At 37.7% G+C, this 59,640-nt stretch overlaps 2 protein-coding genes and 1 long non-coding RNA gene across 6 annotated transcripts; 1 reads left to right on the plus strand and 2 right to left on the minus strand.

The window, feature by feature from the left end:
* Positions 1 to 31,737: 31,737 nt before the first annotated feature.
* Positions 31,738 to 35,160, minus strand: LOC140867110 (uncharacterized). Its single transcript, XR_012145043.1, has 4 exons — positions 34,954 to 35,160; positions 34,232 to 34,422; positions 32,335 to 32,403; positions 31,738 to 31,940 (listed from the first exon to the last, which is right to left on the minus strand). It is a non-coding gene; the product is annotated as an uncharacterized lncRNA (long non-coding RNA).
* A 952-nt stretch (positions 35,161 to 36,112) lies between these two features.
* On the plus strand, positions 36,113 to 38,388 carry LOC140859978 (protein REVERSION-TO-ETHYLENE SENSITIVITY1). Of its 4 annotated transcripts, none has more exons than XM_073262684.1 (3): positions 36,113 to 36,313; positions 37,194 to 37,625; positions 37,842 to 38,388. In XM_073262684.1, exons 2-3 carry the CDS (start codon positions 37,341 to 37,343, stop codon positions 38,262 to 38,264), a joined length of 708 nt encoding a protein of 235 aa, XP_073118785.1. In that variant the 5' UTR covers positions 36,113 to 36,313; positions 37,194 to 37,340; the 3' UTR covers positions 38,265 to 38,388. The 4 variants fall into 4 exon arrangements, with proteins under 4 accessions (XP_073118785.1, XP_073118784.1, XP_073118786.1 ...); XM_073262683.1 differs by having other exon boundaries at positions 36,113 to 36,309; XM_073262685.1 differs by having other exon boundaries at positions 36,113 to 36,309; positions 37,303 to 37,625.
* Positions 38,359 to 41,122, minus strand: LOC140859977 (pentatricopeptide repeat-containing protein At3g57430, chloroplastic). Its single transcript, XM_073262682.1, has one exon. It carries the CDS (start codon positions 41,085 to 41,087, stop codon positions 38,487 to 38,489), a length of 2,601 nt encoding a protein of 866 aa, XP_073118783.1. The 5' UTR covers positions 41,088 to 41,122; the 3' UTR covers positions 38,359 to 38,486.
* Between the last annotated feature and the right edge of the window lie 18,518 nt (positions 41,123 to 59,640).

Consider the following 59,640-nt stretch of genomic DNA (forward strand, 5'->3'; position numbering starts at 1 on the left):
TAGCCTTTCCTCCCATGTGCTGAAAGCACTCTTTATGTAGTGACCCGCAACGTGATCACCTACTAATCAGAATTTTAAGCATGCATTTAACTTAAATAATAAATTATCAAAAATAACAGCGGAAAATCATAAATAAAACCTCAAATAATGATACAACCAAATCGAATAAATACCAGTTAAAATCTTAATCTAAAACTCTTCTGAAGACTCCTGCTACCGAGCCTTGGTCACCGACCAACTACATCTCTCGCAACTGATCCACCTGCAAACCTGCCCCGTCGAATGGGGTGTCCGAGATAAAAGCAAGGATGTGAGCGCTAACGCCCAGTACGTAAATTATTGAATATACATGTCTATATGATGCATGCAACATGAACTATGAATGCTCTGGGTAACTGGGATCATATCTGGAAAATAATGCTCAGTACACAGGCGCCTCCAATATGTGCACGCTGCTCCGAATATCCAATGGGTTCCACACATACTGAACCCGATCTTGGACTATCACCGTCCTGGGTAAAACCGCACACGCTGCCCCGTCGGTCCAGTGGGTGGCACACGGTACCCGATCATATAATAACAACAACCCTAGGGCTGAGCGACCCTAGAACAACTGGCTATCTCAAAAGGATAACAGGCTCAACATGATATGCAAATGCCGCATACAAATCATGAACAGTAAATCATGCATATCATGACAGATAATAATGCAATACATAATTATGCAACACATAAACATGTATATTCAGCTGGCTATCTCAGTCTGTACTTACGTACCTTAGTTTTACTAGGAAAGCTAAACCAGCTCTAAAGTCCAAGCCTATAATCCGCACTACAATGCAAAATACTCATGCATTATCACTTTATTCTAAAAGCCTTAACTAGACTATATCATACTCCCTATTTACTATAACGAGCCAGAGCTATACCTGCGTCCGTCGTCAGCCCGCTGATGACGACTGCCCCAAAACTTGGGCACCGCTCCGCCGCAACCCCGGAGCACCTGGCCAACCTCCGGACCAAGCCTAGGAAGGCTGGAAACACCCCTAAACCCCTAAAAAAAGCCTAAGAATCGAGAGAGAAAACTTGATTTTGGGGTGAAATTTTGAATTTCGGAGGGCCTATTTATAGGCGGAGTTCGGACGGTCTGAACTGGGTTCGGACGGTCCAAACTGCCACTTGTCCGAGCCATTTTGACACATGGGCTTTGCTGAGTTCGGACGGTCCGAACTGAAAGAGTGGGTGCCCGGTTAGCCAACTTGTGGCTAAGGGCTTTTGTGACTCTATGTATAAACAATCTTTTGTTTAATATAATTTACACTTTTATAATGGCATTGACTTTATCTTTCTTCATAATGTTATATTATGATATACTATTGTTGTTTTGATAAAGACCTTGAATATACTGTAGTGTATGTAAGATGTGGTAGCACATGGGGATGGCTATCATGAAACACATCTTATAGTCACTGTATATTCTAAACAGTTCCTAGTCAATTGAGCCATCCGCAAATAAGGATAATGATCGCTCGAGATTGAGACTAGCATTTGCGATGTCGAGTACCACGTTTCATTGGTATGGAACATAGAGATGTTCAAAGCATGCAAATGGATATTCATATGATGAATGATCAAACTACCCTATTCGGACTTTCCAAGTGGTTATTACTTATCGAGTGGATAAAGTCCGCGGTTTTGGTTGTACACCATTAATCCTTATTACTTGAAACATCATTGAGACTCTATATGCTAGTACTGTACTTTGACTCGTTTACCGACTCTATTGGGGTCATCAGGTGTTGGGATTGGGTACAGTTACGACACATATAGGAGTCGATGCTTTGTTGTCAAGGATTCACCACATACTTGCGAGTGTGGATATCCTATGCGATCTGAGGAGATATTAGTGTGACGAATCTCTGGCCAGAGTACATGATGTATTTTAGGTTACTTGGTGTTCCTAGTAACACATGCGATGTCACTAATAGATCTCCAAGATGTTATGCATAGTTATCGAATCTCGAACGACTTTCGATGCACCAATGGTTGTTGATTCGATCGGGATATTTGGTTGAAGGGACCGTACTGTACGCTAACCAAAATCTACTGGTTCTTGCAGGCACTATCAGTAATACCTAGGGAATCATGGGGCGATGTTTCTAGGCGCTCTTACCATGATTCGATGGGTATGTCGGAAATTGTTGTTCCGAGTTACAAGGAGTTGTGAGCCCACGTCTAGCTGTATTCCTGAACCATTGTGGGTTACACAAGTAATGGATTACTAAAACCCCGTAGAGATAGTTAAATTTAAAGAGTTAAATTTAATGAAAGAGAAGTTGGACTTCTTAATCAAAAGGGAGTGAGATTTCCTAAAATGACATAGGGATGAGCATTTTTGGAAATCACTGAATTCGGATTCAGAAAAATTATCTTGACTTTAAAAGATGCAGAAATGGTTTCTGTGCACATTGGTGATATCAGTTTATCAATCGGAGTCACGATGAATTTTATATTAATTTCTAGAACAACGGGCTTGGCTTGTTGGACTAAGTTATGGATTGTGGGCCCTAAGGAGTTAGAGTCCTAATATAATTATAACTTAATCTAGTCTAGAAATTATCTATAAATATGTAAGTAGTGTTCGAAATTCATAAGAGAATTCAGTCTAGAAATTTTGAACACTACATATAATTTTCAAGAGGATTTTCGAAAATTCCTCTGTCCCTTTTGGAGAAAATTCGACTTGTGGTTTTTGTGAAAAATTACAAATCGAATTAACAGATCATATCTATTTATTCTCTACGTAAAACTTCTGATTGATTTTTAGTGCAGTCAATCAGAGGGTTTCTATTTTTCATTCGTGGACCTAATTCCGGAGTTAGATCGTGACTGTCATCGGTTCCCGGGATTTACAAGAAGAGCAGATTAAATTCTGTTGGAGTCCACAATCAAGCCTTTGCTTGATGAGGTAAAAATTTAATTGTGATTTTATTTTTACTTGAACAAATTTAATCGTAAAAGTTTTGATACCCATATATGGAATCGTTTCATATAATGAAAATAAAATTTTAAACTTCCGCTGCATCGGGTATCAATTCTTAATTAAAATTTTAATTTTTTTTGAAATTCTAGTTTTGATCCGATCGAAAATTATTTTTGATTGGTTCACGAGGCATCGGATCGAATTGTTCGAGTCCGAAAATTTTAAAATTAATTTTTGGATAAATTTGAATTTTTGGAAAATTTATAAATTTTATCCGTTAAATTAAATTTTATAAAATTAATTATTTTGGTACAATTGATGTTAAGATATGATCTTATGGTTGGATAAGATAAAATATGATTTTATCTTTTAAATTATGATGTCTTTGCATGTTTATCCAATTATTTAATTATTGAATTAATTATTGGATAAAGGATGATTGATTGCCATGACCAATATTTTAGGTGTATGTTAGATAATTTACATTTGTCTTATTGTTGTTGGATTTTATTAATGAGCTTGGTTTATAGCCCAATATGATTGTCATATGTAATAAAAGTGGGCCTGGTTTATGGTCCGTTCCCACCCCTAAAAATGTATCCCATATTTGTCATCGAAATTTATTGTAAATTTATTAGACTTAGTGGGAGACAAAGATTTGAAGAAATGGTGGGCCCAGCAGACAATGAAGACCGAAGAAATGTAAATTGGAAGCTCAATGTAATAGGATTGCATTGCATACTTGCATATCACCTAGGATTGGACTTAGACTCGTGATTGGCAACCACGGGTCGATTAGTTAATGGGATCGATCATCCTTAAATAATATATGATATTATTGATATATGCATGTTTAGACTAAATTGTATGAATCCCGCAAGCATAAATAAATTGCATCATGAGACAAATTTTCAAAATTAAAAATCCCTCATTTTAAATATGATTTAAAATTGATATCAAGATTAATAAAAAGGGAATTTAAATATTGTTTAAATATTCCTACCTTCCATCAACGATCAATGTATGAGATGCTACCCGCGGATACGGTCCGGCTCATATTATTGGGGGGGCCCGTTCGTCGGAAAGCTGTACATTGGATCGACACATGTTGTAAGTTGGGTGGAACTCCCATGGGATTGGATCATATTATTGGGGATCCACATGGCGACCGTCCATCACAACTTAATATTGATGGGTTATCTTGACATGTCACAATAAACGGCGTCATATTATTGGGCTCTTATTGGACATGAGGTAAAAAACATGGGGGTTACTTTGGAAGTAATTGGGCTCTACCTTTTGAAAATTATGGTTGACTGATATTATTCGGGATCATGATTTGTCAATTGGACTCCATGTTCTCACTAAGGAAAACAGTTTCCCGTTTTCACTAGAGGGTAGTGAAATCGTTAAAATAGTGGGAGTGTAATTCATAAAATTAAAATTCGCCATATTTTATGTCTTAGTAAATTAATTAAACAATCATTGATTATTGTCTGTTTCCTTTTCAGTATACTATTACAATGACTTCTTGCAATCCACTGTTTTCAATTCTCGAACAAAACAAATTGACTGGCGCAAACTATACGAAATGGTTCCGTAAGTTGAAAATTATTCTTACTTCGGAAAAAGCTTTCTACGTGTTAGAGAAGCCGCCTCCGAAGGAAGCCCCGGCTAATACAAGTCCGAAAGACTTGGCCAAACTTGATTTATGGTGGGACCATGATATCAAGGCCAAATGCTACATGCAGGCTTCGATGTCTGATGAGCTTCAAAGGAGATTCGAGGATGCCGTGAATGCTGCTGACATTCACAAGAACCTCAAGGAACTCTTTGGAGCTCAGTCAAGGTCGGAGAGGTATTCCACCGTCAGAGAGCTCATGACAAGCCGCATGCGAGATGGGACTTCGGTCCGTGAGCATGGGGTGCGCATGATTGGGCTCATTGAAAAGTTGGTAACACTCGGCTTGACTTTGGAGCATGAACTTAGCGCGGACTTGTTGCTTCTATCACTTCCTTCATCGTTTGACGGTTTTGTGATGAACTTCAATATGAACAAGATAGAGGCCACCCTTGAAGAGATGGTCAATATGCTTGTCACATATGAAGCCACACTAAAGAAGGATAAACAGGTACTCTTGGTTGGCTCCTCTTCTAACTCTAAGAAAGGACCAAGTGGAAAGGGTAAGAAACGTTCTGTCCCGCCCAAGAATATTGTACCAAATAAGAAGGAAAAGTCCAAGGCTTCAATTGGGATAAAAGATGAAAACGTTTGCCATTACTGCAAGAAACCCGGTCATTGGAAACGTAACTGCAAGGAATACCTCGAACAGTTGCGAACTGCAAAGGGTATGTTTTACATTGAAATAAATGTTTTTCTTAATACTTCTTCTTGGGTATTGGATACCGGATGTGGATCTCACATTTGCAATGATTTGCAGGTGATGACAAGAAGTCGTAAGCTAAGGATGGGTGAGATTCAGCTAAGGCTCGGGAATGGTTCTAGAGTCGAAGCCAAAGCTATAGGAGAAATTTATTTAGTTTTGCAGAACAATTTTAAGTTATTTTTGAGAGATGTTTTATATGTTCCGGATTTGGTCAAAAACATTATATCTATTTCTATGCTTGATAGAGATGGTTTTTCTTGCAATTTTGTGAATGAGATTTGCAATATTTACAAGAATGAATGTTTGATTGGAAATGGACAACTTGAAAACGATCTATATAACTTAAAATTAAAAGACGTTCCAATTAATTATGTTGATAAACCGGTAACAACAATTAAAAGGAAAAACGATAGTCAAAACCCGGCAAACCTTTGGCATGCTAGGCTAGGTCATATTTCCTCAAGGAGGATGAACAAGCTAGTGGCAGAGGGCATGTATGATATGTCTGATATTAACTCTCTACCTACTTGTGAGTCATGCCTAAAGGGAAAAATGACTAAATCTCCTTTTAAAGGGAAACCTGAGCGTAGACAAAATCTGTTGGATTTGATCCATACAGATGTTTGAGGTCCATTTAGGATTGGTACTAAATGTGGCAACACCTACTTCATTACCTTTACCGATGATCATTCTAGGTATGGGTATTTATATTTAATGAAATATAAGTCTGAAGCATTTGAAAGGTTCAAAGAATTCAAGGCTGAAGTAGAAAACAAACTAGGTAAAAGTATTAAGGCACTTCGATCGGATCGAGGTGGAGAATACTTAAGTACCGAGTTTTTGGACTATCTAAAAGAGAATGAGATTCTTTCTCAGTGGACTCCTCCGATGACACCTTAGCTGAATGGTGTTTCGGAGCGTCGCAATCGAACTTTATTGGACATGGTTCGATCCATGATGAGCTTCACTGAGCTCCCACCTTTGTTTTGGGGCTACGCGCTTGAAACGGCGGTATTGTTGTTAAACAACGTCCACACTAAAGCAGTAAATAAAACACCATACGAGTTATGGAATGGCAAAGCTCCTAAGTATTCGTACTTGAGGATTTGGGGATGTCCTGCTTACGTGAAGCAGACAGTGGAAGATAAGTTGGATAGTCGATCCACCTTATGTTATTTTGTAGGGTATCCGAAGAATTCAATCGGATATTATTTCTATCATCCTGCTGAAACAAAAGTGTTTGTTTCAAGGAATGCCACCTTCTTGGAGAAGGAGTTCTTATTGGATAAGAAAGGCAAGATGATGGAACTCGAAGAAATTTGAGAAGAACCCGAGATACAAAATAGAGATCCTACACCTCAAAAATCATCACAAGACACACCTATTACTAGGAGATCCGAGAGGACTTCTAGGCCTCCTATTAGATATGGTCTTCTTCTTGAAGGGGATCAAAGTGAACCCGACATTGGATGTGATCCAAGAAACTTCAAGGAAGGAATTTCTGATGCGGATTCGAATTTATGGCTTGAAGCTATGCAATCGGAAATAGACTCGATGCATTCTAACCAAGTTTGGTCTTTAGTAGATCCTCCCGATGGAATTGTTCCAATTGGGTGCAAATGGATCTACAAGAGAAAGCTTGGGCCTGATGGAAAGGTATTGACCTACAAGGCATGATTGGTGGAAAAAGGTTATACTCAAAGACAAGGAGTTGACTATGATGAAACTTTTTCACCAATCGCAATGTTCAAGTTCATAAGAATCCTTATTGTCATAGCAGCATGGTATGACTATGAGATATGTCAAATGGATGTAAAGACTGCATTTCTTAATGGAAACATTAAGGAAGAGATCTATATGATGCAGCCTGAGGGATACACATCCATGGGAAGCGAGCATAAGGTATGCAAGCTTCAGAGATCAATCTATGGTCTCAAACAAGCATCAAGAAGTTGGAACCAGAAATTTGATGAAATGATAAAGGATTTTGGTTTTATCAAGAACCCGGAGGAACCATGCGTGTACAAGAAAGTAGTTAAGAATGCGGTAACATTCTTAGTACTTTATGTTGATGACATCCTACTCATGGGGAATGATGTAGGGATGTTGCAGTGAACAAAGATATGGTTATCAGGTAGATTCTCGATGAAGGATTTAGGTGAGGTATCCTATATTCTAGGAATTCAGATCTATAGAGATAGATCTAAAAGAATGATAGGACTCACTCAATCAACCTACATCGACACCATATTGAAAAGGTTTTCAATGGATGGGTCCAAGAGAGGACATCTACCTATGTGTTATGGAGTTTCTCTATCCAAGTCTATGTGTCCCAAGACTGACGAAGAGATAGAGAAGATGACACACGTGCCATATGCGTCAGCCATAGGTAGTATCATATATGGGATGATATCTACCAGACCGGATGTGGCCTATGCTCTGAGCGTCACGAGCAGATACCAAGCCAATCCCGATCAAATGCATTGGAAAGCCGTGAAGGATATTCTTAAGTACTTGCGAAGGACTAAGAATTTATTCATGGTTTATGGAGGGAGAGAATTGAAGTTGGAAGGCTATACCGACTCTAGCTTCCAATGTGACATGGATGACTCGAAATCAACCTCTGGATTTGTATTCGTGCTCAATGGCGGTGCTGTCTTTGGAAGAGTTCCAAGCAGGATACCACAGCGGATTCCAACACTGAGGCAGAATACATTGCAGCATCAGCTGCTGCTAAAGAGGCGGTTTGGATAAGGAAATTCATCCAAGAGTTGGGTGTAATTCCTGAAGCTGTTGGTCCAGTCCCGGTGTACTGTGACAACACGGGTGCCGTTGCTCAGGCAAAGGAACCAAGGTCTCATCAAAAGTCCAAACACGTACTGAGGAAATACCACATCATCCGGGAGATCGTGGAAAGTGAAAGAGTGGGTGCCCGGATAGCCAACTTGTGGTAAGGGCTTTTATGACTCTTTGTGTAAACAATCTTTGTTTAATATAATTTACATTTTATTAATGGCAATGACTTTATCTTTCTTCATATTGTTATATTGTGAAATATTATTGTTGTTTTGATAAAGACCTTGAATATACTATAGTGTATGTAAGATGTGGTAGTACATGGGGATGACTATCATGAAACACATCTTATAGTCACTGTATATTCTAAACAGTTCCTAGTCGATTGAGCCGTCTGAAAATAAGGATAAGGATCGCTCGAGTTTGAGACTAGCATTTGCGATACAGAGTACCACCTTTCATTGGTAGGGAACATAGAGATGTTCGAAGCATGCAAATGGATATTCATATGATGAATGATCGAACTACCCTATTCGGACTTTCCAAGTGGTTATCACTTATCGAGTGGATAAAGTCCGCGTTTTTGGTTGTACACCATTAGTCCTTATTACTTGAAACATCATTGAGACTCTATATGCTAGTACTGTGCTTTGACTCGTTTACCGACTCTATGTGGGTCATCAGGTGTTGGGATTGGGTACAGTTACGACGCATATAGGAGTCAATGCTTTGTTGTCAAGGATTCACCACATACTTGCGAGTGTGGATATCCTATGCGATCTGAGGAGATATTAGTGTGACGAATCTCTGGCCAGAGTACATGATGTGTTTTAGGTTAATGGTTATCCTAGTAACACATGCGATGTCACTAATAGATCTCCAAGATGTTGTGCATAGTTATCGAATCTCGAACGACTCTCGATGCACCAATGGTTGTTGATTCGATCGGGATATTTGGTTGAAGGGACCGTACTGTACGCTAACCAAAATCTACTGGTTCTTGCAGGCACTATCAGTAATACCTAGGGAATCATGGGGCGATGTTGCTAGACGCTCTTACCATGATTCGTTGGGTAAGTCGGAAATTGTTGTTCCAAGTCACAAGGAGTTGTGAGCCCACGGCTAGCTGTATTCCTGAACCATTGAGGGTTACACAAGTAATGGATTACTAAAAGCCCGTAGAGATAGTTAAATTTAAAGAGTTAAATTTAATGAAAGAGAAATTGGATTTCTCAACTAAAGGGAGTGGAATTTCCTAAAATGACATAATGATGGGCATTTTTGGAAATCACTGAATTCGGATTCAGAAAAATTATCTTGACTCTAAAAGATGCAGAAATGGTTTCTGTGCACATTGGTGAAATCGGTTTATCAATCGGAGTCACGATGAATTTTATATTAATTTCTATAACAACGGGCTTGGCTTGTTGGGCTTAAGTTATGGATTGTGGGCTTTAAGGAGTTAGAGTCCTGATACAATTATAACTAGAAATTATCTATAAATAGAGGTGTTGGGTTCGAAAATCAAACACTTTGTGTCTTATAATTTTCGAAATTACACTCTAAATATTCTAAGGGTTTTTCGAAATCCTTGTCCCTCCCGGAGAAAATTCAGACTTGTGATTTTTGTGAAAAATTACAATTCTGAATTAACAGATCATATCTGTTTATTCTCTACGCAAAACTTCTGATTGATTTCTAGTGCAGTCAATCAGAGGGTTTCTGTTTTCTGTTCGTGGACCTTATTCCGGTGATTGATCATGACGTCATCGGTTCCCGGGATATACAAGAAGAGCAGATTAAATTCTGTTGGTGTCCATAATCTCGCTTCGAGATTGGAGGTAAAATATTTAATTAATTATTATTTATTTTACTTGTGTGATTTAATCGTTAAACGTTTTGATACCCATGATATGAAATTGTTTCATATCAAAGAAAAATAAATTTTTTAAACTTCCGCTGCACCGGGTATCGATTCAATTGATCTGAACAGGAATTTCCAACCGTGGTATCAGAGCCAGGTTGCTCAGATCAAACGATTAAATTAATCGATTGTACAAAAATTTTTGGCCTCGGGTTTTTGAAACAAAACATATTTTTAAAAAAATCAAAAATTTTATTTTTCTGACGGGCAAGAAAAAAAATGGCAGCGATCGTCGCTGCCCAGGGCAGCGATCGTCGCTGCCCAATGGGCAGCGGCGGGCTGCCCAGCCCACGCCCGGTCAGGGCACGGGGCTGCCTGGGACAAGAAAAATTAAAAATTGATTTTTGAAAATTTTGAATTTTTGAAATTCTAGTGTTTGATCCGATCGAAAAATGTTTTGATAAGATCACGAGGCATCGGATCGAATTGTTCGAGTCCGAAATTTTTAAAATTGATTTTTGGATAAATTTGAATTTTTGGAAAATTTAAATATTTTATCCGTTAAATTGAATTTTGAAAATTGATTATTTTGGTACAATTGATGATAAGATGTGATCTTATGGATGGATAAGATAAAATATGATTTTATCTTTTAAATTATGATGCCACAGCATGTTTATCCAATTATTTAAATTTTGAATTTAAAATTGGATAATGGGATGATCGATTGCCATAACCAATTTTGTAGGTGTATGTTAGGAATTTACATTTGTCATATTGTTGTTGGTGTTTATTAATGGGCTTGGTTTATAGCCCAATATGATTGTCATATGTAATAAAAGTGGGCCTGGTTTATGGCCCGTTCCCACCCCTACAAATGTATCTCATATTTGTCATCGAAATTTATTGTAAATTTATTAGACTTAGTGGGAGACAAAGATTTGGAGAAATGGTGGGCCCAGCAGACAATGAAGACTGAAGAAATGTAAATTGGAAGCTCAATGTAATAGGATTGCATTGCATACCTGCATATTACCTAGGATTGGACTTAGACTCGTGATTGTCAACCACGGGTCGAATAGATAATGGGATCGATCATCCTTAAATAATATATGATATTATTGATGTATGCATGTTTAGAAAAAATTGTATGAATCCCGCAAGCATACATAAAAATGAATGATGAGACAAATTTTCAAAATTAAAAATCCCTCATTTTAAATATGATTTAAAATTTATATCAAGATTAATAAAAGGGAATTTAAATATTGTTTAAATTTTCCTACCTTCCATCAACGATCAATGTATGAGATGCTACCCGCGGATATGGTCCGGCTCATATTATTGGGGGGGCCGTTCGTCGGAAAGCTGTACATTGGATCGACAAATGTTGTAAGTTGGGTGGAACTCCCATGGGATCGGCTCATATTATTAGGGGATCCACATGGCGACCGTCCATCACAACTTAATATTGATGGGTCATCTTGACATGTCACAATAAATGGCGTCATATTATTGGGCCCTTATTGGACATGAGGTAAATACATGGGGGTTACTTTGGAAGTAATTGGGCTCTACCTTTTGAAAATTATGGTTGGCTGATATTATTCGGGACTATGATTTGTCAATTGGACTCCATGTTCTCACTAAGGAAAAAGTTTCCCGTTTTCACTAGAGGGTGGTGAAATCGTTAAAATAGTGGGAGTGTAATTCATAAAATTAAAATTCGCCATATTTTATGTCTTAGTAAATTAATTAAACAATCACTGATTATTGTCTGTTTCCTTTTCATTATATCGTTACAATGAATTTGCGTAATCCACTATTTGCAATTCTCGAACAAAACAAACTCACTGGCGCAAACTATACGGAATGGTTCCGTAAGTTAAAGATTATTCTCACTTCGGAAAAGGCTTTCTACGTGTTAGAGAAGCCGCCCCCGAAGGAAGCCCCGGCTAATACAAGTCCGGAAGAGTTGGCCAAACTTGATTTATGGTGGGACCATGATATCAAGGCCAAATACTACATGCAGGTTTCGATGTCTGATGAACTCCAGAGGCGATTTGAGGATGCCGTGAATGCTGCTGACATTCACAAAGCACTCAAGGAGTTATTTGGAGCTCAGTCAAGGTCGGAGAGGTATGCCACCGTCAGAGAGCTCATGACAAGCCGCATGCGAGAGGGGACTTCTGTCCGTGAGCATGGGGTGCGCATGATTGGGCTCATTGAAAAGTTGGTAACACTCGACTTGACTTTGGAGCATGAACTCAGTTCGGACTTGTTACTCCTTTCACTTCCTTCATCGTATGACGGTTTTGTGGTGAACTTCAACATGAACAAGATAGAGGCCACCCTTGAAGAGATGGTCAATATGCTTGTCACATATGAAGCCACACTAAAGAAGGATAAACCGGTACTCTTGGTTGGGTCCTCTTCTAACTCGAAGAAGGGGCCAAGTGGAAAGGGTAAGAAGCGTTCTGCCCCGCCCAAGAAGAGTGTACCGAATAAGAAGGGTAAGGCCAAGGTTTCATATGAGAAGAAGGATGAAAATGTTTGCCATTACTGCAAGAAGCCCGGTCATTGGAAACGTAACTGCAAGGAATACCTCGATCAGTTGTGAACTGAAAAGGGTATGTTTTACATTGAAATAAATGTTTCTCTTAATACTTCTTCTTGGGTATTGGATACCGGATGTGGATCTCACATTTGCAATGATTTGCAGGTGATGACAAGAAGTCGCAAGCTTAGAATGGGTGAGACCCAGCTGAGGCTCGGAAATGGTTCTAGAGTTGAAGCCAAAGCTGTGGGAGATGTTTATTTAATTTTGCAGAACGATTTTAAGTTACTTTTGAGAGATGTTTTATTTGTTCCAGATTTGATTAAAAACATTATTTCTGTTTCTATGCTTGATAGAGATGGTTTTTCTTGCAATTTTGTGAATGTGATTTGCAATATTTACAAGAATGAATGTTTGATTGGAAATGGACAACTTGAAAATGATCTATATAACTTAAAATTAAAAGACGTTCCAATAAATTATGTTGATAAACCGGTAACAACGAACAAAAGGAAAATCGATAGTCAAAACCCGGCAAACCTTTGGCATGCTAGGCTAGGTCATATTTTCTCAAGGAGGATGAACAAGCTAGTGGGAGAGGGCATGTTTGATATGTCTGATATTAACTCTCTACCTACTTGTGAATCCTGCCTGAAAGGAAAAATGACTAAATCTCCATTCAAGGGGAAACCTGAGCGTAGTCAAAATCTGTTGGATTTGATCCATACAGATGTTTGTGGTCCATTTAGAATTGGTACTCAATTTGGCCACACCTACTTCATTATCTTTACTGATGATTATTCAAGGTATGGGTATTTATATTTAATGAAATATAAGTCTGAAGCATTTGAAAAGTTCAAAGAATTCAAGGCTGAAGTAGAAAACAAACTAGGCAAAAGTATTAAGGCACTTCGATCGGATCGTGGTGGAGAATACTTAAGTGCCGAGTTTTTGGACTATCTAAAAGAGAATGGGATTCTCTCTCAGTGGACTCCTCCTATGACACCACAGCTGAATGGTGTTTCGGAGCGTCGTAATAGAACCTTGTTGGACATGCTTCGATCCATGATGAGCTTCACTGAGCTCCCACCATCGTTTTGGGGCTACGCGCTTGAAACGGCGGTTTTGTTGTTGAACAACGTTCACACTAAAGCAGTAGATAAAACACCATACGAGTTATGGAATGGCAAAGCTCCTAAGTATTCGTACTTGAGGATTTGGGGATATCCTGCTTACGTGAAGCAGACAGTGGGAGATAAGTTGGATATCCATCTTATGTTATTTTGTGGGGTATCTGAAGAATTCAATCGGATATTATTTCTATCATCCTGCTGAAACAAAGGTGTTTGTTTCAAGGAATGCCACCTTCTTGGAGAAGGAATTCTTATTGGATAAGAAAGGCAAGATGATGGAACTCGAAGAAATTCGAGAAGAACCTGAAATACAAATTAACGATCCTACACCTCAAGAATCATCACAAGACACGCCTATTGCTAGAAGATCCGAGAGGACTTCTAGGCCTCCTGTTAGATATGGTCTTCTTCTTGAAGGGGATCAAAGTGAACCCGATATTGGATGTGATCCAAGAAACTTCAAGGAAGCAATTTCTGATGCGGATTCTAATTTATGGCTTGAAGCAATGCAGTCGGAAATAGACTCGATGCATTCAAACCAAGTTTGGTCTTTAGTAGATCCTCCTGATGGAATTGTTCCAATAGTATGTAAATGGATTTAAAAAAGAAAACTTGGGCCTGATGGCAAGGTGTTGACCTATAAGGCACGATTGGTTGCAAAAGGTTATACTCAAACACAAGGAGTTAACTATGATGAAACCTTTTCACCAGTCGCAATGTTCAAGTCCATAAGAATCATAATTTCCATAGCAGCATGGTATGAATATGAGATATGACAAATGGATGTGAAGACTGCATTTCTTAATGGAAACATTAAGGAAGAAATCTATATGATGCAGCCTGAAGGATTCACCTCCATGGAAAGCGAGCATAAGGTATGCAAGCTTCAGAGTGAAAGAGTGGGTGCCCGGTGAGCCAACTTGTGGCTAAGGGCTTTGATGACTCTATGTACAAACAATCTTTTGTTTAATATAATTTTCACTTTTATAATGGCGTTTACTTTATCTTTTATCATATTATTATGTTGTGACATATTATAAGATGTTTAGATGAAGACCTTGAATATACTATAGTGTATGTAAGATGTGGTGGCACATGGGGATGCTATCATGAAACACATCTTATAGTCACTGTATATTCTAAACAGTTCCTAGTCGATTGAGCCGTCCGTTAATAAGGATAAGGATCGCTCGAGATTGAGACTAGCATTTGCGATGCCGAGTACCACGTTTCATTGGTATGGAACATAGAGATGTTCAAAGCATGCAAATGGATATTCATACGATGAATGATCGAACTACCCTATCCGGACTTTCCAACTGATTATCACTTATCGAGTGGATAAAGTCCGCGGTTTTGGTTGTACACCATTAGTCCTTACTACTTGAAACATCATTGAGACTCTATATGCTAGTACTGTACTTTGACTCATTTACCGACTCTATTGGGGTCATCAGGTGTTGGGATTGGGTACAGTTACGACACATATAGGAGTCGATGCTTTGTTGTCAAGGATTCACCACATACTTGCTAGTGTGGATATCCTATGCAATCTGAGGAGATATTAGTGTGACGAATCTCTGGCCAGAGTACATGATGTGTTTTAAGAAATGGTTTCTTAGTAGCACATGCGATGTCACTATTTGATCTTCAAGATGCATTGCATAGTTATCGAATCTCGAACGACTCTCGATTTACCAATGGTTGTTGATTCGATCGGGATATATGGTTGAAGGGACCGTACTGTACGCTAACCAAAATCTATTGGTTCTTGCAGGCACTATCAGTGATACCTAGGGAATCATGGGGCGATGTTGCTAGGTGCTCTTACCATGATTCGATGGGCAAGTCGGAAATTGTTGTTCCGAGTCACAAGGAGTTGTGAGCCCACGGCTAGCTGTATCCCTGAACCATTGAGGGTCACACAAGTAATAGATTTTTAATCCCCGTTGAGATAATTAAATTTAAAGAGTTAAATTTAATGAATAAAGAAGTGGGACTTCTTATTTAAGAGTAGATGGAGTAAGATTTCCTAAAATGACATAGTGATGGACATTTTTGGAAACCACTGAATTCGGATTCAGAAAATTTATCTTGACTTTAAAAGATGCAAAAATGGTTTCTGTGCACATTGGTGAAATTGTTTTATCAATCTGAGTCACGATGAATTTTATATTAATTTCTGAACATGCGGGCTTTGCTTGTCAGGCTTGAACTTATGACTAATGGGCCCTAAGCTGTTAGCAGCCCACATTATAAATAAGTTATTGCAGTACAGAAATTACACAACAGAGGTCACAAAATTTTTTGAAAACCCTAGTTTTTCTTATAGTGGCCGCCGCCCCCCTCTCTCTGTTCTAAAATTCCAGCCTGTGAATTTTGAATTTGCAGTCTGGTTTAACGGATCAAATTCGTTAATTCTCTTCGTAGAAACTTCTGATAGATTTTCTAGTGCAATCTATCAGAGGGATTAAACTTCTGTTCGTGGACCTGATTGAAGAATTGTTCGTCCATCAGTTTCTGGGATATACAACAAGAGCAGAGTAATCTGTTGGTGTCCATAATCTCGTTTCGAGATTTCAAGGTAAAAATTTAATTGTTATTTGATTTTTACACGCATAATTTAATCGTAAAGTTTTGATACCCATGATATGGAATCGTTCCATATAAAATTTTTAAACTTCCGCTGCACCGGGTATCAATTCTGATTGATCTGATCACCGTTTTCCAATAGTGGTATCAGAGCCAGGTTGCTCAGATCAAGCGATTAAATTAATCGATTGTACAAAATTTTTAAGCCTCGGTTTTTTTTGAAACAAATCAAATTTTTAAAATTAAATTTTTCGACGGGCAAAACACGGGCAGCGATTGGATCGCTGCCCAAGGGGCAGCGACGGGCTGCCCGGCCCGAGCCCCTTTTGGGGCGCGGGCTGCCCGGGATCGTCCCGGGCGGCCTGGGAAAATTTATTTTTAATTTTTTAATTAAAATTTTAATATGTTAAAATTCTATTTTTGGTCCGATCGAAAATTGTTTTTGATTGGTCCACGAGGTGTCGGATCGAATTGTTCGAGTCCGAAAATTTTAAAATTGATTTTTGGATAAATTTGAATTTTTGAAAAATTTATAAATTTTATCCGTTAAATCAGATTTTATGAAATTAATTATTTTTGGTACAATTGATGATAAGATATGATCTTATGGAAATATTGAGTAAAATATGATTTTATGTATAAAATTGGATTTTATATGTAAAATATGATTTTATTTGATAAAAAGATAAAATATGATTTTGTATGTAAAATAAGATTTTATATATGGAATATGATTTTATCCTTTTTAATTTAATTGCCATTGCATGTTATCCAATAAATTAATTTTGAATTAAATATTATTGGATAAGGATGATCGATTGCCATGACCAATTTTGTAGGTGTATGTTAGGGAATTTACATTTGTTTTTATTGTTGTTAGATTTATTAATGGGCCTGGTTTATGGCCCAATATGAATTGTCATATGTAATAAAAGTGGGCCTGGTTTATGACCCGTTCCCACCCCTTAAAATGTATCCCCTACTTGTCATAGTTATTTATTATAAATACATTAGACTTAATGGGAGACAAAGATTTGAAGAAATGGTGGGCCCAGCAGACAATGAAGACTGAAGAAATGTAAATTGGAAGCTCAATGTAATAGGATTGCATTGCATACCTGCATATTACCTAGGATTGGACTTAGACTCGTGATTGGCAACCACGGGTCGATTAGTAATGGAATCGATCATCCTAAAATATAATATATGATATTATCGTTGTATGCATGTTTTAGACTAAATTGTATGAATCCCGCAAGCATACAAATTTTAAATGATGAGACAAATTTTCAAAATTAAAATCCCTCATTTTAAATATGATTTAAAAATGATATCAAGATAAATAAAGGAAATTTAAATATTGTTTAAATGTTCCTACCTTCCATCAACGATCAATGTATGAGATGCTACCCGCGGATACGGTCCGGCTCATATTATTGGGGGGGCCCGTTCATCGGAAAGCTGTACATTGGATCGACACATGTTGTAAGTTGGGTGGAACTCCCATGGGATCGGCTCATATTATTGGGGGATCCACATGGCGACCGTCCATCATAACTTAATATTGATGGGTCATCTTGACATGTCACAATAAACGGCGTCATATTATTAGGCCCTTATTGGAGATGAGGTAAAAACGTGGAGGTTGCTTTGGAAGCAATTGGGCTCTACCTTTTGAAAATTATGGTTGGCTGATATTATTCGGGACCATAGTTTGTCAATTGGACTCCATGTTCCCACTAAGGAAAACAGTTTCCCGTTTTCACTAGAGGGTAGTGAAATCGTTAAAATAGTGGGAGTGAGATTCATAAAATAAATTTTGCCTATTTTATGTCTTAGTAAATTAATTAAACAATCACTGATTATTGTCTATTTCTTTTCAGTATTTCATTAAGATGAATTCGCGCAATCCACTATTCTCTATTCTCGAACAAAATAAACTGACTGGCGCAAACTATACGGAATGGTTCCGTAAGTTGAAGATTGTCTTGACCTCGGAGAAGATGCTCTACGTGTTAGAAAAATCTCCTCCGAAGGAAGCACCAGCTGACATAAGTCCGGAAGAGTTGGCCAAACTTGATACATGGTGGGACCATGATATCAAGGCCAAATGCTATATGCAAGCTTCGATGTCTGATGAACTCCAGAGGCGATTTGAGGATACCGTGAATGCTGCTGACATTCACGTACAACTCAAGGAACTTTTTGGGGCTCAATCGAGAGCTGGAAGGTTCGCTACTGTAAAAGAGTTAATGACGTGTCGCATGCGTGAAGGGACTTCGGTCCGTGATCATGGGGTACGAGTGATTTGGCTCATTCAGAAGTTGGTAACGCTTGATTTGGTATTGGAGCATGAACTCAATGTGGACTTATTACTTCTTTCTCTTCCTTCATCGTTTGACGGTTTTGTGGTGAATTTCAATATGAACAAGATAGAGGCCTCCCTTGAAGAGATGGTCAATATGCTTGTAACATATGAAGCCACTTTAAAGAAGGATAAACCAGTTCTCTTTGTGGGCTCCTCTTCTTCTGCTAAGAAGGGGTCAAGTACAAAGGGTAAGAAACGTTATGCCCCATCCAAGAAAACCGGACCCGAGAAGAAGAACAAGACAAAGGCTTCAAACATGGAAAAGTCCAAGGATGTTTGCCATCACTGCAAGAAACCCGGTCATTGGAAACGTAACTGCAAGGAATATCTAGAGCAGTTGCGAACTGCGAAGGGTATGTTTTATATTGAAATAAATGTTTCACTTAATACTACTTCTTGGGTATTGGATACCGGATATGGATCTCACATTTGCAATGATTTGCAGGTGATGACAAGAAGTCGCAAGCTTAGAATGGGTGAGACCCAGCTGAGGCTCGGAAATGGTTCTAGAGTTGAAGCCAAAGCTGTGGGAGATGTTTATTTAATTTTGCAGAACGATTTTAAGTTACTTTTGAGAGATGTTTTATTTGTTCCAGATTTGATTAAAAACATTATTTCTGTTTCTATGCTTGATAGAGATGGTTTTTCTTGCAATTTTGTGAATGAGATTTGCAATATTTACAAGAATGAATGTTTGATTGGAAATGGACAACTTGAAAACGATCTATATAACTTAAAATTAAAAGACGTTCCAATAAATTATGTTGATAAACCGGTAACAACGAACAAAAGAAAAATCGATAGTCAAAACCCGGCAAACCTTTGGCATGCTAGGCTAGGTCATATTTCCTCAAGGAGGATGAACAAGCTAGTGGGAGAGGGCATGTTTGATATGTCTGATATTAACTCTCTATCTACTTGTGAATCCTGCCTGAAAGGAAAAATGACTAAATCTCCATTCAAGGGGAAACCTGAGCGTAGTCAAAATCTGTTGGATTTGATCCATACAGATGTTTGTGGTCCATTTAGAATTGGTACAAAATTTGGCCACACCTACTTCATTACCTTTACTGATGATTATTCTAGGTATGGGTATTTATATTTAATGAAATATAAGTCTGAAGCATTTGAAAAGTTCAAAGAATTCAAGGCTGAAGTAGAAAACAAGCTAGGTAAAAGTATTAAAGCACTTCGATCGGATCGAGGTGGAGAATACTTAAGTACCGAGTTTTTGGACTATCTGAAAGAGAATGGGATTCTCTCTCAGTGGACTCCTCCTATGACACCTCAGCTGAATGGTGTATCGGAGCGTCGTAATCGAACATTGTTGGACATGGTTCGATCCATGATGAGCTTCACTGAGCTTCCACCTTTGTTTTGGGGCCACGCGCTTGAAACGGCGGTATTGTTGTTGAACAACGTCCATACCAAAGAAGTGGATAAAACACCATACGAGTTATGGAATGGCAAAGCTCCTAAGTATTCGTACTTGAGGATTTGGGGATGTCCTGCTTACGTGAAGCAGACAGTGGGAGATAAGTTGGATAGTCGATCCACCTTATGTTATTTTGTAGGGTATCCGAAGAATTCAATCGGATATTATTTCTATCATCCTGCTGAAACAAAAGTGTTTGTTTCAAGAAATGCCACCTTCTTGGAGAAGGAGTTCTTATTGGATAAGAAAGGCGAGATGATGGAACTCGAAGAAATTCGAGAAGAACCCAAGATACAAAATAATGATCCTACACCTCAGGAACCATTAATGGACACGCCTATACCTAGAAGATCTGAGAGGACTTCTAGACCTCCTATTCGATATGGTCTTCTTCTTGAAGGGGATCAAGATGAACCCGACGTTGGATGTGATCCAAGAAACTTCAAGGAAGCAATTTCTGATGCGGATTCAAATTTATGGCTTGAAGCTATGCAGTCGGAAATAGATTCGATGCATACAAACCAAGTTTGGTCTTTAGTAGATCCTCCCGATGGAATTGTTCCAATAGGGTGTAAATGGATCTACAAGAGAAATCTTGGGCCTGATGGTAAGGTATTGACCTACAAGGCACGATTGGTGGCGAAAGGTTATACTCAAAGACAAGGAGTTGACTATGATGAAACCTTTTCACCAGTTGCAATGTTCAAGTCCATAAGAATCCTTATTGCCATAGCTGCTTGGTATGACTATGAGATATGGCAAATGGATGTGAAGACTGCATTTCTTAATGAAAACATTAAGGAAGAGATCTATATGACGCAGCCTGAGGGATACACATCCATGGGAAGCGAGCATAAGATATGCAAGCTTCAGAGATCGATCTATGGTCTCAAACAAGCATCAAGAAGTTGGAACCAGAAATTTGATGAAACAATAAAGGATTTTGGTTTCATCAAGAACCCGGAGGAACCGTGCGTGTACAAGAAAGTAGTTAAGGATGCTGTGACATTCTTAGTACTTTATGTTGATGACATCCTACTCATTGGGAATGACTTAGGGATGTTGCAGTCAACAAAGATATGGTTATCAGGTAGATTCTCGATGAAGGATTTAGGTGAGGCATCCTATATTCTAGGGATACAGATCTATAGAGATAGATCTAAGAGAATGATAGGACTCACTCAATCAACTTACATCGAAACCATATTGAAAAGGTTTTCAATGGATGGGTCCAAGAGAGGACATCTACCTATGTGTCATGGAGTTTCTCTATCCAAGTCCATGTGTCCCAAGACTGATGAAGAGATAGAGAAAATGACACATGTACCATATACGTCAGCCATAGGTAGTATCATGTATGGGATGATATCTACCAGACCGGATGTAGCATTTGCTCTGAGTGTCACGAGCAGATATCAAGCCAATCCCGGTCAAATGCATTGGAAAGCCGTGAAGGACATTCTTAAGTACTTACGAAGGACTAAGAATATGTTCATGGTATATGGAGGAAGAGAATTGAAATTGGAAGGCTATACCGACTCTAGCTTCCAAAGTGACGTGGATGACTCGAAGTCAACCTCTGGATTTGTGTTCATGCTCAATGGCGGTGCTGTCTCTTGGAAGAGTTCCAAGCAGGACACCACAGCGGATTCCACCACTGAGGCAGAATACATTGCGGCATCAGCTGCTGCTAAAGAGGCCGTTTGGATGAGGAATTTCGTCCAAGAGTTGGGCGTTATTCCTGAAGTTGTTGGTCCAGTCCCGGTGTACTGTGACAACACGGGTGCCATTGCTCAGGCAAAGGAACCAAGGTCTCATCAAAGATCCAAACACGTACTGAGGAAATACCACATCATCCGGGAGATCGTGGAAAGAGGAGACATCACTGTCGAGAGAGTGGCCTCTGCAGACAATATCGCTGATCCACATACTAAGCCCTTGCCAGGACCATTATTTGACAAACATCGCGAAGCAATGGGACTGCGTAGTATGACTAATTGGCTTTAGGGCAAGTGGGAGATTGAAAGAGTGGGTGCCCGGTGAGCCAACTTGTGGCTAAGGGCTTTGATGACTCTATGTACAAACAATCTTTTGTTTAATATAATTTTCACTTTTATAATGGCGTTTACTTTATCTTTTATCATATTATTATGTTGTGACATACTATAAGATGTTTAGATGAAGACCTTGAATATACTATAGTGTATGTAAGATGTGGTGGCACATGGGGATGGCTATCATGAAACACATCTTATAGTCACTGTATATTCTATACAGTTCCTAGTCGATTGAGCCGTCCGTTAATAAGGATAAGGATCGCTCGAGATTGAAACTAGCATTTGCGATGCCGAGTACCACGTTTCATTGGTATGGAACATAGAGATGTTCAAAGCATGCAAATGGATATTCATACGATGAATGATCGAACTACCCTATCCGGACTTTCCAAGTGGTTATCACTTATCGAGTGGATAAAGTCCGCGGTTTTGGTTGTACACCATTAGTCCTTACTACTTGAAACATCATTGAGACTCTATATGCTAGTACTGTACTTTGACTCGTTTACCGACTCTATTGGGGTCATCACGTATCGGGATTGGGTACAGTTACGACACATATAGGAGTCGATGCTTTGTTGTCAAGGATTCACCACATACTTGCTAGTGTGGATATCCTATGCAATCTGAGGAGATATTAGTGTGACGAATCTCTGGCCAGAGTACATGATGTGTTTTAAGAAATGGTTTCTTAGTAGCACATGCGATGTCACTATTTGATCTTCAAGATGCATTGCATAGTTATCGAATCTCGAACGACTCTCGATTTACCAATGGTTGTTGATTCGATCGGGATATATGGTTGAAGGGACCGTACTGTACGCTAACCAAAATCTATTGGTTCTTGCAGGCACTATCAGTGATACCTAGGGAATCATAGGGCGATGTTGCTAGGCGCTCTTACCATGATTCGATGGGCAAGTCGGAAATTGTTGTTCCGAGTCACAAGGAGTTGTGAGCCCACGGCTAACTGTATCCCTGAACCATTGAGGGTCACACAAGTAATGGATTTTTAATCTCCGTTGAGATAATTAAATTTAAAGAGTTAAATTTAATGAATAAAGAAGTGGGACTTCTTATTTAAGAGTAGATGGAGTAAGATTTCCTAAAATGACATAGTGATGGACATTTTTGGAAACCACTGAATTCGGATTCAAAAAATTTATCTTGACTTTAAAAGATGCAAAAATGGTTTCTGTGCACATTGGTGAAATTGGTTTATCAATCTGAGTCACGATGAATTTTATATTAATTTCTGAACATGCGGGCTTTGGCTTGAACTTATGACTAATGGGCCCTAAGCTGTTAGCAGCCCACATTATAAATAAGTTATTGCAGTACAGAAATTACACAACAGAGGTCACAAAATTTTTCGAAAACCCTAGTTTTTCTTATAGTGGCCGCCGCCCCCCTCTCTCTGTTCTAAAATTGCAGCCTGTGAATTTTGAATTTGCAGTCTGGTTTAACGGATCAAATTCGTTAATTCTCTTCGTAGAAACTTCTGATAGATTTTCTAGTGCAATCTATCAGAGGGATTAAACTTCTGTTCATGGACCTGATTGAAGAATTGTTCGTCCATCAGTTCCTGGGATATACAACAAGAGCAGAGTAATCTGTTGGTGTCCATAATCTCGTTTCGAGATTTCAAGGTAAAAATTTAATTGTTATTTGATTTTTACACGCACAATTTAATCGTAAAATTTTGATACCCATGATATGGAATCGTTCCATATAAAATTTTTAAACTTTCGCTGCACCGGGTATCAATTCTGATTGATCTGATCACCGTTTTCCAACACAGAGATCAATTTATGGTCTAAAACAAGCATCAAGAAGTTGGAACCAGAAATTTGATGAAACAATAAAGGATTTTGGTTTCATCAAGAACCCGGAGGAACCATGCGTGTACAAGAAAGTAGTTAAGGATGCGGTAACATTCTTAGTACTTTATGTTGATGACATCCTACTCATTGGGAATGATGTAGGGATGTTGCAGTCAACAAAGATATGGTTATTAGGTAGATTCTCGATGAAGGATTTGGGTGAGGCATCCTATATTCTAGGGATACAGATCTATAGAGATAGATCTAAGAGAATGATAGGACTCACTCAAGCAACCTACATCGACACTATATTGAAAAGGTTTTCAATGGATGAGTCCAAGAGAAGACATCTACCTATGTGTCATGGAGTTTCTCTATCCAAGTCTATGTGTCCCAAGACTGACGAAGAGATAGAGAAAATGACACATATACCATAAGCGTCAGCCATAGGTAGTATCATGTATGGGATGATATCTACTAGACCGGATGTGGCCTATGCTCTGAGCGTCACGAGCAGATATCAAGCCAATCCAGGTCAAATGCATTGGAAAGCCGTGAAGGATATTCTTAAGTACTTGAGAAGAACTAAGAATATATTCATGGTTTATGGTGGAAGAGAATTGAAGTTGGAAGGCTACACCGACTCTAGCTTCCAAAGTGACGTGGATGACTCGAAATCAACCTCTGGATTTGTATTCGTGCTCAATGGCGGTGCTGTCTCTTGGAAGAGTTCCAAGCAAAACACCACAGCGGATTCCACCACTGAGGCAGAATACATTGCAGCATCAGCTGCTACTAAAGAGGCGGTTTGGATGAGAAAATTCATCCAAGAGTTGGGTGTGATTCCAGAATCTGTTGGTCCAGTCCCGGTGTACTGCGACAACACTGGTGCCGTTGCTCAGGCAAAGGAACCAAGGTCTCATCAAAGATCCAAACACATACTGATAAAATACCACATCATCCTGGAGATCGTGGAAAGAGGAGACATTACAGTCGAGAGAGTGGCCTCTGCAGACAATATCGCTGATCCGCTTACGAAGCCCTTGCCAGGACCATTGTTTGACAAACATCGCAAAGCAATGGGATTACGTAATATGACTAGTTGACTTTAGGGCAAGTGGGAGATTGAAAGAGTGGGTGCCCGGATAGCCAACTTGTGGCTAAGGGCTTTTATGACTCTTTGTGTAAACAATCTTTGTTTAATATAATTTATATTTTATTAATGGCAATGACTTTATCTTTCTTCATATTGTTATATTGTGATATACTATTGTTGTTTTGATAAAGACCTTGAATATACTATAGTGTATGTAAGATGTGGTAGTACATGGGGATGACTATCATGAAACACATCTTATAGTCACTGTATAATCTAAACAGTTCCTACTCGATTGAGCCGTCCGAAAATAAGGATAAGGATCGCTCGAGTTTGAGACTAGCATTTGCGATGCAGAGTACCACGTTTCATTGGTAGGGAACATAGAGATGTTCGAAGCATGCAAATGGATATTCATATGATGAATGATCGAACTACCCTATTCGGACTTTCCAAGTGGTTATCACTTATCGAGTGGATAAAGTCCGCGTTTTTGGTTGTACACCATTAGTCCTTATTACTTGAAACATCATTGAGACTCTATATGCTAGTACTGTGCTTTGACTCGTTTACCGACTCTATGGGGGTCATCAGGTGTCGGGATTGGGTATAGTTATGACGCATATAGGAGTCAATGCTTTGTTGTCAAGGATTCACCACATACTTGCGAGTGTGGATATCCTATGCGATCTGAGGAGATATTAGTGTGACGAATCTCTGGCCAGAGTACATGATGTGTTTTAGGTTAATGGTTATCCTAGTAACACATGCGATGTCACTAATAGATCTCCAAGATGTTGTACATAGTTATCGAATCTCGAACGACTCTCGATGCACCAATGGTTGTTGATTCGATATGGATATTTGGTTGAAGGGACCGTATTGTACGCTAACCAAAATCTACTGGTTCTTGCAGGCACTATCAGTAATACCTAGGGAATCATGGGGCGATGTTGCTAGACGCTCTTACCATGATTCGTTGGGTAAGTCGGAAATTGTTGTTCCGAGTCACAAGGAGTTGTGAGCCCACGGCTAGCTGTATTCCTGAACCATTGAGGGTTACACAAGTAATGGATTACTAAAACCCCATAGAGATAGTTAAATTTAAAGAGTTAAATTTAATGAAAGAGAAATTGGATTTCTCAACTAAAAGGAGTGGAATTTCCTAAAATGACATAATGATGGGCATTTTTGGAAATCACTGAATTCGGATTCAAAAAAATTATCTTGACTCTAAAAGATGCAGAAATGGTTTCTGTGCACATTGGTGAAATCAGTTTATCAATCGGAGTCACGATGAATTTTATATTAATTTTTATAACAACGGGCTTGGCTTGTTGGGCTTAAGTTATGGATTGTGGGTTTTAAGGAGTTAGAGTTCTGATACAATTATAACTAGAAATTATCTATAAATAGAGGTGTTGGGTTCGAAAATCAAACACTTTGTGTCTTATAATTTTCGAAATTACACTCTAAATATTCTAAGGGTTTTTCGAAATCCTTGTCCCTCCCGGAGAAAATTCAGACTTGTGATTTTTGTGAAAAATTACAATTCTGAATTAACAGATCATATCTGTTTATTCTCTACGCAAAACTTCTGATTGATTTCTAGTGCAGTCAATCAGAGGGTTTCTGTTTTTTGTTCGTGGACCTTATTCCGGTGATTGATCGTGACGCCATCGGTTCTCGGGATATAAAAGAAGAGCAGATTAAATTCTGTTGGTGTCCATAATCTTGCTTCGAGATTGAAGGTAAAATATTTAATTAATTATTATTTATTTTACTTGTGTCATTTAATCGTTAAACGTTTTGATACCCATGATATGAAATTGTTTCATATCAAAGAAAAATAAATTTTTTAAACTTCCGCTGCACCGGGTATCGATTCAATTGATCTGAACACGGTTTTCCAACAGAAAGAGGAGACATCAGTGTCGAGAGAGTGGCCTCTACAGACAATATTGTTGATCCGCTTACTAAGCCCTTGCCAGGACCATTGTTTGACAAACATCGTGAAGCAATGGGATTGCGTAGTGTGACTAGTTGGCTTTAGGGCAAGTGGGAGATTGAAAGAGTGGGTGCTCGGTTAGCCAACTTGTGGCTAAGGGCTTTTGTGATTCTATGTATAAACAATCTTTTGTTTAATATAATTTACACTTTTATAATGGCATTGAATTTATCTTTCTTCATAATGTTATATTATGATATACTATTGTTGTTTTGATAAAGACCTTGAATATACTATAGTGTATGTAAGATGTGGTAGCAAATGGGGATGGCTATCATGAAACACATCTTATAGTCACTGTATATTCTAAACAGTTCCTAGTCAATTGAGTCGTCCGCAAATAAGGATAAGGATCGCTCGAGATTGAGACTAGCATTTGCGATGCCGAGTACCACGTTTCATTGGTATGGAACATAGAGATGTTCAAAGCATGCAAATGGATATTCATATGATGAATGATCGAACTACCCTATTCGAACTTTCCAAGTAGTTATTACTTATCGAGTGGATAAAGTCCGCGATTTTGGTTGTACACCATTAATCCTTATTACTTGAAACATCATTGAGACTCTATATGCTAGTACTGTACTTTGACTCGTTTACCGACTCTATTAGGGTCATCAGGTGTCGGGATTGGGTACAGTTACGACACATATAGGAGTCGATCCTTTGTTGTCAAGGATTCACCACATACTCGCGAGTGTGGATATCCTATGCGATCTGAGGAGATATTAGTGTGACGAATCTCTGGCCAGAGTACATGATGTGTTTTAGGTTACTTGGTGTTCCTAGTAACACATGCGATGTCACTAATAGATCTCCAAGATGTTATGCATAGTTATCGAATCTCAAACGACTCTCGATGCACCAATGGTTGTTGATTCAATCGGGATATTTGGTTGAAGGGACCGTACTGTATGCTAACCAAAATCTACTGGTTCTTGCAGCCACTATCAGTAATACCTAGGGAATCATGGGGCGATGTTGCTAGGCGCTCTTACCATGATTCGATGGGTAAGTCGGAAATTGTTGTTCCGAGTCACAAGGAGTTGTGAGCCCACGGCTAGCTCTATTCCTGAACCATTGTGGGTTACACAAGTAATGGATTACTAAAACCCCGTAGAGATAGTCAAATTTAAAGAGTTAAATTTAATGAAAGAGAAGTTGGACTTCTTAATTAAAAGGGAGTGAGATTTCCTAAAATGACATAGGGATGGACATTTTTGGAAATCACTGAATTCGGATTCAGAAAAATTATCTTGACTTTAAAAGATGCAAAAATGGTTTCTGTGCACATTGGTGATATCAGTTTATCAATCGGAGTCACGATGAATTTTATATTAATTTCTAGAACAACGGACTTGGCTTGTTGGACTAAGTTATGGATTGTGGGCCCTAAAAAGTTAGAGTCCTAATATAATTATAAATTAATCTAGTCTATAAATTATCTATAAATATGTAAGCAGTGTTCAAAATTCATAAGAGAATTCAGTCTAGAAATTTCGAACACTACATATAATTTTCAAGAGGATTTTCGAAAATTCCTCTGTCCCTTTTGGAGAAAATTCGACTTGTGATTTTTGTGAAAAATTACAAATCGAATTAACAGATCATATCTGTTTATTCTCTACGTAAAACTTCTGATTGATTTTTAGTGTAGTCAATCAGAGGGTTTTTGTTTTTCATTCGTGGACCTAATTCCGGAGTTAGATCGTGACTGTCATTGGTTCCCGGGATTTACAAGAAGAGCAGATTAAATTCTGTTGGAGTCCACAATCAAGCCTTTGCTTGACGAGGTAAAAATTTAATTGTGATTTTATTTTTACTTGAACAAATTTAATCGTAAAAGTTTTGATACCCATATATGGAATCGTTTCATATAATAAAAATAAAATTTTAAACTTCCGCTGCACCGGGTATCAATTCTTAATTGATCTGAACACCGTTTTCCAACACGAACTTGGGTTCGGAAGGCCCGAGCTACTTCGGGGGGCCCGAACTGGTCCGTGTGCTCCGAACTATTTTGGTCCTTCTGAACTCATTTTTGGACCCCCGGGACATACCCTACAATTTTCGGACGTTTCAGATCTGATTTTCCACTTATTTTCACCAAATAAAGACTCCTTAAACATGTTTTGACATTTTTAAAATTATATGTCATTTTTTAACATGTTTAAAATCATTAAATATTGTAAAATGGAACCGGGCTACTACACTTTATCTGTTGGACACCAATTGAAAGTCAGAATACATCTTGACAGGTTGGCACCCCTTTCCCGAGCTGTCCTCAACCCTGTCAAAATAGCTTCATACTCTGCATCATTATTTAGACGCACGGAAATCCAACCTTACTGTTATCTTGATTTTCTCCTGGGTAGGAGAAATCAACGCCACACCAATCCCGCTTCCCTCCATGTTACTGGCCCCATCCATCGGGACTCTCCATACTTCCTCCTTCCCAAAAGAAACCATCTATGTTAGGAAATCTTCGATATCATATTCTCCCAGCTCAATGGTCCATTTCACCAATCTTCTTGAGGCATAGGGATGAGTCAAGATTTTACCCAAAGGACTATTAGTGAGGACAATGACTGGGTATGATAAGAAATAGGGCCTTAGTTTTAGGGCGGTGATTACTAAGGCCGGGGCCATCTTCTCCAGCTCTGTATACCTCATCTCGAGTCCCTTCAAAGCCTGACTTACATAGTAGACCGGCCTCTGATCTCCCTTCTTTTCTTTGATCAATACTAAACTCACGGTGTGTTCAGTTGCTGAGAGGCATACCCACAACCTTTCCCTAGGCTCGGGCTTCACCAAAACAGGTAGGTTGGCCAGGTAATCTTTCAGCTCTTGGAAAGCTTGCTCACACTCCTTTCCCCAACCAAACTTCTGAGATTTCCTGAGTACCTGAAAGAAAGGATAACTTCGATGGGCAGATCGAGATATAAACCGAGAAAAGGCAGTTATCCTCCTGGTCAGGCGCTACACATCTCGAGATATAAACCTGAAGTGAATGTTTTACTTTATTTTTCCAAATTTTTGTGGTGCTTTTATTTCTATGTATTTATTATTTTTTATTGTTATAAGATTCTTGCTTGGATATCTAATTTTGTTCTTTTGTTTTTTGTAAATATCAGTAAATCATGTTGATTATTTGTTATCTAGGTTAGTCGGTTTTTTGTTTGATCCAGATGGTCGATTATTTCTTTTTCCTTTTGATATTTTTGATGTAATCCACCGTGGTTTGGTTTAATCTCTTACTTTTTTTACTATTATATTTAGTCTGAGCACCACTTTTATTTGTAAGATGGTATGGATTTTCTTTTAATTTCCCAAGAATACCCTCTTATTAGGTGGAGAAAAGGAATGAAGTGGTCTTATGGTAACCATCAAATTTTTAAACAAATCCAAAAAAAGGGTCAATTATACTTTTATCTATAACACTTTCAAGCTTTGGACGATAACCTATGTGTCTATTTTTTTTTCATTTACGTTACTCATAATATTTATACATGTTAGAAATTTTGATATTGCAATCTTTGTGGTTGGAAATTTATTTGCAAATGCATGCATCATGCATGTATTAAATATTTATATTATATTATTTGCACATCTAACAAAATATTTGTATACTACATTACACACACGGCACGTGTGCATTGCCACTAGTATAATATTATGTTTTTCCAAGAAAAACAATGCTCGTTTCTTGCGGTAAATAAATAAATTCAAGTATGGTGAGCCTTGAATCTTGATTAATATCACCCCATGCATATCTAATTATCTACTAGCGACCGAGGCAAACGCGACGCGTGTGCGACGTTTGTACATGAATATTAAGCGTAACATGAGTAACCATGTGTGTTATATGATTTAATTTTATGATAAGATTGAAGATGTAAGAAAATAATTGTATCTTACATCACAGTTGAAATGACATTGATATGCAGTTTGTGCATAAAATATTATTTAAAAAAACATATAATGAACGAATTACGCATTACTATTGTCCTTCAAATGTTGATTACAATAATAAAATTTAGAAAACATAGTTACGATATATTATTAATCACATCCACCTGATTTCAGAGACTCAAATATGAATTGTCCAACCAATGAGAACAACTGATAAAAAAAAATTAAGACTGGACTCTTTGACCCTCTCTACAGTTTCAATACATTATCCTAGCTCTAAGCTCTCTGTAAGCCTTCAATGTCTTGCACTCCCTCTACTCTTCGGACAAATTCTCTTTGGAATTTTGCATTTAGGAAAAAAGGTAGACTATTGATAAATACTTCATTGATACTCTTGTAGATAATAATTCGTATTTTTTAAAAGAAAAAAATTATGTTGACCTAAAAGAAGAAAGGAGAGTAAAATTACACACTTTCGGCAAATAGAACACTTTGCTCAACGTAAAAAAATCAAATACATACACCTTGGGCCATAAAAAATTGTGATCACAACGAATAAACTAAACACAAATAATTATGCTTCTCTGTTTTTTTCTTCTGCAAACCCATCTATATAAGTCACGCGGTCTCGACTTTTCCATGCCAACAAAATTGATAAGATTCTCATCTTCAATAGCATATTTAGAACAAAAACAGAATAAAATTCCATGAAACAAAAATAATTCTAAGGGTACCATAAATTAATAAGCATAAATGTTCTCAATTCAAAACATATATCAACAAAGGAAAAAAAAACACCACCAATTTAATTTTAAAGAAAGAACCAAGAATTGTTCAATTCTCAAAACTGAAACCGCATGAAAACCTGAGGCATTTTCCCATGCATTGTCAAATTCTCGTTGCTCATGAATTATTTAGAGACAAACCTGTGAAATTAACAAACATATGGAGTTAATTTAAGTAAAAATCTCAGAATAGCTCACGACTTTATGGAAAATAAAAACAATATTTTAGAGATGAACGATATCCATAAAATAATAAACATAAAACAGCTCAAAAGCATAATCTATGGCATCAAAGCAAATGAATTGTGGGTAATTGACATAGCCATGCTTCTTTTTTTTTTCAAAAATAAATACGGTGTTGAAAAAATCCTAAACATTCTTGCGAAACTATTCAATAGAATGAAGAAAACTTATTAGTTACCTCGTGATGAAATTGAATTTCAGAGGAGGAATAAGAGTGTTGTTGTTTTTTCATATGGATCAAACCAATGAACCTGTCAAAGTCTAAAAATATAAGAAGAGTGCTTATCAATACCTTCAGTTCACTTTCCAGAGACAGCCCATGCAAGAGTGAGGAATGTGTTTGCACATCGTTATTAAAATCCTGAACATAAAATAGAGTAAGAGTAATCACATTATATTCTCATCCAAGTACTGTTCAAACACCATAAGCACAAATTCACACCTTTCACAAATCCCAGATAACCTTCTTCTTAAGTATTTGAAATGGCAGTATGCTTGTTCAATATTTTCTACATGTTCAGATTACTTCATTTCAATTAGTGCCTTACACATAGTCGTAACTTTTCCATATTGTAAAACAAAATATATTCCCAGAGAGGAATAAGTATCATAAACTATGGCATTTCAGCAAACCTATTTATCTCAAGGACTTTAACATTCCAAAAAAAATCCGATTATTTTTAGATTATGTCGTTTTAGTTGTAAGACTTTCTAAATTATTATGATTTCATAACTAATTATCTCACCTATTTACTTATATAAGCATATTTCTATTTTTTAATTAAATAATTAGCGTGCACGAATAACTTACGCTATGCGCTGCGCTATTCACGCTACGCTATCACAGGATAAAAACGCTACAGACCAACGCTACGCCTTTTAAAACACTGATTTTTAATATCTCATACATACTTAGAGATAAATACATTCAAATAAAATCAAATTCCTCACATGGATTTCTTGTTTTTGGACCTATAAATAATAATAGTATGATCATAATATCTTATGAATGAGTAAAACTTGTTAATTCCGGGAAGCAGAACCATCGCTTTATGAATGTAAAAATTTTATTTGATCAAATCAATCTATCATCTTATAATATGATATGATATTGGCTAAAAGACACTGTATTTATTGCTACAAAAATTGCAAATATTATGATTGCCAATAATTTGCACAATAAAAAATAAGTTTGCCAATAAACACAATAGATGAGATTGAAAAAATGCAATTTAATACAATATAACATTGGAATATTTTCACTAACTGTAACTGAACTATGTAAATAACACATTTTTTTTTTGAACCCAGCTATGTAAATAACACATGGCTGCACTAAATTATTTATTAATTTTAATGCATATGTTGTATCCATTAAACACAACTGTAACTTGTATTTTCACGACATAAAAAACTAACGATAGACAATATAATAGAAGTTGGAGTAGAAAGATTTTTAAATTTGATGAAATAAAAATAACAAAAATAAATATTTTTGGACGCTGTATATATTTTAAAATATTGATGTATGATTGACTTTATTTCCAGCCTTGTCTTACATTATGAGTTAATGAATCCAAACATAGCTAAAATATTTTTTCCATCTGAAGAGACCAACGCATGGGTACACAAAATTAATAGTTGAGCAAAGGGCTTTAAAGGGTAAAAGTAGTAGCTGCAAATTAAGAATGTATATCTCTGAAAGCACCATATCAAAGACAATTATTATTTACGAAGATGGTCAAACATAAACTGGATTAAGTTCATTTTCCGAAAAGTGAGAGAGAGATCACATTGTGTATGTCATGTTCTCTTTCCTCTATTTCTATTCCTCCACCATGTAACAATTTATGGGAATGTTGACATCAATGTACAATATTCAGAGTTAACAGTGGATAAAAGTGATTAAATTTATGTCAATCTTGGCATCAATGTACACTATTAATAATTAACACATGATAAAAGTTATTAGACTTTTGAATGCACTTAATTTAAGAAATTGGAAAAGGAAGCCAATATAGAATCATCCATCGAAGATTATATATCCATATCAAACCCCACAGTACAGTCCCACAGAAGTCTAAAAATTTCAGAATAAACATTAGCACACTCAATTGAACTTATAAAAATACCATATACCTCACCATACTGAAACTCCAAATTTATGGGCTTAAAATTAAATCCTTTACCTGAAGAACATCACTGGACACCAGACTGGACAACAGGATGTAGGTTATATCCAGGTAATCTTTCACAATATTAGCCCAGCAACCAAACCTCAGCAAGGACAAAATTTTTTCGTCAGCTTCTGAACGTTGAAGAACTTATTTTAATCTTCTTAACAACTCCACCGTTTGCTTGTTTCCTCACCTAAATGCTCCTGCCAAACGCATAGAAATTGAATTAAAAAAAAGCATCTGTTAATGTGGATTTAAACCAAACAATCTATACCAAAGAGAAAGCATAAAGAATAGAACTTCTCGTGACCCATTATGAATTGAAAATAGTAACCCATAAAAATGTATGATCACGAACAATTAAGAAATTATTTTTTTTTATTCATGAAATAAAAAGAACAAATCTTGTCGTTACCAATTATGAATGAGAACCAAGAACTCATATAAATCTGTAGGCCCAAACAATTAACCCATATAAATCTCAAAGCACGAACAATCTCAGAGACACGCACAACTGCAGAACAAAATTTCGAAGGATTTGCGGCTGGAATTAGTGAAGATTTTAGTAACCCGTAAACCTTGGAGTCTGTAAGCAACTTAATTTTTCAAACGATACAACTGATTTCACTCCTGAAAAAATCACCATAAAGTAGGAGTGTAGGACCTGAATCTTTGAAATAGATCATCATACACAGGAAAAAAGCTGTAAATTTTCAAATTCGTAAATCAAGTACCGGGTTTTTTGGAACCTGTAGGGTGTAGTAGATTTTTCAATCTGTTGTTTTTAGCGGTTTCGATTGAGAAGACGATGTAATTTGAGAAGAAGAGGTTGTAGCAAATAGAGGTGGTTTTGCCGAAGTGGAAGCTACAAACCGAACCTTGTTCATGGTTTTCTTCTTCCATGATGTCAGCCACAATGTAGGAGGAAGGAGTGGCTCTGTTTTTTTATTTAGACCACACCAAGTGATGGGTATTACAAAGCGTAGGTTTTCTTTTTTTTTTTTAATATTTTATTAATTGAATTATAAAATAGAAAAAGATTTATTGGGCCACACCAGACGTACTAAACAGTTTCTCTCATGCCCTCACCTCAGGCTTTATAAAATAGAAAGAGATAGAAAGAGATTTATTGGGCCACACCAGACGTACTAAACCGTTTTTCTCATGCCCTCAGGCTTTATAAAATAAAAATAGAAAGAGAATAGAAAGAGATTAATTATAAAATAGAAAGAGATTTATTGGGCCACACCAGACGTACTAAACCATTTCTCTTATGCCCTCAAGCTTTATAAAATAGAAAGAGAATAGAAAGAGATTACTATTATCATTAGAGAGGAGTCTATACAGAGATTTGGTCGGATGTTGCGACTTATTTCTCCTCCTCCTCCTCTTCTTCTTTTTTTTTTAATACCATATATTTATTTTTCTTTCCTTTTTATTTATTTGTAATTTCAAAAAATTATCAAATCAAAATACCCTATCCATTTTAACTACAAATAAAATATTTTAAAAAAAAAATACTATACAAACACGTAACACGACTCTTATATGTTATAATCTTACATATTATTAAAGTAGAGCATAATTTAGTAACGAAATTAAAATTAATATGATGAAATCAAAAACGAAATATCTAAATATTCTTAAAAAACAAAAAATAAAAACAAAATAAAATCTCTATATTTATTTTGAACTTTATTTAACAATACTTTTTTTATTTTTATACTTTCATTTTATTTTTAAAATTAATTGATTTGAAACAAATATAATAAAATACTGTAATGTATCAAAAACAATACTTCTTCTATCTTAATTAATTTTATTTATTTATAGTATCAAACCACCGCTACCTTGTTTATTTAATATTCATTAATTAATATTGCAGATGAGAGGGTGGTTCATGAACCTTTCCAAGTTCCAATTTTCCTGTCTATAAATAAATCTTTTTTTTTATTTGGGAAAAAAAAAATTCAGTGTTGAATGTTGATGAACACATATGCGTGGGTATGAGAGAAAACAATAAAATCTTGTTTCATTTAGCAATTGGTAATCCATTTAATGTTTGAAGAGGTTCCCGCAAGTTTTTACAGGTAGGTATGCTGACAATTTTCCTCTTTTTATTTCACTTTTTTTATACATCTTTCATTTTATTTCAATCATCTCACTCAGATGTTTGTTTATTACCACTTCATCGTATTGGCAAACGGTTTTGGATGTTTGATAAATATTTACAGCTGAATTTTCAAGATTCCGTTTTGTATCTGATAATTACTGCCGAAGTTTGATGTTTAAAACCTTTTTGTTTCTGTTTTAGGTTTAATCATTCAAATTAGTAATTAACGGCACGCTGCTGTAAATTGATTGCGTACTTTGTTCTAGTATTCCTGTGATTAAAATGAAAAAACTTTATCATTGAAATGTTTTGAAGTATATGTCAGTAAATATTGAATTGGCCAAGCACCTTGTTTCTTAGTGATCAAGTGACGGGTTTTGTAGGCAGGTGATAACTTTCAAACTCTTTCATCTGTAGGATTGTCTTAGGAATTTATTTTCAGATTATTTTTATGCATCAAGAGCTAAATGTTTATGTATTTTAAATATGCTTGAAATCTGCAATTGAATGGAATGTTCTTGCAACCAACTTGATGTTTACTGTTGTAGTTGAATCTGTGTTGGTTGTTGCAGGTTTTTTTTTTGAAGACTGACTCTGTCTTATATCCATATGGAAGTGTATGAGTAAATCGATGAGTCATTAGTCATCATGATTATATTCATATGCTTTCGAGATTCTTACTGACTGATCCTGGTTACTTTACCTTGATATGACTTGTTCCACCCTGAGTTCACAAATTTATTGCCTATAAATGCTTAGTTTTTCTGTACTTGCGAAACCCTTTTTTTTGGGGGGGTTTCCTTTCCAAATTTTATCCCATTTCTCCTCCTTTTACTATGTACCTTGTTTTTGTTATGGCAGAGTTGATATTCCATATTGGTGGCAACTCGATAAATGTATGTAAATTAGCACCTGATGGAATTGTTTCAGTCGGAATGTTATTTGATGAGTAATTAATTTGGACTGCAAGGTTGCACTTGCCATTATTCTGGAGGAAAACTTTCTCTGATGGATTTTAATATTGCCAACATGGTTAACAGTAAAAGTGTTGATGGAAGTATACAGCATGAATTTTGGCCGCTTGATGAAATAGACCCAAAAAAAGCCAAATTCCCATGTTGTGTTGTTTGGACTCCTCTGCCTGTAGTCTCATGGTTGGCACCTTTCATTGGACATATCGGCATTTGTGTAGAGGATGGTACCATCTTTGATTTTTCTGGTTCTAATCTCGTGAATCTCGATAATTTTTCTTTTGGATCTGCTGCCAGATACCTTCAGTTGGATAGAAAGCAGGTATTGCAAGGGTATCAATGGATTAAAATTGCCATTTTTGGGCATCTCGATTTTTCACTTACAAACAATTGAAAAGAATGGTTACTTGGTTGTGAAAAAGGACCTTCCATATTATTATTATTATTTTGGTTGAAAAAGTTTACTGTTAGAGAAAATGTATTTAAGTACATCGAAGGGGAGCATTGAACTTTTGTGAAACTTTATATGTTTGAGCAGTGCTGCTTTCCTCTGAACTTCGTTGAGCATACATGCAAGCATAGGCATCAGCATTCCGAGTATGGAACCGCAATCACCTGGGATGATGCCATCCAGTCTTGTACACGTCACTTTGAGCACAAATCATACAATCTCTTCACATGCAATTGCCACACATTTGTCGCGAATTGCCTGAACCGTGTCTGCTATGGTGGATCGATGAATTGGAACATGATAAATGTTGCAGCTCTGATACTGTTGAAGGGTAAATGGGTTGATGGGTTATCTGTCTTGAGGTCATTTTTCCCTTTCGTCGCAGTGCTCTGCTTTGGTGTTTATATGGTTGGATGGCCATTTTTGGTAGGATTATTATCTTTTTCATTCCTTCTTGTGGCATGGTTTTTATTGGGAACATACGTTTTTAAAAGCCTACTGCATTGTTAAGACTGTTGTGTTTCTTGGCAGAAGATTTAACCAGAATGTAAAGATACTTCGCAGAATTTGGATAACAAAAAAAAACTTGAAATAGTATGTTTCTGTATTTTCATTCTCAGTAAAGGACTGATCCGTTAACAGCAATGATGCGCATTCCTTGTCTTTTCATTTGACAAGTCACGGTATTTGTGTTTGGAGAAAGCTCCCTGTAAGTCTACTACATCATAAATATCACCAATAATCCCCACACGAGCAAGCTCCATCCTTGAAATGGTGGAATCTCCTCATGTCCCTCACAACAATCTCTCGGCCTACTATCTTGGACATAAATTTAGTAGCAACATGGCAGTCGTTGCAGACTCTAAGATTCTTGGCCACTCGAATGGTTGTTCCAGGTGGGGTATTTAGAAGACCAAATGCTATTGCCAATCTCTCGCTATGTCCGCACAAGAGGATCTCCTTTTTTTGTTCGTCAATGTTGTGGAGAACACAAGATGTATCTGGTACATAACCATCCTTTTTCATTCTTTCGAATAATTGGTTTAGAAACCTGTATAGCTCTTCACTTTGTGAGTGTGTCTCATCTCCGGCCAAAAACTTATGAACCTTGTTATCAAACTCAATCCAACTGCAACCAGGTTCTTTTCTTACCCCCATAACCTTCATTTTTTTCCTAACATCTGTAGCTTTATCCCAGAGCCCAGCATGGGAATATATATTGGAAATTAAAACATAATGGCTATCAACTTTTGGCTCCAACTGAAGCAGATTTAGGGCTGCAATTTCACCTAGCTGAATATTTTGGTGTACCCTGCAAGCACCAAGCAAACTACTCCATGCTCCTATCTTGTCGAGTTCAGTAGGCATAGAATTAATGATTTGATAAGCTTCATCCAAACGACCTGCTCGACCAAGAAGGTCAACGGCACAAGCATAATGATCGGCGTTAGGTTCAAGGCCATACTCTTCTTTCATTCTGTGGAACAATTGTTGAGCTTCATCTACCATACCTGAATGACTGCATGCTGCAAAAACAGCGATGAATGTCACTTCATTTGGTTTCACTTCTCCACCTCTGGCTCCTGCCACTAGAATGTTAAAAAGTTCCATGGCTCCCCGTCCTTCCCCATGCATTCCGTAAGCCATGATCATGACATTCCATGTTATCACATTTTTGGTGGGCATACTATCAAAAATTCTTCGAGCTTCTTTTAAGCAACCACACTTGCCATACATATCAACCAGGGCACTTCCAACAGCAACATCTGTTGCCAGCGCATTTCTAATGGCATAAGCATGGATCTCTTTTCCTTTCTTCAACGCAGCCAGAGATGCACAACCAGGAAGAACGGTCATAAGTGTTATTGAATTTGGTTTAACCGAGACCTTGATGTTATCGTTAACATTACCCTTCTCAGCTTTTATTCCTTCTATTTGCATATGAGATAGTGAAGCAAGAGCTTCTTCGTGGTATCCACGAACCACGTATCCAGTAATCATAGTATTCCAAGACACGGTGTCTTTACTCTCCATGTTGTGAAAAATATAGATGGAGTTATCTATCTTTCCTATCCTACCATACAAGTCCACCAGTGCATTTTGCACATATAAATTGTTTCCAAGACCCAACTTCAAAACGTACCCATGTATACCTTCTTTATCTGCAAAAGCTTCACAATGCACACAGGCTGGCAACACACTGGCCATGGTGGTTGCATCCGGAAGATAACCCGAGATAACCGTTAACTTAGAGAATAACAACAAGGCTTCGTCATAAAACCCATTTCGTGTATAACCAGCAAGCATAGCATTCCAGAGAGCTAGTTTTTTATCTACTGCACCTTCAAAAACACTTCGAGCGCTTGCAACTTCTTTACAGTTGCAGTACATGTCTACCAAAGCGCTAGCAATGAAGGAATTTCCCAGAAAATCACCATTCCTCAAAACATAAGCATGAATTTCTTTTCCAGTACCCAGTAACTCCAAATGAGAGCATGCTGGAAGCACGCTTGAGATTGTGACTCCATCAGGCTGAAATCCTTGAACTTTCATTAATTTGAAATATTCCAAGGCCTCAACGAACATATCATTTTGGGAAAAAGCACTAATAACCGTGTTCCAAGAAACCATGTTGCGGTTAGTAAACCACTCAAAAACATTCCTAGTATCATTGATTCGTCCTATTTTTGCGTACATGGCCATCAAAGCGCTATATGTAAAGGTAGTTCTGTCATCTGCTCGGAGGGTATATCCATGAACTTGCTTTCCAAGCCTTAACCCGTCACGCCTATTCAGGTTGCTACAAGCAAGCGCTATGCTAACCAAAGTAAAGGAACTGGGTTCAATTCCCTCCAATCCCATAAGACGAAATGCCTCCAAAGCTAACTTCCATTCCTCATATTTACACACAGCATTAATCATCGAATTCCAAGAAACTTGGTCCCTCTGAGGAATTCTATCAAAAACCTTGAGAACCTGGTCCAAGGAAGCACCACATTGAGCATACATATGCAAAAGTGTGTTGGAAACGGTGACCGACTGGGAATGATAGCCGAGTTTGATAGCAGACCCATGAATCTGTTTTCCTAAATTCAGGTCTTGAAGACCTGAGACGGCTTTCAAGACTGCTGGAAAGGCAAAATTATCCGGTTGAATACCCAATTCTTGCATATATATGAAAGTAGAAACGGCTTCCTGGAAGGAATTCGAGCGGGATTGGAAGCGAAGATATTGGATCCATGAGTGTTTTGAGGGATTGTGGATCGGTTGAGTTGGTGACTCTGTTTGGAGGGAATTGGATACCGGAAGACTAGAGGATAGGAGTAGTGCCATCGTTGGAGCTGTGCTAGTGCAGTTTGGTCCCCATGTATCCTAGGTAAGATGACGTCTAAATTCAAGAATTCAAGATCTCTAAGTACACTTGAGCAGGAATGTTCAAAGATCGGTTTTATCCTATTTTTTTTAATATTTTGGTTCGGTTTTCGGTTTTACATTGTCTAATTCAATATCCGAATCATTTTAGTTCGGTTTGGTACGATTTTTTCCAATGTTCTAAAAAGCTCGCTTAAGCTCGCTTAAGCTTTAACACGCTTAATGTAGTAATCCAGATTCCATTTTAAGATAATAATATGTTAAATATGATTAAGGATTGGTAATTAATCAATTTCGGAGTGTTATTGGACTTCGGAAGAGAATTTGGGCTTTTTGACTTTGGGCCGGATCGGAAGCTCCGAACCTAGATCGGAAGCTCCGATCCCAGCCACTTCGGAAGCTCAGCGGAAGCACCGAGATCGGAAGCTCCGATCCTGGAACGGACGTTCCGATCTCCGGCTGCCAGCTTTACCCGATGACTCAGCCACGAGTTTTGACAAATGTTGATCGGAGGCGAGATCGGAAGTTCTGATCGTCGGATCGGACGTTCCGATCCCGGCGTGTCATGCATGCAAGGCGTGAGCTGGATCGGAAACTCCGATCCCTAGATTGGTGGTTCCGATCCTGGCCGGGAATTTTGCCTATAAATAGGGCTTGTCTGATTTCATTTGAATTATGAATTCCCGAGTTTCTTTCTTCAGTTATATAGTATGAGATATACACTTGAGGGCCCTATCGATTATAATAGAGGTTCTGGAATAACCAAGGTGTGGTTATAGTCATCCGGGACTAGCGATTCCAAAGGGCTATCTACGGACGAAGGTATGGTCCGGGAATCTATTTAAGTTTTGGGAGTACTTATTAGCTTAGTTAAGGCTTATAGAATTTATGTAGTGATACGGTGAACTTTTGAATATAGGCTTGGAACCTAGGATCTACTATACTTGAACTAGCCTAGAGGTACGTACACATTGACTAAGATTGCCAGCGAGTATACATGTTTATATGTTGCATTTATTTGGCATTATTATATGGCATGATATATGATTTACCGCTTTCTATATTCATATGTCATGTGCATATACACGTTGATATCTTGTTATACCTGATTATAGAGCCGCTCAGCTCTATACTCGATAGTCTGTCACTGAGAGTACCGCGACGGCGGGGGCATTTATGTCTGTCTACTCTGGTGTACTAGACGAGTGTGGTTGCACCCAGAGGTTGATCCGTGCGGTGACAACACTCATGTGGCGCCTGTACTGAGCATGACTTTTCAGATGACCCTTTACCAGTCATCATGTTGCATGCACTATATACATATGTTTACTTATGTTTATGTACTGGGCGTTAGCGCTCACGTCCTAGTTGTTATCTTGGACACCCTATTCCATGGGGCAGATCGCAGGATGGACTGTGCTAGTAGTTCAAGGCAGGACTAGAGAGCAGGAGCCTTGAGGAGTTTATTATACAGCAGGATTCGATATAGCTGTATAATGTTTACTTTTAAGTTTTCGATATGGTTGTATCACTACATATTTAAGCCTGGATTATGTTACTAAGCTGATATGTAAATTATGGTTGTGTTTCCGCACGTTTTTACTCTGTTAAGTATTTTGCTGTATTAAGTTTAATGCATGCTATTAGTTGCCCGTTAGTAGGTGATTCCATGTAGGGTCACTACATTTTTGGTATCAGAGCATGCTTAGATTTTGGGATTAGTACTTGAGATTTAGAATTAGTCATTCTTGCGCATTTGGGATTTTAATGTGCAATTCTTTTCAGGATATGGCTGACGAGAGTCACGGTAGTGTTGGCCAGGGAGGTGGTCATCATCATCGTCATCACCGCCATCATGATGATCAACATCGTCATCATGAGGGTAGACGTCGCTACTCTATCAATAAATTCATGCAAGTAGGATCGAAACCTTTGGTGGGAGGCGAGAATCCTGAACAAGCAAGAAGTTGGATGTCTAAACTCGAGAGTACTTTTCGTACTTTCGATTGTACTGAGGAACAGAAATTGGAAGTTCTAGAATTTGTTCTAGAGGATCGAGCACGCTTTTGGTGGGATGCCAAAGCTGCTCAAGCACGTACTGAGAGAGGACATGTGACTTGGGGAGATTTCTGTCAGCAGTTCCAGAAACTATATTTTCCTCTAGCTGTTCGCCAAGCACGATCGATGGAGTTGCTTACTCTGAGGCAAGGATCAATGACTATTGATCAATATCAGCAACGATTTCTTGATCTGCTACCTTTCAGTCCTCATATTAATGAGAGTGATGCATCGAAGTATGATCTTTTTCTACAAGGTCTGAACCAAGATATCTACTCACAGGTTGTTGTCTGTGATGACCCAGTATCTTATGAGACTTTGGTGAACCGTTGCCGTCTTGTGGAGACCAGCAACAGGCGTGCACAGTTTTTGATGCCAGCACAGCTTAGTGGATCATTTGAGCCTGGAGCTCAATCTGTTGTGCAATCTGGACCTACGTCTTCTTCTACTCCTACTACTTCATCTGGATCTCGTGGTTCACGAGGTATGTTCCGTTTTGGGAAGAAGAAGGAGGAGGAGGAGTTTTGTAGTCACTGTGGAGGGAAGCATCCTGCAGCTTCATGTCGGAGAGCTACTGGTGCTTGTTATATTTGCGGTCAGCAGGGACATCTGCGGAGAGATTGTCCTCAACGCATGGGTTCTGCTAGTGGATCGGGATCACAGGTTGGATCTCAGGCTTCTATTTTTCCACGACAGCAGCCAGCAGCACAAAGTTCTTCTGGTTACCGTCCCCAGTCTCATGGGCAGGTATTTGTTCTGTCTCAAGAACAGGCTACTGAGGGAAGCGATCGCATGTTGGCAGGTACCTTTTTGTTATGTGGTATTCCTGCACTTGTTTTAATTGATACTGGAGCATCGTATTCCTTTATTTCTAGTCGCTTTGTTAAGAGACATAGATTACCCTATGTATCATTAGATATGAATTTAGTTGTATCTACTCCGCTGGAACAGGAGATAGTAACTAAGCGTCTAGTGATGGTGTAACGCCCCGTTTTTTTTTATCTTAAATGAGTTTATTTGAGTTAATCAGGGATTACAGAGTTCTCGAGCCGGTTTGATTTTGATCAGGGTCCTTTTTGCAAATTTTGGAAATTTCAGGGACTAAAACGCAAATATTGATTTTTATATATTATCTACACATAGATTTTGATTAGAGAAGCCTTCATCTTCCTCTCCAACCGTGAGCCTCCATTGAAACGCCCCTTTTGGAGTTTTGAGCTTTCAGATTTCCTTTTGAGCTCGATCCGGCCGTTGGAATTTATTTCTGAAGGCAGATTAGTGATCACTGCAGTGAGAGCTCCGTTATACCGTAAGTATTTCTCCGATCGGATATGTTTTGTTTTTCGGAGGTTGTTAGAATCGATTTAGATTCTAGTATGTTGTTCTTGGCGGAGTTCTGATCGTTTATTATCTGTTGGTTTTGAATTAGAGCGACGTTCGGAATTGTTATATTTTTGGAAGCTATTTTCGAAAATCATGATTTTGAGATTTGTTGGGTTTGTCTTGTTGTTGTTGTATTAGCATTGAATTGAGTTGATATCGGTATTGAACTGCTGTCTGCGTTGCCGGTTTGTTCAGTTATAGCCGTTATGCCGTCGGTTTGAGTTTTGGAGTTTCGAACCATTTTGAGTTATGAACTTGGCTTGTAAGTTGATCGTGGTTATTGATCAATCATCTCTTGTATTCGTACAGATTTGTTGGAGTTGTCGAGCCCTGTGTTAGCAGCATTTGATCGTCGAGAGTTGGACGAAGAACGATAAAGAGATTTCCATGAACCGTTGATTGTTGTTTAGGTTGTATAGTTGTTGATACAATCTTTTGTTGTAGCTTTCCAGAAGTTGAAACTACTGCCTTGTAAGGTAAAAGCAGTCATCGTAGCGGGATAGCATACTCGAGACAGCTTAGTTCTTGAGTTTTCCTTTTTAAATCACATACTTGTTTGTACGCTTGTTCTAGCATGAAGAACTTGTGTCTTGTTGATTTCTTGGACTTTTGTTATGTGACTTATGTTTATGTTTCTATTATGCATTCATCTTGAGCCAATCTTGCTTTCAGCGGGCAGAACCGTCCTTTTTGTTTAGACGTTTGGGAACTATGATTGAGTGGCCTGGGTCGTAGTCGTTTCTCCTGGTACTAGCATACTCATTATAGTTGCTCAAAGTCTAGAGGAGTGGGATACGTGGCACCACCTCGATTGGGAGAGTCGGTGAGTCGTTACGTGATCTCATCCTCGGGATCCCAAAAGCACTGCAGCAATCCCTTGTTTATCAGAATTGTTATCCTGGTTTTTAAAGACATGCATATCATTAACCTTGACTTGAATATGTTGTCTTGATAGCATGTTGTTTATTTATTATTTGATATGTTGCTTTTACTGGGATTATCATTCTCACCAGTTATCCGGCTGTTGCTTTGTTTTGTATGTGTACTTGGCAACAGGTGGGGCAGGACCAAGTCAGAAGAGGCATGGTTAGCTTCGAGGAAAAGATGTAGAAGTGAGACTCGGTTTTGAAGTCGTGTTGGCATGTCTACCTAGTTTATGTTAGAACATGTTTAGATCTCAAACTTCGTTGTTTATGTTGTATCGATTATGCGAGCTCCTCGATTTCATGTTATTTCCATATGCGTAGTTGATCGACTCTAGAACTTCATGTATTAATTTGAGATAGTATGTTTTGATGCATGATTGTATATTGAATGTGTGAGATTGACACTAGTAGAAAAATCGCAAAAGACTTCGGTTATTAACCGAAGTCGTAGGTAGATAATTACCGAAGTAGTATCGCGTGAAGTAATAGGGTACTATTTTACTTCGCTGTATATCCGAAGTCGTATCCCTTAAATTACCGAAGTCTTTGGTCGATTCATGGAGCCAAAACCGGTTAAAAATTGGACCGTGTCGAAGTAAAAACATATCTTTTACTTCGCTAATTTAATAAGTTTGCGAAGTAAAAAATATTCTTGTACTTTGTCAATTAATGAATTTGATGAAGTAAAAGATAGTTTTTTACTTCGGCATTTTACTAACAGACGAAGCAAAAGAATTTCTTGTACTTCGGAAATTTCACAATGGACGAAGTAAAATACATTTGTTTACTTCGTCAATTACTAAAATTGTCGAAGTAATAGAAGACATATGACTGCGGCATGTACATCGACTAATGAAGTAAATTCTTTGAACGACTTCGTTGATACGAATTTATGGTGAAGTAAATTACTTATTTAACTTCACCATTTAATTTTAATGAAGTAAAAACACATTTTTTTCTAAATTAAAATTTAGATACAATAATTACACTGTAAATATATTCTTTTAACTTAAAAACACGCTAATAATATTAATAAATCCATTCCCAAACGAAAAACATACATAAATCCCCAAGTTTATCCACCAAAATAACTTGAAATTATGTGTATATCCACACGATTTCCACAAAACTAAATGTGTACACATAGACAAAAAAAATTATTATTCCAGCGTGCATGACATATTTAAGCACCTACATACGAGAAGAAAAAATCACTTTATCCACTTCTAACTTCATCAAATTGATATTGACTGTAACACTGATTATTGACGCATCCTGCAAACTGAAATTCAAAAAATATAGGAATGACACGGTAAACCAACAAGGCAGAGTTGCAAACTAAAATGTAAAAACTAAGGCATAGTTGCAAACTGAAATCTAAAACAAAGAATAAGCAACAATCTATTTAGCAAACAAAGAATTGGACAAGCAGATTTGCAGATTATGTTCCAACTAAGGCAGAGTTGAAAACTGAAATCTAAAACAAAGAATAAGCAGCAACCTATTTAGCAAACATAAAATCCGCCTAAAATAAAGTATGTTGTCATGGCAGATTATGTTCCATAAAAACACATAAAACCAATATACTATCATAACCAATGCCCAAGTCAAACCAATACACAAGTCAAACGCAAGAATAAGCAACACCCAAAATATAATAATTGAATAAAGTCTTCTGTCATTGACAAAACTAAAAAAATTCTATAAATAAACTCTATGATTTGAAGCATAAACAACACCAAAAACTGAACCCCAGAGTGTAGGCAGAGGCAACATAGTTTTTGAGACAACCCCCACCCCCACCCCTCCAAGCTTCCACCACCTCTCTATATAAATAGAGATGAAATGAGGGGTAAGAGATTATGAGATAAATAAAATTAAGATGAATACACAACCTATATTGAAAGAAAATGATATTTTGTGTGATGAATTATTTAATCTTAGCATGCGAAAGTAGTGGACAGAGGTGGTATCAATTTACACAATAGAGGTCGGGACTCAGAAAACTAAGATCACTAAATCTCAAGAGACAGCTCTGCATCTAGCCATCTCAAAATACCTCATATTATCGCCATCTTCTCCAACTATGGATTTCATAAATAAACCAGAGCATAAAATAAAATGAAAACTCACATCTTCTCCAACCGTAGATTTTCACATTCAACTATCTATTTCATATACCTCATCACATAAAATCCACATTCAACAAAACAACTTTGTTTCAGATTTTCCTATAATGAAATTGAAAAAATATTGCAAATCACAATCCAATTAATATGAACTATCAATTCGTGTCTTTATACGTTAGTACAACACATACCGGCTTTTTTTTTTTTCTGGTTTCTCTTAGTCATTATATATGTTGTTCATTGCATAAGAAATTTTCAAACCACTATTAAATTATAATGATATCATAAATATAAACATAAACATAAACATGATAAATAATATCAAAAGACAAAATACATAAATAATAACAATAATAAAACTAATAAAAGTTCATAACATAAATTTTTGAAGTACATAAAATGTCTTTCCTTCTCCATAACAAAAAATGAATGATATGATATGCTACAGTCTATATATATAAAGAGAGTTAAATCATGTTTAATCCAACATATACCTTTAGAAGCTACTTAATGAAAATAAACAAACAGTATTATAATATAATCGTAAATGAATTACTAAACAAACAAAATGTTTGGAGAACTAGTATGAAATGCTTGGAAAACACAGGATTTCAGTGTTCATATCTACTATTTACATTCAGAATTACAAAGATTTAAACAAACAAAATTCTTGGAGGACTAGTATGAAATGAATGCCAAAGATTCAAAATCTAGAATAAAGTCTAACGATACAGAAATATCCTACTGTACATGTATCTCTGTTCCTTGCAAACCCACAAACATTTAAGATGCAACTGTCTTTACAGAAATATCATACTACACCTATATCCCTGTTCCTTGCAAAACTGCCCAAAAATATCCTACTGCACATTATTTACTTGATGAAAACAGCCCTCAAAAGGCCATAAAGCTGCCCCGAAACAGCCCTCAAAACCACGCCAAAACATCCCACAAAACCTCCACGAATGCATCCAAAAAACATGTGCCACCAAGTCTAAATTACAAATACATTTCTATGCAGAACATCAAATTTTACAAACCAAGAGGCACCAAAACAACAATATTACCTCAAAAATAAACCCAAAACTTATACCAAATGATCTTGATTTTATAAACTAAGAATGTATCATCATAAAAAAAGGCTTTGAATGTCCATACCTAGTCATAAATAAGATCTTGGATGCATTCGGCCAACTCAGAGCGTACCTCATCAATTTCTTCCCGTGAGTACTCTTTTTTTGTAAACTTGGAACACACACATAAATTATTTAGAGAAAAACGAGTGCTTGGAACACACACATTATTTTTTGTAATATATATCTCTAACTTTTTGACAAAAATAGGCTGGAAAAAAATTAAGACACAAAGAAATGCTGAAATTTGCATCCCTCCGCCAAGCAAGTAGAAAAATAAAGCTACATAACATAAATTAACATGCAGATGAAATAACTGTTCATAAATAAAACAATTAACATACCTCAGTTGAAGTTCTTACAACTCTGAAAAACTTCAGAATGCTGAGTTCTTGGTTATATCAAGTATCTGCAGTGCACGTGACAAAATTGAAAAAAAAAATAATGGTGGTGAGATGAAATAATTAAATATACATAACGTTGACATTTTTTAAAATAAAAAATATACATATATAGAATATAATGATTTGCAATCTGAAGTATTGTTTGACTTATCTAGAACCCTCAATATAGAGAGCTTCATTTGCTCCCTAGAAATTTGCTCGAGTTGCTGCAGGGCTTCATAACTAGATGATGATGAACTAATGTTGTGGATCTTTAGAATTTTTTATGTTGGGCAACAAACACAAGTATATATATCATTATTAAAATTCTAAACAACAATTTATAACTAAACAAACAGCCAATGATATTGGTAATTACACCCACTTAATTTCCACTTGTAATAAAAAGAACAATTAGTACATCAAATGTGCTCAACCACTCCCTATAACTTTTGCTGTGAAATAAGAACCGATCAAAAAAATGAAACATTTGAAAAATCACAGGCACTGTAGTATTTTGAACTTTTACATACAAGTAGAACTCGGTTAAGTTTGGTTCTACAAAATCATAAATATGATGGGATTATATTTTTAGTCAAATTTTCATATATTTTGTAACTTTTTTCCCTATGTTTCATAAATATAGGCAAGAAATTAGCTATGTTTTTATAAATGGGAGATGACGACAAGGTTTAGACATGGTCAAGGTGTAATTATGCTCCCAAAGACACAAGCATACATATGACATTCTAGATCCAAATGAGACATATATTTCTTTCATCATGTAAACCCTCGTTTCTGCGGATCTACCACGGCCTTGCGATACAGAACATGTAAATCATCAAATATATATATATATATATATATATATATATATATATATATATATATAACAAATATATGATACATTTTGATATCTCAAAAATCCAAATCAAAGTCGAAATTACGTGTGAAAATAAGTTTTAGTACGTAGGAGTTAAGGATTGAAATAAAATTGAAATCACGAACTTCCAAAAGAAAGAGATCTTAAAGAAAAGATTTGGAGTACGTATTTGGTGTGAAGGCAGAATGAAAATGAAATTTTGATTGAAAGAAAATTGTTTTATGAAATAAATATAAATAATTCAAATAATATTTTTTTCGCATATCTGAAGCTTGATATATATGATATTTATTTGCTTTCTCACATGGTTTAAACTTCTTTTTTTTTTAATCAATTTCAGTGACTACTGTGAAACTTGCCTCTACTGCTATGTCAATGCTATCAAAAGGAAAAGATATGTTCGATATCGTGATCGTGAATATCAACTCTCCTGATTTTTTATGGCTTAAAATTCCTCCAGGAAGCCGTTAAAATGAATTTGGTCGTAATGTGTAAGTTCTATACTTAATTGATTGACATCTATTTTCTACTTCTGCGAATCAAAAATTCGTTACCTGGATTCTTCTATCAAAACTTTTACATTTATATATTGATCAGTTTCCTATTTACGTACCATATATTTGTTAGTTACAATTGTAATATTTTATTTTATTTTTTGCGGGTCCATTTTGTTTGGAAGAGGGAGCGTTTCTTTGTGTTTCTAAGCCAATAACAATGGAGACAGAGAAGTAGCTATGGCAACATGTCCTAAGAGAGAATATCTTCAAATTCAAGGCAAACAAAGGGTATGAAGACAGTGAAGTATCTGATGAACGTACCTGGGCTCACAAGGATACAAGTTTTGGCCATTATTATGATTTGCCTGAGCCCTCCAACGGGTGCGACAATGGTCAAAATAACTCCAAAAATTATGCAAAACTGAGATTTCAGCACCACCAAAAGCCAAAGAGGAATTAGAATTTATGCTTCTGAGGAAGAAAAATATCAAGGTTCTTCAAACTACACATACCCAATTCACAAACGAATAAAGGCTAATCTCCGCTGTTTTTTCACCATAATTCCATATGATGTAGGGAAGCTGCAGAGTTCATCAATTTTATAAGTTGCAAGCAGAAGAAAATCGCAGCAATGAAGACTCCCGCAAAGCTATTCCCAGCAATAAGAAGAAGCGGATGAAGAGAAGTGGATGCTGAGCCTCCGCCTCAACCTCAGCCTCCTCTGTCGTGTCTCTCTCTCCCATTATTGACTGTTGTGTATATGAGATTTTCTTGTAGTGAATAATTTTCATTCCACGCTAAACAAATAAGAATTAAACTTCTCGACTCGAAACAACCAATTATAAACTAATTGATTGAAACTATTTATCTTAATTTTTTGATAAGTAAATTGATTGATCATTGAAGTACTACAAACTTGGAAAGTCAACAGATTTGCCACCAACTTAAATCAAGCAGCCGATAACCACTCAAAATACTCATTTCTAAAACTCCAATCTCACAGGAGCTCAGTAACATAAATTGAAGTGCAACAATTACTCCAAAATATTAACTCCAAATCTATCTTATCATAAATGATAAGTATCAAGTATGGGTTGATCAAAGGGACGTCATTCCTGTTTACCTAAACTAATGAAAACAGGAACTGAAAAGCATAAAAGGCCAATATTAGTCCAGAAAAAAAGTCATATTAAGATGTGAACGAACTAAAGAAAAAGGAACAAAGTTTTTATGAAAAATACTAAACAAATGATTAACCTAAATATATGCCTAGTGCAAGCAATTTGTCATCTTGTTTTGCTGCAAATTCTTCAGTAATAGTCACTGCAACCTCAAGCACAGGACCATACCTAAGCACAAACCACTAATCTAAGAATCATTAGCATATTTTTAGTTTCTTTGAGGGAACAACTATAACAAAACATGGAAAACAAAAATCAAAAGAGGAAACCCAAAAAAAAAACAGAACCTGATTTCAGGTTTAAAAAAATTATAATACTCATCCAAAAAGTACATTTAAAACCCGAATCAATGGGAAAAGAGAATGATTCATACATTGGGCTTTCGAATTATTCCATCTGTGAACAGCTCCGGGCGGTGGTGGAAGGCTGGAGTTGTAGATCGGCGGGGCGCTAGGGTTGAAAGGAAAGGGAACGATGGAGTTTTGGTTTTCACGATCTGTAAGTGAACGAGATATATCTACAATAATTAAAGGTTAGACAGAGTGAAATGAATTTACTTCACTACTTATTAAAAAAATTAATTTTTCACTTTTTACTTCAGCAAAAAAATATATGCCGCAGTAATATGTTTTTAAAAAATAAGTGAAGCCCGTGTTTTTGTAAATACTGAAGTAAAATGTGTGTTTTTACTTCGCTTGTATTATTACCGAAGTTGATTATTACATATTACTTCGTAATTAATAATTGCTGAAGTAATTTATGCCGAAGTAAAATGTGAAAATTCTACTAGTGTGAGTTCAGCTAGCTTCTGCTGTTCTTTTGCCATGTTTCTGTCCTCGCTCGATCTGCAAGATCTTGCGGATCGAGCGAGAGAAAATGTTTAGTCCTATGTTTTAGGATTTTTGTATCTCGCTCGATCCGTAAGATCTTGCGGATGAGCGAGGGCTGTTTTGCCTCGGACAGAGGCTTGAGATTTTTGGCTCGCTCGATCTGCAAGATCTTGCAGATCGAGCGGAGCATTGTTCATTTTAAAAAAAAAAAAAATTTATTGCTTTTAATCTTGGTTCTTGATTGACTAATTGTTGTTTAATACCGAGATTAGTTGTTTAGAACCGATGTCTCACATTAAATGGTATCAGAGAGTTAAGATTCTTAGTCGAACTAGAGTGAGCGGGTAGATCGAGTCTGCGTGTATTGGCTCCTCGCATGTGTTTGAATTATTTTAACTGTGTACTTAATTCCATGACAACATGCTTTATTATTGAGAATTATTGAATTACATGGTTATGTGATTTAATTTATAAAGCATGATCTACTTGAGATATAACTGTTTCTGTTATCAATTGGTATCCGGTATTCCAAGCGGTTGTAAGGGCACTGATTGTAGCGATTAAAATATCTCGTGTCCTAACCTTTGATTATCAGATGGGTCCTCGTCGAGTGATAAACAGAAACACACCACCAGTTATTCCTACGACTGAGCAAGCTAGCACTGAAGTTGATCAGTTGGATGCTTCAGCGACTCCTATGGAAACCTTGCTGAAGAGGTTTCAGTCGTTCAATCCGCCGTTGTTGATGGGTTCAGAAAATCCAGTTGACTGTGAAAGTTGGTTGGATGATATTGATCAGTTGTTTGATTCCATTGACTACACCGATGACCGCCGAATCAGGTTAGTAATTCATCAGCTGCGTGGTGGTGCTAAGAGCTGGTGGATCATGACAAAGAAAGCAATAGAGAATAGAGGTATGGAAGTTACTTGGACTCTTTTTAAATTTGAATTCTATAAGCGGTTTTTTCCTATCTCGTACCGTAAGGACAAGGGAGCAGAATTTGCCAATTTGAGACAAGGGAATCTGAACATCGAAGAGTACGTTGCCAAGTTTGATAGTCTGTTGCGTTTTGCACCTCTAATTGCCGGAGATGAAGAAGCTAAGGCAGATCACTTCATAAATGGCTTGAATCCTGACATCTTCACTTTGGTGAACACTGCTAGGCCAGACAACTTTGCGGACGCCATGAATCACGCAAAGGGAGCAGAAGCAGGCTTGTGGAGGCAAAGAGGTAATCAGGTGGCACCTCAGCAGTAGAGGCAGTATCAGAACCAACCATCTCAGTATCAGAATCAGCCACCGCAGCATCAGAACCAGCAGCAAAGGTATGAAGGTGGAAACAGTGGGGGAAATAGAAAGGATCAGTACAAGGCAAGAGGTAAACATTTCAAGAGGCATGGGAACAGTTCGTCCAGCTCCAGTGGTTCGAAGCAATTCGGTTCAGGACCGAGTTCTGGGTCATCATCCTTGTACTGCAGCAAGTATGGAGGAAGACACTCACCGGATCAGTGTGTGGGAGTCTTTGGTAATTGTAACACCTGTCAGCAACCGGAACACTTCTCTAAAGTGTGCCCACAGCGTAACAGAGATAGAGCTCAGAGTAGGAGTTCGTCTAGACCTGCAGCTCAGCCTAAGAGGCAGTCTTCTGCAGTGCACTCTTTCCAGCCTCAGCAGCAGAACAGACAGGGAGGTAACTCTAGTGCAAATCAGCCTCCGAGACAGCAGGCACGAGTCTTTGCATTGACAGAGGATCAGGCTCAGGCAGCACCTGACGATGTTATAGCAGGTAACTGTTCGATTTTCGGTTATTCTGCTCATGTCTTGATAGATACAGGTGCTTCTCATTCCTTTATCTCTGAGAAATTTGTGTTATTGCATGCTTTGCCTACTGAGTTGTTGCCTACAGTAGTAGCTGCTACTTCATCTTTGGGTGGAGGAATTGTTTCTGTCAGATTAGTCAGGAACTGTGAACTGTGTTTTGAAGGAAATTTGTTAGAATGCGACTGTATTGTACTTGGACTGTCAGATTTTGATTGTATTGTCGGTATAGATGCTTTAACCAAGTATATGGAAACAGTCGATTGTTTTCTGAAGGTTGTCAGGTTCAGACCTGAAATGGCAGACGAGTGGAAATTCTTTGGTAAGGGTTCTCGATCTAGAATTTCTTTGATTTCAGTGTTATCTATGACTCGTTTTCTACAAAAAGGTGCAGAAGGATTTTTGGTGTATGCAGTTGATGTACTGAAATCTAGCCCAGCTTTGGTAGATTTACCGGTGGTTAGAGAATTTGCGGATGTATTCCCGGAAGATGTTCCTGGTTTGCCACCTATTCGAGAAATCGAATTCAGCATTGACTTAGTGCTAGGTACTCAACCTATTTCTAAAGCTCCTTATCGTATGGCACTTATTGAATTGAGAGAGTTGAAGGAGCAGCTTGAGGATTTGATTGCCAAGGGATACATCAGACCTAGTGTATCGCCTTGGGGTGCTCCTGTGCTTTTTGTTCGGAAGAAGGATGGTTCTATGTGGCTCTGTATCGACTACCGCCAATTGAATCAGGCTACAGTTAAGAACAGGTATCCTTTACCCCGAATAGATGACCTTTTTGATCAACTGCATGGTTCTTCTGTCTACTCTAAGATTGATCTGAGGTCAGTTATCACTAGTTGAGAGTGCAAGAGGAAGATGTGCCTAAGACCGCATTCAGAACGAGGTATGGTCATTTCGAGTTTATAGTCATGCCGTTCGGTTTGACCAACGCTCCAGCGGTTTTTATGGGTTTGATGAACCGTATCTTTCAGCGCTATCTAGATGAGTTTGTCATTATCTTCATCGATGATATTCTTATCTATTCAAAGAACCGTACTGACCATGCAGAGCACTTGAGGACCGTATTGTAGATTTTGCGAGTTGAGCGGTTGTTTGCCAAGCTGTCTAAGTGTGAATTCTGGTTAGATCGAGTTGTCTTTCTCGGTCATATTATTTATGAAGATGGAATTTCTGTTGATCCCAGCAAGATTGAAGTGGTTATGAATTGGCCTAGACCTACATCAGTACCTGAGATCCAAAGCTTCATGGGTTTAGCTGGTTATTACCCTCGTTTCATCGAGGGTTTCTCGTCTATTTCCAAGCCAATTACCCAGCTAACTCAGAAGAATGCGCCTTTTGTTTGGACTCCAGATTGTGAGGCTAGCTTTGTTGATCTGAAGAGGAGACTGACCAGTGATCCAATTCTTTCTATTCCGAAGGGTACTGGAGGTTTCACAGTCTATTGTGATGCTTCTAACTGAGGCTTGGGTTGTGTTCTTATGCAGCATAAGCATGTGATAGCGTATGCATCGAGACAGCTGAAACCGCACGAGACCCGTTATCCGGTTCACGATCTTGAACTAGCTGCGATCATCTTTGCACTGAAGATCTAGTGTCACTATCTTTATGGTGAGTCTTTCGAGATCTTTTCTGACCATAAGAGCCTCAAGTACTTATTTTCGCAGGCAGAGCTGAATATGAGACAGAGAAGATTGTTAGATCTGTTGAAAGATTTTGACTGCGAAATCAAGTATTATCCCGGGAATTCGAATGCAGTTGCAGATGCCTTGAGCCGAAAGCTTTGTTCTTTATCTCTTTCTACTATTGGTGTTTCTCAGTTGATCGATGATTGTTGCACTTCTGGTTTAGAGTTTGAAACAGATAGGGAGACTATCAGAGTGTTTGCTATTCAAGCCAAACCAGAGTTGTTTGTTGCAATCAGAGAAGCACAGAAGTCTGAGCCGAGCATTCAGGTTTCAGTAGAGAAAGTCAAATCTGGGCATCAGTCTGAATTCCAGGTTAGAGATGATGTACTGTATGTGAATAACCGTATTGTTGTGCCTGATGTTGCGTTGTTGAGACAGCGTATTCTCCGAGAGGCTCATTGCAGTCGGTTCAGTATTCATCCTGGAGGTCGTAAGATGTACAACGATCTGAAGAGTCAGTTCTGGTGAAAGAGAATGAAGAGCGATGTAGCAAGGTTTGTATCTTGGTGTTTGAATTGTCAGCAGGTGAAAGCAGAGCGGAAGCGACCAGGAGGTCTTTTGCACAGTCTATCTGTTCCTGAATGGAAATGGGATCACATTTCTATGGATTTTGTCACGAAGCTACCACGATCCGTTCGAGGATGCGATGCTATTTGGGTAGTGATCGACCGATTGACGAAGTCTGCTTGTTTTATTCCGTACAGGATGACGTATCGTCATGATCAGATGGCTGAGTTGTATGTTAGCAATGTTGTGAGATTTCATGGTGTGCCGAAGTCGATCGTTTCAGACAGAGATCCTAGATTCACTTCGCACTTCTGGCATAGTCTTCAGGAGACACTTGGTACTCGATTGCATCTGAGTACAGCTTATCATCCTCAGACAGATGGACAGTCAGAGCGGACTATCCAGACGTTAGAGGATATGCTGCGAGCGGTGGTGCTAGACTTTGGCACTAGTTGGCAGGATTCTTTGCCTCTTGTCGAGTTTTCTTACAACAACAGCTTCCAAGCGAGTATCGGTATGGCGCCTTTTGAGGCTTTGTACGACAAGAAGTGCCGATCTCCGCTGTTTTGGGATGATTTGTCCGAGTCACCAGATTTGGGGCCGGAAATGCTTCGAGATATGGCAGAGCAGGTTAAGATCATTCAGACCAGAATGAAGCCAGCTCAAGATAGACAGGCGAAGTATGCGAACGTCAGACGTAGACCTCTGAGTTTCGAGCAGGGAGACCGCGTTTTCCTTAAGATTTCTCCGTTCAGAGGCACTGTCAGATTCGGTAAGAGAGGGAAGTTATCTCCGAGATTCATCGGTCCATACGAGATTCTCGAGAAGATAGGCGATCTTGCCTACAGACTTGCACTTCCTCCGTCTTTATCTGGTATTCACGACGTTTTTCACGTCTCTATGCTGCGAAAGTATCATCCAGATCCTTCTCATATCCTTCAGCCTGACGAAGCCGAGTTAGACGAGACTCTGAGCTACTTTGAGCGACCGATTCAGATCCTTGATCGGAAGGAGAGGCAACTCAGAACCAAGTTGATTCCGTTAGTGAAAGTGCAGTGGAGCCGTCACGGAGTCGAGGAAGCGACTTGGGAGACAGAGTCTGACATGAGACAGCGTTTTCCAGAGTTATTTGGATGACGTGAGTTCTTCTTACTGTCTTTAGTTCTTATTCTATCTTATGAGTTGTGGTTCTCGTTGATTTCGAGGACGAAATCTTTTCTTAGTAGGGGAGAATTATAACGCCCCGTTTTTTTTTTTATCTTAAATGAGTTTATTTGAGTTAATCAGGGATTACAGAGTTCTCGAGCCGGTTTGATTTTGATCAGGGTCCTTTTTGCAAATTTTGGAAATTTCAGGGACTAAAACGCAAATATTGATTTTTATATATTATCTACACATAGATTTTGATTGGAGAAGCCTCCATCTTCCTCTCCAACCGTGAGCCTCCATTGAAACGCCCCTTTTGGAGTTTTGAGCTTTCAGATTTCCTTCCGAGCTCGATCCGGCCGTTGGAATTTATTTCTGAAGGCAGATTAGTGATCACTGCAGTGGGAGCTCCGTTATACCGTAAGTATTTCTCCGATCGGATATGTTTTGTTTTTCGGATGTTGTTAGAATCGATTTAGATTCTAGTATGTTGTTCTTGGCGGAGTTCTGATCGTTTATTATCTGTTGGTTTTGAATTAGAGCGACGTTCGGAATTGTTATGATTTTTGGAAGCTATTTTCGAAAATCATGATTTTGAGATTTGTTACGTTCGGAATTGTTATGATTTTTGGAAGCTATTTTCGAAAATCATGATTTTGAGATTTGTTGGGTTTGTCTTGTTGTTGTTGTATTAGCATTGAATTGAGTTGATATCGGTATTGAACTGCTATCTGCGTTGCCGGTTTGTTCAGTTATAGCCGTTATGCCGTCGGTTTGAGTTTTGGAGTTTCGAACCGTTTTGAGTTATGAACTTGGCTTGTAAGTTGATCGTGGTTATTGATCAATCATCTCTTGTATTCGTACAGATTCGTTGGAGTTGTCGAGCCCTGTGTTAGCAGCATTTGATCGTCGAGAGTTGGACGAAGAACGGTAAAGAGATTTTCATGAACCGTTGATTGTTGTTTAGGTTGTATAGTTGTTGATACAATCTTTTGTTGTAGCTTTCCAGAAGTTGGAACTACTGCCTTGTAAGGTAAAAGCAGTCATCGTAGCGGGATAGCATACTCGAGACAGCTTAGTTCTTGAGTTTCCCTTTTTAAATCACATACTTGTTTGTACGCTTGTTCTAGCATGAAGAACTTGTGTCTTGTTGATTTCTTGGACTTTTGTTATGTGGCTTATGTTTATGTTTCTGTTATGCATTCATCTTGAGCCAATCTTGCTTTCAGCGGGCAGAACCGCCCTTTTTGTTTAGACGTTTGGGAACTATGATTGAGTGGCCTGGGTCGTAGTCGTTTCTCCTGGTGCTAGCATACTCATTATAGTTGCTCAAAGTCTAGAGGAGTGGGATACGTGGCACCACCTCGATTGGAAGAGTCAGTGAGTCGTTACATGATCTCATCCTCGGGATCCCAAAAGCACTGCAACAATCCCTTGTTTATCAGAATTGTTATCCTGGTTTTTAAAGACATGCATATCATTAACCTTGACTTGAATATGTTGTCTTGATAGCATGTTGTTTATTTATTATTTGATATGTTGCTTTTACTGGGATTATCATTCTCACCGGTTATCCGGTTGTTGCTTTGTTTTGTATGTATACTTGGCAACAGGTGGGGCAGGACCAAGTCAGAAGAGGCATGGTTAGCTTCGAGGGAAAGATGTAGAAGTGAGACTCGGTTTAGAAGTCGTGTCGGCATGTCTACCTAGTTTATGTTAGAACATGTTTAGATCTCGAACTTCGTTGTTTATGTTGTATCGATTATGCGAGCTCCTCGATTTCATGTTATTTCCATATGCGTAGTTGATCGACTCTAGAACTTCATGTATTAATCGGAGATAATATGTTTTGATGCATGATTGTATATTGAATGTGTGAGATTGAGTTCAGCTAGCTTCTGCTGTTCTTTTGCCATGTTTCTGTCCTCGCTCGATCTGCAAG

The sequence above is a fragment of the Henckelia pumila genome, chromosome 4 (genome assembly GCF_033568475.1).
Source record: "Henckelia pumila isolate YLH828 chromosome 4, ASM3356847v2, whole genome shotgun sequence".
NCBI classification, from domain to species: domain Eukaryota; kingdom Viridiplantae; phylum Streptophyta; class Magnoliopsida; order Lamiales; family Gesneriaceae; genus Henckelia; species Henckelia pumila.

Excerpts from the sequence above, each read along its gene's own strand:
- LOC140859978 (XM_073262684.1), top strand. The coding sequence starts at position 37,341 with ATGGATTTTAATATTGCCAACATGGTTAACAGTAAAAGTGTTGATGGA. Across the intron at positions 37,626-37,841 it reads TTCAGTTGGATAGAAAGCAG|TGCTGCTTTCCTCTGAACTT; the intron begins GTATTGCAAGGG and ends ATGTTTGAGCAG.
- LOC140859977 (XM_073262682.1), bottom strand. The coding sequence starts at position 41,087 with ATGGCACTACTCCTATCCTCTAGTCTTCCGGTATCCAATTCCCTCCAA.